Source organism: Castor canadensis, chromosome 3, assembly GCF_047511655.1.
Source record: "Castor canadensis chromosome 3, mCasCan1.hap1v2, whole genome shotgun sequence".
In the NCBI taxonomy this organism is placed as follows: domain Eukaryota; kingdom Metazoa; phylum Chordata; class Mammalia; order Rodentia; family Castoridae; genus Castor; species Castor canadensis.
In genome coordinates, this window is record NC_133388.1 from 147,700,852 (window position 1) to 147,759,112 (window position 58,261).

The 58,261-nt window shown below is 38.8% G+C and overlaps 2 protein-coding genes across 6 annotated transcripts; one reads left to right on the plus strand and one right to left on the minus strand.

Annotated features, from left to right (window-relative positions):
- The first annotated feature begins 20,937 nt into the window (after nucleotides 1–20,937).
- Nucleotides 20,938–46,756, plus strand: E2f5 (E2F transcription factor 5). 2 transcript variants are annotated; one of them, XM_020182756.2, is made up of 8 exons: nucleotides 20,938–21,180; nucleotides 39,522–39,631; nucleotides 40,476–40,637; nucleotides 42,397–42,440; nucleotides 43,353–43,417; nucleotides 44,545–44,812; nucleotides 45,025–45,072; nucleotides 45,996–46,756. In XM_020182756.2, the coding sequence occupies exons 1-8, from the start codon at nucleotides 20,953–20,955 to the stop codon at nucleotides 46,103–46,105; spliced, it is 1,035 nt and encodes a 344-aa protein (XP_020038345.1). In that variant the 5' UTR covers nucleotides 20,938–20,952; the 3' UTR covers nucleotides 46,106–46,756. The 2 variants fall into 2 exon arrangements, with proteins under 2 accessions (XP_020038345.1, XP_020038344.1); XM_020182755.2 differs by having other exon boundaries at nucleotides 45,028–45,072.
- Nucleotides 46,740–52,080, minus strand: Rbis (ribosomal biogenesis factor). Of its 4 annotated transcripts, none has more exons than XM_020182757.2 (4): nucleotides 51,938–52,080; nucleotides 49,895–50,011; nucleotides 47,158–47,274; nucleotides 46,740–46,852 (listed from the first exon to the last, which is right to left on the minus strand). In XM_020182757.2, exons 2-4 carry the CDS (start codon nucleotides 50,006–50,008, stop codon nucleotides 46,781–46,783), a joined length of 303 nt encoding a protein of 100 aa, XP_020038346.1. In that variant the 5' UTR covers nucleotides 50,009–50,011; nucleotides 51,938–52,080; the 3' UTR covers nucleotides 46,740–46,780. The 4 variants fall into 4 exon arrangements, with proteins under 4 accessions (XP_020038346.1, XP_073924889.1, XP_073924891.1 ...); XM_074068788.1 differs by lacking the exon at nucleotides 51,938–52,080 and adding an exon at nucleotides 51,760–51,931; XM_074068790.1 differs by lacking the exon at nucleotides 51,938–52,080 and adding an exon at nucleotides 51,756–51,931.
- Between the last annotated feature and the right edge of the window lie 6,181 nt (nucleotides 52,081–58,261).

Below are 58,261 nucleotides of genomic sequence, written 5' to 3' on the forward strand. Positions count from 1 at the left end.
ATTGAATGATTGTGGCCAAAACATAATTCCCTCTTCCCTCTGCTTCCATCCAAGGGCTATGGTATCACTAGAGTGGGTAGGCTGCTATGATTGTCCATCCCTTCTGAATGATTGGCTAATGTCCTGGTGATACTGCTGCTAAAAGGTAGTGAGTTTTCACCCACCCATCTCCTGCACCTAAGGCAGAATGTACCCACTGAGACAAGATAGGCTAAAAATGCTAAGAGACCAGTTACACTTGCCCCAGGAACAAGTCAGTTAGCAATTCCTACCAGGAAAGGCAGTTCTATAAGATCTAGATGCTATCTGCCTGCCTACCTAATTTTGCCTAGGGGGAGCCAGCACCAACATTCTCCCCAAGGGAATTGAGTTTGTTTCAAAAAGAATGTGGAGATGTTCAAAAAAGAGCACTCTAAAAAGATTTTTATTGGAAGCACTTAAGATGGGACTAGTAGCTATAATGCAAGAAGCAAACTAAACTGTTAGCCAACTAGTTTACCAGATAAAACCAATGAATGACTGCCAGAAGAGCCCTTCTCTGGAATAGGTACTTCTCCAAATACGATATACAAGTGCCCAATATGAAAAGATGTTCAGCACCACGAGTCAGGGAAATGAGAATTGGAGCCAAAGGAATAGTTATCAGGATGAGAGAAAGAGGGTGTGAGGGAAAGAAGGAGAAACAAATATTAGTAAGGATGTGGAAAAAAATGGAATGTGTTGGTGCAAGGGTGAAGTATAGCAACTGTGGAAGTAGTATGGCAATCCTAAAAATTATGGTGTAATTATAACATGCAATAACTCAACTTCTGCATATGTACCCAAAATAATTGAAAGCAGGGTCCTTAACAGGTATTTGCACACTCATAGCAGCATTACAACAACCAAAAGGTGAAAGTGTCCCAAATGTCCATTGACAGATGAATGGATAAAATAAATATGGTGTGTGTGTATACAATGGGATATTAATTGATCTTAAAAAGGAAGGAAATTCTGACATATTATACAACATAGATAAACCTTGAGGATATTATATTAGGTGAAATAAACCAAGCACAAAAAGACAAATACTATGATTCCACTTAACCTGGGGTACCTAAAAGAAATGTATAGAAACAGAAAGCATAATTGCAGTTACCAAGGGCTGAGGGAAAGAGTAATGGTGAATTCTTTAATGGATGCAGAATTTCAGTTTTGCAAAATTAAAGTTTCTGGACTTGGATGGTGATGATGGTTGTTCAACATACATGTATTTAAAATCACTGAACTGTGCACTTAAAATTGAAATGGTAAATTTTATATTGTGTGTACTGTACTACAAGGTAAAACAATTTTTTAAAACATTTAAATGCCAAAACAACAACAGAACTGGATAAAGGATATAAACACACATTTATCCAAATAAGATATACAAACAATCAATGAGTTCTTGAAAATATACTCAACATCATTAATCATTACAGAAATACAAATTAAAAATCACAGTGAGACAACATTTCTCACACACTAGGATGACTATAGTAAAAGACAATTATAAATGTTGGTAATGATATGGAGCAATTGGAGCTCACATATACTGCTGGGAGAAATGTAAAAAATGAGGCATCCACTTTGGAAAGCAGCACACAGTTCCTTAGAAGTTTAAAGGAACTGTTGCCCATTTTGATAAAGCTTTATTGGAACATGCTTGTACTCATCCATTTACATATTATTTTTGGCTGCTTTTGTGCTATAACAGCAAAGTTAAATGACTGCAACAGATTGCAGTATACCTACTATATAGCCCCTTATGGAAAGTTTGCTGAGCCCTGGCCTAAACATGCCAACCAGTAGGCAAAATTGTAGATTAAAAAAAGAAAAGGTGCCAGGTGCCAGTTGCTCATGCCTATAATCCTAGCTACTCAGGAAGCAGAGATCAGGAGGATAGTGGTTCAAACCCAGCCAAGGCAAATATTTCACAAGACCTTATCTTGAAAAAACCCTTCACAAAAAAGGACTGATGGAGATGTAGCAGGGAAGAGGACCAGAAGAGAAACAGACAGGCCTGTGTTCTGATAAAGTACCAGGGGAGAAGGGATGGCATAGCAAAGAGATAAAATGTAAAGAATCCAAATGTGAAGGTCACATAGTACTAGGGGTAGAAAGGCACTCAGCTCCAGGGTGAAGTAGCCTATAGAATTGTATATAACCATCTATGGTTTAAACCTTGTTTTGTTTTGTTTCTTGCCTCTTGCAAGGGTACATAAAGTGAGACCCCTTTGTTCTCGGGGCTCAGCCTTTGGACACAAGTCCGCTGACTCTGGGCCAGCACAATAAAGCATTGCTTCCTTGCCTCAGAATCCGTGTCTCTGCTTGAGTTTCCCCATAAGACAGTGGCTCAAGGTGTGGACCCTAAGTTCAAGCCCCAGTACCACAAAAAAAGGAAAAAAATTTTAAAAAAGAAAAGGCAAGATGCAACCATATCTTGTCCAAAAGAGACACACTATAAATTCAAAAACACAAATAGATTAATAGTAAGAATATGGGACAAGAAAGCATGCTTTCATGATTCATTATCATAATTCAAAATGAATCAATATAAAAGCAAATGTTACTGGATGGGTGGTCTCTGAAGACTCTGGTCAGATGATGCCTAGCCACTTGTTTCCCATTAGGGAAGAAATCAGGCAAGACAAATAAAAATGTAGTGAAAGTGATAGTAACATTTATTGAAGGCAAGGGGAAGGCACAACAAGAGAAAGCAATGGACTCCAGCAAGGTAGGATAGAAGCACCAATCTTTGTTTTAAAGGGCTTTTATAAATTAACAGGGCAAAGGGTGGGGGGAAATGTAAGTAATCTTTGAAAGATGGGCTAGGTGATTGACAGTTTTGATTGACAAGGACTTGTCATCCAATGTGGGGCACTCTGCACTCTGCTCATACACTTATGTTAACTTTAATTACATGTATGAGGTGTGATTGATATTTGTGTTTTAAGCAGAGGGCTTTTACCTGAAAGGTAATCTAGGACAGAATTCCCCTAAGGCTTCCTGTCTTTGGCCAAAATTTACAACTGCAATTGAAGAGGACTCTGCACTGCTAAGATTTTACAATTGAAATTTACAGCTGCATTGGAAAGCTTGGGGCTGAGATAAGAAGTTTAACATGAAATACACTGAGAAAAGTCTCATAGGCCAGAGTCCCCAAATCCCTATTGCTAGCTGCCTAAGACTATCAAACTTTTAGAAGCATTCAGGGCCCACTCATTGGTGTATAACCAAAGAAAAGATATTGTTGGGTCTGGAGACCTAAGGCAGATGAGTGAGCATCCCATCCCCCATGGAGGGCAATATTCCTACATCATGAGGAGAGGGAGGCCTGCATTCCTGCATCCTAAAGGAGAGATACAGATCTGCCACAGGGCTGATGAGCAAAATGCTCTCAAGATTGTTTCCCCTCCCCCAATAAAGGTGGAAACCAAACCAGTTCACCTGAGAAAGCCTGCGAATCCATGGCCAATGAGAAAAACCCACCTAACCCAGAGTTAGAACATCCATAAAAACCCCAGCCTTCACCTGTTCAGCAAGCCTCTGGCTTCTGGGTTCAGCTGCAGTACCTTAGCTGTAGCCTTTCCTTTCTAATAAATCCTACTTTATATACTGGCTTTGGCTTATCATCCAGCTGCCTCATGAACCAGTTCTCTGGCCTGTGAAGGCAAGGACCCTTGACACTGGCACATAACAATATCATCTCAGAGAGGTTTCTGCACCCCTATGTTTATTCATTGCAGCATTATTTATGGTAGCCAAGATATAGAATGTTGAACCTAACTGTCCACTGGTGGATGATGAATGTGTGAAAAAAAATAGTGGTATATTTATACAATGGGATATTCAAGGTTTTCTCTTGCTATAAAGCATCTGGACAGGCATCTCCTGATAATGCAGAGGGCAGTAGATCATACCTGCATCAATTCTACTTCACCTCATCTTCCCTGGATCTCCACAACATTTATTACATATTCAGGTAAGAGTTTCATTTTGAGTTAAAGTCACAAGTGGCTGGCTGGAGGTTGTTCTCAGGTAGGCACAGATGGACCTCAGATACACACACTGTGGCTTCCTTAGTGTCAGTGGTTCTGAACCCTTGAGTGTCAAGGGAGGGTTGGGAATACTGTAAGGAAATATGGGCCCAAAATGTGACCACATGGAGAGGAGTGATCTGGCCAAGAGATTCTTTATTGCCAGGTAGGAGAGGGAGAGAGCAGAGAGCCAAGAGAGAGAGAGAGAGAGAGGCAGGGGCTTAAATACCCCTCAGTGGGACTCAGCATGATCTGATTGGTTAGGATCTTATGGTTCATGCTGATTGAGGTTGAGGCAGAAGGAGGACTCAAGCTAGACTTGAGGCAGGACTGTGACCCTGGGAGGCAGGACCGTAACCCTGCAAAACAGAAGCTTAAGGGTGCAGTAAGAACTGAAACCTATTGGCCCATTATTGCCAACATTCCTCCCTTTTTTGTTTGTTAAGGAAGGGGGGGGGGCGTTGTGTTCACTCTGGCTTCTTTGAGCTGGCAAGGGGTGGCGTAGGGGAAGGGAGGGTTAGTTGGCAAACAATGTTGGAGTGGTGAGTCTCATGATGGCGTACACCCAGGCTCTGAAAATGAAGATTTCCTCTTCCCTGAAGTTGATGAAGGTCCCTTGTAGCCATAGGTCATAAAGAGTCTCAAGCCAATCCTCCGACCTCCTTGTGGTGGGTATCAGGCAACTATCCTTGCGTTTTGGAGAGGTTGGTATCCCTGGAGGTACAACTAGTTAAATTTTTGATTAGCAATAGCAGACATGTAGTATGATACAAGGGTGGAAGCTTAAGAATAGGAGAGCAAGAATACAGGCATCAGGATGGGCATTGGCCAGGAGAACCACTGTGAAATGTTCTTCCCTAGACAATTTCAAGAGTCCTCCAATTCCCTTCTCCATTTTCTAATTGTTTCTTGAGAGGTGCCACCATTGGGGGACCCATTGAGCTTGACAGCAGTGGGTGTTATGAGAATGACCAGATAAGGGCTGGTCCATTGAAGTCCCAATGGAGACGGTAGAATATCCTTTTTGGAGAACAAGATGCCCTGGTTTAACAGAAATTGTTATAGGGTGGGGCAGGATCTGGTCTGCATGCTGTCTGAGAAGTTCCCTGAGAAGGCACGTAGTCAGCCAGAGGAGCAGAGTCTGTTGGAGGCAAGTTTTCTAAGAGAAATGGGTGGCCATGCATTATTTAAGATGTAAATAGGAATATTAGGAGGAGCATAAAAAGGTGTCTGCTCAGGGACTACATACCTAGGAATCTAAATTCTGCAAAATCCTATATAACTGCCAGGAAAACTGTAAGCTGTCTTATGGTATGGGGGTTGGGAAATGGAAGATTGGGTTGATGCATTTAAGACTCAGGGAGTGAGTCTGTCCCTTTAAGGCCACACCTAGGAAGTGACCTGTGGGAGGCAGGTGCTGTCAGGATTTAAATGTAACACTCTTGGATAAAAGAAAGCTTTAGCTCACTATTTTATATAAATTGACACTTTTAACCTTTTAAATATTCCTAACCATATTTAGATAAAGTATAACAAAACACTGTTACAAGGTGGTCATTTAAGACACATAAGCAAATATGTAAATGAACTCTGATTCAGTAGTACTTAAAGCTTGACAAGATCAGCAGAAAACACAAATAATTTCTTTGATAAAATCTTTCTCTGTAATGGTTTTTTGTAGATGTTACTCAGAGCAGAACAATATTAAGATAACCTTGTTATTTTAATATTATTAAAATAATATTATTATATTAATAATATAATATTATTATATATTATATAATATTATATATTATTATATATTATATTATTATATTATATTATAGAGGATTTGATTTTAGTTTGACATGACCCTAAAAATCTTTTAGGCAACTCTTAGATTATATTTAACTTTAACTTTATCACACACTGAAGTTTCTTATTATGCACTTTTAAAACTTACTTAGATCTTTATATAACATATTAAACCCTTTGATGGCTTGTTTTTATCCCTCCTATTGAAACAATCTTTAGGATAAACCCTTTTTTACAAAATCCTTTCTCATCCAAAAAACCATTCCTTTTCTCTTTAACTTCCCAAAAAATACATTTATTACCTATCTATATCCTTTCCAGTTGTTTACTTTGTAACTTGTATTTTAAAATTAACTTTCATAAGAATTTTAAATTTATTATAGGGGCTGGAGCAACTAATTAGCAGCCCTTGTTGTCTTAAGGAATTTATGATAGGCGTAAGGCCTCAGGCTTGAGGGGATATTGTTTTAGGTGTGGAAACAGTGAGGGATTTTTGAGTTTTATTTGAATAGGGAGGGCCATCCTGGCTCACCCTACACTCATCTCATCAGTCCACACTGTAGAATCTCTTTGTTCCTGAAGGAGGGGGCAGCAGAGATAGCTGCCTGGGGGGGAGGAGAATTTGAGCTTTTAATTGAGATAGTAAATCCCATCCCAGCAGGGACACTGGAGTTTCAGGTACTATGGGGAAAGAGTGACAGAGGAGGAGGTCTCCCCAAGAGCAAGCCAGAGGCCAGGTAAACTAGCGCTCTAGGGGCTAGCCAGATTTGCCCCGAATGATAACTTTTGTCATTGGACCGGGGACCAGGAGAAAAAGGTAATACAGAGAAATAGGCTCCACTGTCTAGGAGAAAAATGGCCTTTTGTTTTTCTGCCATTATGGCTCCTCAACATTGATGCCAAGAAGTTGAGTGTGGACAGGAGGCTTGGACCCATCAATACATAAGAGGTGGCACCTAGTCTTCCATCTGGTTATGGGGGCACTTAGACCTCCCGTGGTTACCCTTGCAGAGGGCAGGGTCCCGGTTGGGGGCGGGGCTGTCTCCTGGGCTGTCCCCCTTAAGCATTCTCTGCAGAAGTGCCCCTCCTGTCCACCATGGTAGCAAGTTCAGGATACAGGCCCCAGTCGTGTGGGGCCCTCTCTGAGAGCAGCAATGAGGCCATGGTGTCTCTTATCTTTTTCTCTCCTGTTAGTAAGGTCCCAGACATACAGACATAGCCATAAATACAGACATGGCTAGCTGTATTACTTGGTTCAATGACTTTTCTCCTTCAGCCACAGTCCAAATTTTTTATGAATATCTGGGACTGTTAGAAATTTATCTTTGAGGAGAACCTCTCTCACCTGTGACTCTTGAGTCCACCGTGGTATGCTTTCTGATAGGTTGTTGCTGTAAAGTAAAGTTGTTACTTTACATTGACACCTGACACTCTGGAGAGGAAATCTCTGAACTGTTCTGGGCCTCAGTTTCCTTGTTTGAAGAATGAGGGATCTGGTCTAGGTTAAACTACATTTTTCCATTATGAGATGGCTGAAGTGACATTAATGCCACTTATCTTCTTTACCTTTTTTTTTTAGTAATGCTGGGGAATTGAACCCAGGGCTTTGCACATGCTGGGCAGACATTCTCCCACTGAGCTACTTCCTCAGCCCCAAATATTATTATTATTATTTATTACTTTGGCTGTACTGGGCTTGAACTCAGGACTTTTTGCCTGTAAAGCGGTCTAATTGGAGTATGGTATTGTAATTTAAGGAACTCTGTGAAGGCCATTTCTCTTGGTCACCCAAGGCATACTGAGGCCAGGCCTCAGTACAAAGCTTCCAACATCTACCAGCCAGAAGACTGGAAGATGCAGGTCCCATCTAGAAAGAACAAAACGTTAGGATCCTGTCTTTTAGCTAACAGCAGGCAGCCTCTTTAATAAAGGCTACCTTTTTAACAAAGGAATCATTTGTAAAGTTAGAGAAGGGCATTCAGAGGGCATTTCAGGCCAATAGCAGTGCCATACAGGACAACTAGTGTTAATATCTGGAGGGGAAAATTTACGCTGAGGCCAAAGGTATAGAAGATTCTAAATGAGAAATTTAGAGACCACAGTAATGTCTATTTAGTTATTTCTGGAACTATAACCTTGAACTAACAATTGGCTTACAAGGGTTGGGTCTGATGCCCTGAGGTGTGAGGTGGGGCTAGGAGCAGGACTTGTGCAAGGCCACTCCCTCCACACACATCTGGGACAAACGACCCTGACTGCCTAGGCCTGATCCTGCAGCCTGTCACCCCTTCCCCCTTCCTGTGTACTCTGCCTGCGTTTATTCTAAGGAAAGTGGCGGTGGGCTGCAGCCATCACCAGGTGTGGCTGGTGGTCCAGGATTTGCTGGATCCTCTCTATGGATTTTCTTAGCTATGGCAGGCATTTTTGCTGTTTCTGGGAGCCAGCATCCTGTGCACAGGTGCTCCTGTTTGCTTTCCCTCCTCCCCTTGTGGGGGTGGAGTAAGCGTGGCAGCTGCAGGTTTTTGCAAGTGCTTTTGTAAAGCACCTGATTTAAAGTTACTTTGACTGAGAGGCCTGGCAAACTAGTTGGAATAACTTAAGTCATAGGGTACCATGCTACAAGTTTTTCTTGGGAGGCAGGGTCCCAGTAAGCCCAGGGAAGGGAAGGCAGACAGAGAGGACATGTGGTGGGACCATGGAGGAGGCAGAAAAGGTGAGCTGACATCTTAGGTAAGGGAGGGGAAGGCAGAGCCTGGAGGCATGACATATGCCTGAGGGATTAGCCATCACCTGTGTCTCCAGGTTGCTCCCATTCATTGGTACTGGCAGGCTTTCAGGAAACGAAACCTCCATTCTCTGGTCACCAAATAAAGCATGAGCTCTCCCAGAGCTGGAACCACCTTGAGGTCAGAATTGGCAAGGAGTGGCTTGCTTAACTCCATGACAGGGAAAGTTTTTCAGGAAGATAGGAGGAGATAGGTATGGTCTGTTTACGTGGGGAAGGAGGAGGTTTGGAGAAGAATTGGCTGATTTACAAACTGGTTTACAGGCTGATAGAATCTTCTCAGGGGAACAGAAAGTACAGAGGGAGAGTTTGAAGTCAAAGAGCTGGATTTAGACAGAGGTATGAAAAGGCTTGGACATAATGGAATCTCTCCCCATCGTCCCAATCGCTCACAGTAGTTATATGTCCCATAAAAGGTTGGGATTTAAAGACCCGAAAAGGGGCCAGTGATTTTGGTTTTCTAAAGGATAAGTGGGCCAGATTTGAGTGCAAAAGCAGATTAAATTTTTGGTTTTATATCTGGGTCAAACCCAAGGTATCTAAATTATTGAAGCGGCATTTCAATGGGGAGTCAGACGGCAGAGAAGATGTAGAGGCACCCATTATGAGGGACCCGGTCCTGGAATGGGAGAGGAGGATATTATGTACTGTGAAACATCCTTGCACAGCACAAATATCCAAGAAAACGCAAAACACACGTGACCCAGCCATCGCTGAGTTCAGGTGGCTTGCAGGCCAGAGGCTGGCAGCTTGGATTACCTAGGCCTAGGTTTTGTAGGGTCCCAGACCCTGTAAAATCCAAACCCTGCAGAGAAGGGAATCCCTCTACTGTCTGAGCTGCCCAGAGATAGCCCAAAGCATGGGAAGTGTTCTAAAACCCAGAGACACGGAAAGGAGAGACCGTAAAGGGAGCCCAAGAAGGGTAGGTGGACTCACCAAAGAATGTCCGGTGTTGGATGCAAGCGAGGGCGATTGGGAGGATGAGTCCTGGCCAGTCATGTCCTCAGGGTGGTCGTGGGGTGAGTAGGAATAGGGGTCCCACCAGGATTAGTGGGGAAACCCATCCGAGTCATGGCACCAAACATAAGGAAATATGGGCCCAAAATGTGACCACGTGGAGAGGAGTGATCTGGCCAAGAGATTCCTTATTGATGGGTGGGAAAGGGAGAGAGCAGAGAGCCAAGAGAGGGAGAGAGAGAGGGGCAGGGGCTTAAATACCCCTCAGTGGGACTCAGCATGATCTGATTGGTTAGGATCTTAAAACCCTGGAAAACAGAAGCTTAAGGGTGCAGTAAGAACTGAAACCTATCAGCCCATTATTGCCAACAAATACAGATTCCAAAGGCTTAAAGATTTGGGCCCTGAGGACTAGAAATTTATAGCTCCAAGCTCTTGAGGCCAGAGACTTTCAGCTCTGAGTGATCAGGTCAGATATAAGTCTGAGCTTTGGTTGACAGCAACACAACACTCAGTGGTTAGTAGAATCCTGGCTCCCAGCAGCAGCTAACATTGGCAGCAACAAGTATTGACCTACTAGCATTATGGTTCCTGAGCCTTGGGCATCAGAGCGCTCAGCTCTTAACAGTACCTTGCATCCTAATAGAAACTGGTGAGGGCTAGTGTTGCAGCTCTCAAATCTTCAGTATAGAAGACCCTCAACTCTAAATGCTTGGCAATGCTCTGGAAATCTATTGACCAGGGTCCCAATTTCTTGACCTTGACTCTTTACAGCCTTTGCCTTCACAATCTGATATCTCTGTAGTCTCTTCACCTGCAGTTTCTTCTCATCTTCTCCTATACCCCAGCTCTTGCCCCTGATGACTCTCCTGGCATCTTCAGCTCCCTTATCACACTTGCAGCCTCTGCCACTGTTGCAGCCTCAGCTACTGCTGCCACCTGTGCCACTGCTGCCATCTCTGCTGCTGCTGCCCTTGCTGTTCCCACAGCCTCTGCCACCAGTGTCCTCTACCTCTGCCTCCCCCACCACTGCTTTGTATTACCAGCTCAGCCTGTGGTAAAGACCATAAGTTGGAAAGCACTTGGGAGAAAGTCATTATTGGCAACCAATGTTGCAACACCAAAGAAATCACAGGGAAGAGAACTACCTGACAAACCTAAAAAGTGTGTGAAATGACTTGGTTATATAAAACAAAAGAGGGTGTGGCATGGGTGTGTTATGCAAATGGAATGATTATAATGTAGACCAATACCAAGTCCTGCATAAGGATCAATCATAAGTCTCTCATAAGGGTCAATCATAACCCAGCTCTTCATGCAAATGAAGGATTTTAATCTGTACCATTCACAAAACATCTGCTGAGGGGAAGGGGCCATCAGAGAATGTTGCTTTTCCCAATCCAGTGTATGCTGTCTAAAGTTAGTCATGCCAGGAATATGTGTTTAGCAGTGGTAGTGTTGGTCCCTGCAGCTTCCTTGGAGAGATCACAAAGTGTCCAAAGCAACTAGGATGTCATGAGGTCAATTCAGTCTATCCTCAGGCTGGGCTGCTCAGCTGACTGTTCCCTGCTCAAGGCTGCCAGATATGTGGAAAGGTCTATCAGCTGCCATTGAAAGGCTTGAATGGCCTGTTCCTGGTGGCTATACTCATTCACAGAAAAAAAAAAAATAATCAAACCAACCAAGCAAACAAACAAACAACATTATAGGGTACTTACAATAAAGACAAAGAAAGTTCAGCAGAAAATGAACATTTTCAACAACATTTAACAATGCTTAACAGTGTTTAAATCCTACCCCAGCACCCTAGGGAGAGCTGAGAACCGATAATCGTCTCATTAGCAGTACAACATATTCAGGTAATGATGTAAAACCCCAAGGGAAGATTAAACAAAAATGTTGTCCAGAGAGATTTTTATACTTTGTAAGAAGAACAATATTGTCTCAAGTAGGAGAAATGAATATTTGTCATTTTCTTTGATCTATCTCATGTACTTCTTCTTATAATATGGATCATCATCTTCCTAATTTTAATTTCTTTGGAATTTAACTTTAAGTGTCTTTAGTGTATGATCCCATGACCCCATGGACATAAGTACAGGTAACTATTGCAATTTGATTTTCCATTGATATTCTTGCTCTTCTTTTGCTTTTGTAAAATTTTGATCTGGGTTTGTGTTCAGACCAGAGGAGAATCCTGAAAACAATACAGTGGTGGGTTGTTATAGTTTAGAGTTTGGCTACTCAAAGTATGATCAGAGAACTATTTGTAATCTCCTCAACTATGCAGATTATAAGTCCCCCATTCAGAGTTTATGAAGCGGTGCTAAGGATAGTACTCAGGATAGATGCCAGGTATACACTATATCACTGGGTTACACCCTCAGCTAAGAATTTACATTTTTAACACGAGTCCTAGGTGGTATAATTTTATATTAAAATTTAAGACGTATTGGATTAAAGCTCTCTGCAGTTTACTTCAGCTCTGGCCCTTATCACTGAGTATGCAAATTATAATTCTTATTAAGTATCTACCCTAAGCAGGGCATTTGAGTCTCTCTTAGAGCTCCTATGTAGCCCTCTCATCTATCACCTTTTGCCTATTTTTAAGTCAGATATATTCCTTCCCTGTTAGTTGAAGTGATTTGCTATAATAGTACTTATGCCACTTCAGATCACAACTATGCCATCATCAGTGCTATTTGACAAATATTTTTCTGATCCATTTTGAGTCATGTGTCATGGTACTATTGTGATTTGACAGTACTATGCAATTAGTTCTGGCCAATACATTTTGAGTATAAATGTTAATGCTTTAAGACTCTGGGATTTGGGATTTTATTTATTATTTCACCATAATCTAGCCCATCCTAATTGACACACCATTTTTGGTACTATTCTAAATCTGACATAGTTAAAATAATAGTATAACTTCTGCTTCAGGTTAAAGTGTGCTCATCTGTACTTGGCCATTTTACACACATACACACACACACACACACACACACACTAATAATAATGTCCTTTTTCCCTTTGGTATCCAATTATATGTTATATAGGAATTTGAATTATATGTTATATAGGAATTTGTAGCTGACAGTGAGTGCAGTTTTTAACTGAACCAATGTCTGACACTCCCAATTTTTTAGTCTTCACCATTTAGCCATTATATTAGTCATAGTCATATAAGTATCTGGGATTCCTTATTGCCAGTTTCAATGGCATTCTTTATGGCTATTTAATCTATATTTACTTCAGCATACTGAAGGAATGCATAGTTTCCTGACATTGTATGGATATGTAAAAGTGTGGATACAAATCAACTGTTCTATAGAGATTGCATATCCAAATACCAAGCAGAGCCATTCATGAGTCCGAAGGGTTTTCTGTCTGATGGTGAACTCAGAATGTAGTTGACTCCCCTGTCCCAATTTGTCAATGCAGGTGATATGATCTAAAGGACATTTCAGAAAGGCTGTAGAATCCTCGATGTGCACTAAGGTAGAAAATATTCTCTGAATCTTAGTCATTACCACGTGTATAATCTTAAACATGCCATTTCTAGTTGTGACAGAGCATACGGCCTCCATTATCTGTGAGAAAGAGCACCCTCAGTTCATAATAGGCAGTTCAGGTCACTGTATAATAGAGAGATGGACAGAGATGGACCCATACTCTGTGTGCTTGCTTGTGTGTGTGTGTACACAGGTGTGTGCAGTTTTACAAATCATTTGGATTTACTGTTGCATCATAGGGTCCACAAAGAAGAGCTGCTTACCCAGCAACCTATCATTGGTCCAAAATCTTAATTTCAAAGTACCTCAGTTCAAAGTTGCTAGTTTTCCAGCCTATGTACTATGTATGTATTTGGGTTTTGATGTTATGTACTTGTGTTCTAACTTATATAGTAGTGTACATACAACTAAACAAATTCCCAAAGACAAATTCCAAAGACAAGACATACATTCTCCAGGATTGCTGAGTTCCTTCAAGGTTAGGCTGTTAGGTATGGAGGTTCTGACTTAATGATCTGGAGGACAATTAGAAAAGATATTCTATCTGCTCTCATCCATTGGAATTCCAATACAGTCACTTGCATGGTCAGATTTTCTTTTTTTTTCGGAATAACAGGTTTGTGTATGTGTGTATGTCTGTGTGTGTGTGTGTGTTTGTATGTTTTGTAGACATATCAGACAGGAAATGAAAAGCATAAACTCTAATAACATTTAAACATCACTAGTTCAGTAGTTAAAAGTAAATGTTTTTATGTTGATATCATTGCAAGTCTCAGTAAATAAATCTGTGACAAAGAATAGAGAAACATACATGCTGGAGAACTAGGAAAGTAAATATGCCAAATTTGTAACAACTTATTCACTTGATGGATTTCATCAAGAAGTCTTGATACCCAATCTGATTTTTTATTTATGGGCTGACCATTCTGAGGATTAAAAGGAGATATAACAAAATGGAGAACAATAATGGTGGACCCTAATTATCTTGTCTGCTTCTTTACTTCATTTGGAAATATGTTATTTCTGATTATTAATAGTATTGGAGAGAGAGAGAGAGAGAACAAGGGACCTCATATAAGTATGCCTCATACTATGACTTGAATCACAGTGAACAGAGGAGACAGGTTTTACTAATTGACTCAAGTATACATTCCATGAAGTAGACATAACCACTGTTTTTGTCCAAGTGTCTGCTCTGGAGCACATAAATCTAAGGCAATTGTTTCAGGGTCTCCAGCATCCGATTGTGCTCTTTCATTATGCTTCAGTCATATAGGTATTCCCAAAGCTTATTGCCATAGCTTGGGGGATAAATCACTGTCTCATCCAATGCCTCCTGTATCAGATAGCTCACACCTTGTGTCTCCTAAAGTGCCTTATAAAATCTCTGACAGGTCTGTTGATTCTGGCATATAAAGACCCATCTACAAAGCAAAACAAACAAACATCTATTTATTAGAACTTATGAAGCAAAGGGTAGAATCAAATACAATCTCCCTGATCTTACTACAGTGGAGAATATGAGGCTTTGAACATGAAGTGGTAAGAAGTCTTCCTATAATGGGAACCCTTTCTTTTAGGCTAAGAATAAATTATAGGGAGAGCTGCCTATGAAGTCTTAAATAAAGATCACCAAATACAAACATTACTTTCCCATAGCAATTCACCAGATCATTTTCCTTTCACCAAGAGTTCACTATGCAGTTTTCTACCATGACTCCTACCAGGTTTAGAACAGTTGAATTTAGAAATAAAGTTGTTATATCCATAATTAAACTGAATTTTACCTTGTCTTCCTTCTAAGTAAGCATGTGATTTATAAATGAAGTTGGATGCTTTCCCCCATTTTATCAGACTTGTAGAGGATCCTTTCATGTAAGCCTAAAGAAATTGTCATTTCTACAGTCATGAGAATTTGCAGCCTAAATTAAATATCATACAAATCTTTGAAATGCTCTTAGGATGTCAATTCAGCCTGGCAATATTGCCTGTAGTAAACGATTCTTTCAAGACACTTCATGGTTCTGTGATTCCTCCCCCTCCCCACCTGCAGCCCCACTTTGCCATAGTTGGCCCTTGTAGCTACCATGGCTGTCAAAGGGTCAGCTTATTTTGGTTAGCTAGTTTTTCACTTTCACCTTCATACTAATGTAGTTGATGGTAATGTACCTGTTTTATTTTTAATTCTTTGATTTCTCATTGAGAATAGGGCAGGGACTTTGAGGATCTGTCCAGATGACATTTCATTCCATTGTTTTTAAATCTTTGGTGATGGGGAGTGGCTTCTTGCTTAGCAGCTACATTTTTCTTAATGGTGGTGAGGAGAACTTGGTCTGTACTTATCAATTCTGGAAAACCCTTCCTATTCTCAGTATTAACAATGCTGGTATGTGTCATCTGTCAATTTGTAAACATGGAAGAACTTATGAAATCTGTGTGCCCACTCTCTTCAGATTATAGTCCACATAAAGATTCTGAACTCTCACAGCAAATGCTTTGTGGAGCATATTGGCTAAATTTTACAAAAATAAGATGGTTTTCTTCCTGCCAGCTAAAAGATGAGTAACTGTCAAATTTCAAATAATCATGATTGCTGAATAAACTAATGGATTTAAAAATCAGTATGTCATCATAACTTTCACTTTCATAATTTTTGTCATATCTTCATACCACACCAACTGTCAGTTTTTCTACAATTTACTTTTAAAAAATACTTTTATCTACAATTAAAATGACACAAATGATATCACTAGTTTTACGTTTTGGTTGTGTTTATTTAAATTTTTTCTAATCAACATAAATTATTTATGTCATTATAATTAAAAAATAATTCTACCATTTATCAGCTCAAACCATCATGTTAACACTAATGGTACAGAATAGAAAAGGAAGATAAATTATTGACAAATAGTCCAAAGGCCAAAAGGTAATTTTTCTGTTTTTCCTTTTTTTTTTTCACTTTACATAGCATTTCCCTTCCCAGAGATTCTAAAAAACGTGTATTACTGTGTTTGGTAATGGATATGGCTAATATGGCTTAAATTAAAAAACATCCATTTATGAGTCTGAGGTTTTGCTGAATAAATTACTTAACATTTTAATAAACAGACTAAATGTCATTATGTAAATATATTTTTATAAATAAAATTATTACAGTAGAGCAAGATAGGACGGTACCTTTGTCAAGGTTAGGTAATTCTCAGACACCTCTTAGCATTGCCTTGGGTGTTTCAATTTTCCATTGTAGAAATATAGGTTTCCTGCACAAGGAATGGAGTGGTGTGGAACACTCCATATTAGTGACAAATTATCTTTTGACTGTAAAGCTTTTGACTTAGTATCAGTCTCTTTTAAGGGGTGTGATTAACTCAGAAGTAGAGCACTTGCCTAGCATGTGCAAGGCCCTGGATTCAACCCCCAGCACTCAAAAAAAACAAAAAAAAAAAAGAACACATTTTTTGGTGATAAATCCAAAAATTTTCATCACTCAGCTGGTAAAGGGTTTGCATCTGAAGTATTATGTATAAGTTTGTGCTCCTAACTGCACAATACATGGTAAACAGGAGGTCTTTATGTGACAAGCTGTCACCTTATGCTTTGGTGGTTTAGTGATAAGCATTTTTATCTTACTAAAGTTTCAAAGAAATGGTGGTATCAACAGTGTTTCCAGAGTTTCCTGGCAACTTAGTTTTTCAGGAAGGTTTTAATGGCATGGAGCTTCAGTAAATGTTTGACCATAATTTGTCTTCCTGTTTTATCTCCAAGAGTAGACAGCGGGCTGTTGGAGCATAAGCAAGTAGAAGCTTCTAGTGTATTCTAGGTGAATTATTTTTGTCATAACTAACTTGGGCTTATACTTGAATATGTATGATTTCTAATATATGGAAGTTCAGACTCCATATATTAGATCACAAGCATTAATTAAAATTCTCAGTACTACTCTTCCAGAGGCATTAAAAGCAACAATTTCTTCATTTCTTCTAATTTTACAGGCCACATTTTTAATATATATGCTCTTTTGTAAGCTGCTTTGTCAAAGTGATAAAGAAGAGTAGAAGTCACTAAGTAAGATTTAGAAGCTATCTGATGCTGGGAGCATGGTTCAAGATGTAGACAGAGCACTTGCCTTGAAAGGGTGTGGTTCTAAATTCAAATTTCAATACTAACAAAAAATAGAAATAAAAGCTTTCTGATGTGTGCAAATTATATTTCTGTGTATGTCTAAATGTAGTCTGTATTTCCTGTTGTACTTGCAGTGTACAAACTTGAAAACAAATCTTTGCATTATTTACCACATTGTTACATCAGGCATATGGTGACTGTGTCATTTATTAAAAGAGGATTAACAATTCTTGAAACATATCTTTTTGTCTAAGTTTTTAACCCTAGAAAGTGCAGAAGATATATGTTTGTGTGTTGTATGGTTCTGAAAAGGAAAATGGAAAGCCACGTTTTATTTTAAAACAGATCGTAACAGCAGGGAAATAAGGCTCATATACACAGTCTTTTGATGGAGGTTTGTTAGCTCAAGAGTGATCTGAGAGTTAAAAGTTGCAACTGACCATGATGAAAACCAACGAATACATTTAAAACTCAGTCTACCACCATCAAGAGGCAAAAATTGTAATTGGGTTTTCTTAAATATTTAACTACTATATTATGACAAAACTGTATATATTTTGAGTTGATACTGGTTATCTATGAAAATGACATGTGCGAAGTTCTATGTATGTTAGATACTTTTAAGTCCAACAACCTATGGACTAAAAAGTTATTCTGTTGATTTCAAAATTCTTAAGTTATATCCCCCAGTCCTGAATTAGCTAATGATTTGAACTTCCAAAATGCATGAAAATTTAATCAGAAACATATAAATATTATAATAAATAATAATATCTTCTCCATCAATCCAGTGTAATTAATCTGAATTTGAAGAAGGATTACTGTCATGTATTTATTAACCTACAGTCCAGTAAAATATGGTCTAGTTTGATTGGATTATTACAGTATACAAAAATCTGACTGTCAATATGTATAAGCCTTGATTTTTGACATAAAGAATTCTTATATTTTTGTCAGAATTGGCACAAATAACTGTACAGAAATTGACAGTCTTCCAAGAATTGTCTCCTTTATACCCAAAGGACACAGAATTCAGAGTTAGATTAATATATTTACAAACCAGTGACCAATAGCATTTTCTTGAAGGTTATTTGTATTCTGACAAAGGTCTAAGAATCATATTATTAATAGAAATTTCAAAAAGTATCAGCTATACTAAAAAGACTTTTGCAATTATCAATCTCTGATCTTCAGCATCAGATCAGAGAAAAAGCTATCCTTCATTGTATCCTTGTCCTTTAGAAAAAAGCTATCCTTCTTTGTATTGCATTGGGCTGGTCATTGTTTCTCAAAAGAGTGACTGTGCATGGCGACGCTGTGAAATTGAAAAATGCAAACCTCCACATCATGTTCTCATATCAAATACCAATTTAATCTCTAGAGTTTGCATTTAAGAATCTGCATTTATAACAAACACTATAGATGATTTTTTTTCTCTCTAAAGTTTGATTTTTAAATGACTTTTAGCATCTCAGGCAAAAAAGCACAAAGATTTTTAAGGCTAATTGAAATGGTTGATAATATTTTCATTTGAACACTAGCAAATTAAACAAATGAAATACTCACTGTGAAAAACACAGATAACTGCAAAAAAAATTTTAAGTGACCTATTGGAATCATTAAGGGTTATCAACAGAGGTAACTGTTTTATAGAAAATCTTTTAAAAATAACATTAAAAATACATTTTCAAAATTACAAAGATAGTTGTTATAAAGTAATTCTACATGCTATAGTATGAAGTGAGTTTCCCCAAAACTCATGTATTAAAATTCTAACCCCCAGTGTGATGGAATTTGGAGATGAGGCTTTGGGGAGGTAATTAGGGTTAGATGAAGTCATGAGAGGGGAGGGGCCTTCACAATGGAATTTGTGCCCTTTGAAGAAGAGAAATCTGAAAGCTGCTTCTTTCTTAGCCATATGAGGACATGATGTGAAAAGACACCAGCTGCAAGCCAGGTAGAGGCTCCTCCCCAGAACCCAGTCATGTCAGCCTTCTGATCTTGGACTTGCAGCCTCCGTAAGTGAGAAAAAAAATTTTCTATTGCTTAAGTTACCCAGTTTATGACACTTATAGTAGCCTGGACTTACTAAGATTCACATAAATTGTCTTAGAAATAGCAATACTTTACTTTTTATTAATCACTGTCCTTGCATATGTTCCCTCTTCAAATTAATACAACCTATGAAAAAAACTATAGAAGAACCACAAAATTAATTTGCAAAATCTGTTGACTATTTGGCTAATGTCAAATCCTGTAGGTACAACCATTCTCAGCTAAATTGTTCAAATGTGGTTGTATTACCTGATTTTTTCACATTTTACTTCAGGTGTGTGTGTGGTTGTGGGTGGGGGGAATGCTGGGGCTTGAACCCAGGTCCTTGCACATCATAGGCAAGTAATCTCCCTACCACTGTGCTACATCCCCATTTTACTTCAGATTCTTAACCCCAAGATTTGTTTACAGTGTTCTTTGATCAAAACAATGGCTATCTGGTCATTAGTAAATTTCTGTGCCCGTGAATGGGAAACATAACATTTTTGTTAACAATGGTGTCTAGCTTTACTAGTTAATACTACTGTCAGTTTCCCCCTTATTTTAGTGATCATTTTTGCTAGTTTATTGCTAAATTAAACACTTTCTTGTATAAACTACCTTCAGTCATTAATTGCTGCCACATGGAGCTTTTGTTCACCTAATATTTGTTAAGTGTGAACTGTATCCAAAGTGCTGTGTGTGATACCGAGTTATTTAAAATTTTGCCCTGTAAATAAAATGAGAAAACAAAACACCTTCCTTTTACTCAGATCTATGTGATCGCATTTACCACCAATAATTTGTTTAGATTATCACTGAGGCACAAGAACCTGGGAGAATCTAATTATTATTAGCAGCAGTAGTAGTATTGTTACTATTAATAGGAATCAGTGACACAGTATAATTTGGTAAAGAACACTGTTTAAAGGCAGATGATCCGGAAGTAAAGCAAGAATTTGGGCAATTCACCACTGTTCTCTCCACACGTCAGTTACTCCAGGAATTACAGGCTTTGGAAACAATTGCTGATGAGGATAAACAAAAACCCTCCCTGTTCCCTCTTTCCCCAAATTCGTCATCTAAAAAGATGAGCTGTGGAATAAAACTTTGCACTTAGTCCAGGTCACCGAAATGTTTGCAAAGGATGCTGAAGCTGCCCAGTGACAGAAAGTGAGGGACCGCTCATCCCGGGCAGCTTTATCGTAGCTGAGAAGCCAGGCAACTTCACAGCTTTTCTCTTTTCTTTTTCTTTTCCCTCGGGCGTTGTTGGCGAGCTCGCCCTTCCCGGAGGCAGCCAGGAGGTGAGCGAGAAGCTCCCCGCCACTCCCCCTCCTCCCCGCGCTCCTCCTGTGGACAGAAAAATGCGTTTCCAAGCAACGGCGGGCCGCGGCGTCACTTCCTGCCATTTAAACTCGGGTCCCCACCCCCTCGCAGCCCCTGCTCCTCGCTTGCACTCCCCCTCCCCTCGGTCGTGGGCTTCCCTCGCGCTTGCCCGGGCTCGGGCTCGGGGAGGGGGCGGAGGCCGGGGCGCCGAGCGGCCCCGAGCGGCCGAGTCCCGCGGGCGCCCGCACCTGCCGTTTGCCCGAGGAGCGCAGCCCGCCACCGTCGGTCCCAGCGGCCGCGGCGGAGCCGACCCGGCAGGTGGCCGTGGGCAGGGCCGACCCCCGTGGGCCGGGACGCGATGGCAGCGGCGGAGCCCGCGGGCTCGGGGCAGCAGGCGCCGCAGGGCCAGGCCCAGGGTCAGCGGCCGCAGCCGCAGCCTGCCCAGGCGCAGGCGTCGCAGCCACCGCCGCAGCTCGGGGGCGTCGGGGGCGGGAGCAGCAGGCACGAGAAGAGCCTGGGGCTGCTCACCACCAAGTTTGTGTCGCTGCTGCAGGAGGCCAAGGACGGCGTCCTGGATCTCAAGGCGGTGAGCTCGAGAGGCGGGGATGGGGCAAACTTCGGGGCCCCCACGCGTGGCTTGGGCGGCCGGGGGTGGACGCTCCCTGTGGGGACCAGGGAACGCGAGAGCCGGGGCCATGTGGCCGGCTCCACGCCCGCCCTGGGCGCTGGGATGGGGGAGGGAGGACGGGGGACCTGGATGGCCCCGGCCGGCGCCGCGCGGCGCTCGCGACAAAGAGCCAGAGACTGAGCGCGCCCGCGTGGCCTCGGTCGCCGCGGCAGGACCCCGGGCCAAGGGTCGTGGCTGCTCCACGGCCACCTGCGACAGAGAGAAGCCCATGGGGGACCGACCGTGCCCGGAGTCACCCTGGAGGGTGGTTTCTTTACACGGATTCGGTTGGGACCTTGTCCCTGTGTTTCCTTTCCCGGATGAAAAGAAAAACATCAATTTCTTTTCAGACCCCTCCCCATTAAAATAAGAAGAGTAATGATAATAATAATTAAAAAAGAAGCCGCTTCATTGTACACTTCTTTTCATCGTTTGATGGATAGGAAGGGAGATTTGATTTGTGATTTAAGTTTGTTACAGATTTTTAAAGTGTGATTTGCCATCCCACGGAAAAGGATGTGCTCTAACTTCCAGCCAGAGAGGTGGGAGCGCTCATAAACTTTCTCCTGTTTTGTGAGGACGCGTGCTTCCTTCCTTCTTTGCTACAGTTCAGATTTTTCAAACAAGAACAATTATCAAAAGCTGTTCGGTTGTACATTGATTTAACCGTTCCAGGCAGGGTTTGGAAGGATTCCACAGCGCCAAGGAAAAAGAGAATGCGATCGCTTGAATTAATATTCATCCAGCGCACCAAGTTTAAGAAGGAACCAAAGCTTAGCAACAAACGAAAAGTGCTAAGGAGTCAATCGGCACTGCAAACCCCGCCCTTGGCTCCCTAAACTGGCCTTCCTGGAGTGTTGGTGCGGTACCCCGGGGAGTGCCCGCACCACCCGCCTGGCTCAAGGGCGTGTGAGCATAGAGTCCTGCACCACTCCCTGGGTGTACGGGCCAGTCCCGGCCAACTCCAGACTTGTGCAAGGGGCCCATCCCCAGAGAATCCCAGAGGGGAGCCTTGTCTTTGAATGTGTTCTCCCTTCCCTGGATGCAGCAGTAATCAATGACTGAATTGTTCTATTTTATTCAAATGGAACATGCACATACTCTGCATTTTGGGAAGCAGTTTCTGCTATCTTAATTTTTGAAATTTTATTCTTGGAATTATTCTCACCTTCGGAAATTCTTTGTACTCTTTTTTTCTTTACACACCTTCTTTCCTAAAAGTGCTTTCATGGCATGTATACTATTTAAATTGTAGTGAATTCTAATGGATTCTGTTTAAAGAATTTCACCGGAAGTCATGAGGTCATCAGAGAAAACTAAGGATGTTAAAAACATTGAAAGCTGCTATTCAAAGTAAAAGTCACGTGTACCTCGTGACTTCTGGTATAAGAAATCAGGGAAGTTTGGGGGTTTCCAGGTGAAACTGAAGTTTGAGAGCTTCTCCCTAAACTTGCCTCAGAATATGTTGGAATTTTGCCCTTGCTTGACTTCAAATTCTTTAGCTTCCTTTTTTTCTTCGGTGGCCATACAATTGCTCTACAGAAGTTACAGGGCAGTGAGTAAGAACTGGACTTGGATGTTTCACAACAACATTGTTTCATTTTTCCTGGATCTGTCCTAAAAATTCAAAGATTTCTGTAGTAAAATTATGTCCTAGTATATTAGTGACTTTATAGTTCAAGAATATTGTCAAAAGTATTTTTTTCTTATGTATAAAGTACACATTTTACTTATTTGCATATATTTTCCATTCACAAATATACATACAAAATCTTATGTATGTAAAAATCTTACACTGATGTCTCTTCAATGATGTTTCTTATTGCTCATCATAGTAAAAGATCATTAAGACTTTTGGTAATACATATCGATGATGACTGACACTGATAATCATACATTTCCTGTCATTTGAAATTATAAAGACACATTTTTTCTTTTTCTTATACTCTCATTTTGGGGACGGGACATATTTCTACATAAGCTATTGATACTTTTAAGTTTTACACCTGAGACATTTTTGAACAGAATCAGGGAAACAATTTTTTTGTGTGTGTGAAACAATTTTTGTGAAAATCAGAAAATACAAGAAAATTATATTTGTCTTCCCATAAAACATCCAGATATCCTGGATAGGCATAAAATATCCAAGACCCTATAGATGCTATTTTTTTCTAAATTACATATTCTATTGAAGAATAAGAACATAATAGTGTATCTTAGTGATACATTTCTTAATAACAACCAATTGAAGATAAAGTTTATCAAAACAAATCAATTCTTAAAAAGCTATTGTGGTATAGTTTGATGTTTAGGAAGGGATAGAAGTACATTTGAAATGTTTTGAAACAATTTTTCTCAATATCTCCCCACCTTCATTTTCATCTTGTTGTCTTATTTTCAGTAGTGTAAAGTAGTCATAATTTTTCTATTGGAGTGAGATGAGAAGTTGTATCTTGTATCACAGTCCTTTAGAGTTGTGTGGTTTGCCAATTTATGCTAATATATCTAATGTGCCAATATAAGTAAAGTACTGAAAGTTTACTATATAGGGGCTGGGGGGTGTAGATCAGTGGTAGAGCACATGCAAGAGGCCCTGGATTCAACCCCCAGCACCACAAAAGGAAAAAAAGAAAAGAAGGCTTGTTATATGCTAGGCGTTTTACATACAGTAAATAGTTTTTATCTGTTTAACAACTGCGAAAGTGTGGTCCATACTGTATTCCCATTTTTTTTGTTTAAGCTGAGAAAAATATTAGGTTAAGTAGGCTAAAGACAGGATAAGTAACTTGGCCAGTGTCATGCAATAGTAAGTTAGAGCTAATATTTGAAGTTGACCGGTTATTAATCTGTGTCCTATACTGCCTTTTAGTAGTCCTAAAAACTAAACTTTTTAAGTTTTCATTTATGTAAGGGCATTGAATCTTTCTTAACAAAAAAAGAATGCATAAATTTACATAAGCTAGAAAAGCGCTCCTGCATTGAAAATGACAATAGTGATGGCAAATTCCATATTAACAAGTTAAACTAGGATTTTATTTTTCCACAGCTAGGATGGTGAAGAACTATAAAGACTAAGTCATGACTAAGTGTCTTTTTGTTCTGAAATTTGTAACTGAATTTCTGCATTTTATTTGCCATTTTTGTGCCACCTTGAATTTTTAACACATGCTCTAGATTGCTTATCTCTTTTATTATAATTGTTTAAGTTACAAATGTGCTAAAGTATTTATGGTGTTTCTTATCTCACAGATCCCTGACTCATTTCCATTTAAGACAATCCAATTAATGCACAGACCAAACAGATAATTTAACCTGAGGCTTTAGTGTGTAATGCCAAGTAAAGATTTTGAGGTGCAGTTAGGGTAAGGGGAGGTATGTGGGTCAGATGAGAGCTTCAATACTTGCTTTGAAATTCTCAGGACAGTTCACATCTGGCTGTATATCCAAAAAACTGAAAGTAGGGTCTTGAGGAGATATTTGTACATCTGTGTTCATAGCATCATTTTTTACAAGTCAAAAGGTAGAAGCAGCCCAAGGTCCATCAGTGGGTAAATGGATAAATAAAATGGGGTATAGAGAGAAGGATTACTCAGTCTTAGAAAGGAAGGAAATTCTGACTCAGGCTACAAAATAGGTGAACCTGAGGACATGTAGTGAAAGAGGACAGACACAAAAAGACAAATGCTGTATAATTTTATTTACATGAAGTCCCTAAAGAAGTCATAGAGACAGAATGTAGAAGAGAAGAGTGGGTGCCAGGTGCTAAGAGAACAGAGAATAGAAGTTGTTTAATGACGTTATAAGCTGAATTGTGCCCCTCCCTAATTCATCAAAGTGGAACTGTATTTGAAAATAAGGCCTGGTCTTAAAAAGATGATTCAGGATGTGCTTTAATGAAATGACTTTTTCCTTACAAAAAGGGGGAAATTTGGGCACACAGAGATGTCACAGGTGCTCACAGAGAAAAAGATCATATGACAACATGACAAAGTGACCATCTGTTAGACAAGGAGGCAGGTCTCAGAAAAAAACAAACTGACCGACACTTTGATCTCAGACTTAGAAAATGTTAAACTACCCAGTCTGTGGCACTTTGTTATGGTAGCTTTGTCAAACTAATACAGAGATTACAGAGAATCAGTTTGCAACATGAAGTATATAGGAGATTGGCTACACAGCAGTGTGACTGTACTCAGTACTCCCAATCTGTACACTTAATGAGATTAAGGTAAATTTATGTTGTGTTTATTTTACCACAATTACATACATATTTCATACATGTATATGTATAAAAACCAACAACAAAGAAATACCACTATACACTGACTAGAATGGCAGAAATCCAAAGCACTGACAAATTCTTGCCACCAAATGATGACAGGGACATAGAACAACAGAACTTTCACTCATTGCTAGTGGGAATAAAAAATGGCACAGCTACTTCAGAATGCAAGTTGGTAGTTTCTTACAAGAATAAACATTACGCCAGGTGAGGTCACTTGTGCCTGTACTACCAGCTACTTGGGAAATTGAGATTAGGAGGACTGGGGTTTAAGGATAACCTAGGCAAAAAGTTAGACCTCATCTCAACCAACAAGCTAGATGTGGTGGTGCACTTCTGTAATAGTAGCTACCAGGAAGGCATAGGTAGGAGGATAGGGGTCTCAGTCCAGCTCTGGGCAAAAAGTTAGCAACACCCCATCTCAATAAATAAGCCAGGTGTCGTGGTCACATCTGCAATCCCAACCATACAAGAAGCATAGGTAGGAGGATCGAGGCCCAAGCCAGCCCATGCAAAAAATGAGACCTTATCTGAAAAATAACTTAAAGGAAAAATGACTGGAGTTGTGGTCAAGTGGTAAAATGTCTGCCTAGCAAGTGCAAGGCAAAATCCCAGTACCACCAAAAAACCAAAAAAAGCCCCACTTTGACACACTCTTACCATGTGATCCACTCACCATACTCCTTAGTATTTATCCCAAAAGGAGTTGAAAACTTAATCTGTGCATGAATATGCGTAGCAGCTTTATTCCCAATTGCTGAAACTTGGAAGTAACCAAGGTGATTTTCAGTAGGCAAATATTCCCAGACAATGAAATATTATTCAGTGCTAAAAGTGCATGAGCTATTAAGCTATGAAAGACACAGAAGATGCCTAGTGCATATGACTAAGTGAAAGGAGTTCATCATCAGTGATTGCCAGAGGTAAGAGAAGAGGGAAAAGTAGAGGGAGAAGAAAGGAGTTTTAGGCAGTGTATTTATTTAGGCAAGTATCTATTTCATAAGATACTTGGTAGGCACCATGTCATTATGTGTTTGTCCAAACCCAAGAGTTCAATACCAAGAATGACCCTCACTGTAAACCGTGGACTTAGGGTGGTTATGATGTGTTGGTGTAAGTTCACTGACTTTATAAATGTACCACTCTTGTGAGGAATGGTGATGGTGGGGAGGCTGTGCTTGGGCAAAGGGGAGATGGGAACTTTCTGTACTTTTTTCCCCCATTTTGTCGTAAATGTGAAACTGCTTAAAAGTCTATTAAAATGCATATATAAAGATGGTATGGATACATCTATTTCAAGGTCTGTTAAATACAAGATGCTTGGCTCAATGGCAAAATGTTCGTAGGAGACTAATGCTCTACCACACTAAGAGAAAATGAGTACTAATAGCCAGGGCTAGACAACTGGCACTTTGCCACGTGCTTTCTTGTGTTCACTCATTTACGCCCCATAAAAAACTAATGTAGATATTTTATCTGCATTTTGCAAATTAGGAAACTGAGGCTTAAAAGAGGTTAAGTGACTTACTCAGTATCAACAGTGAATTAAATAGGAGCTGCAGTAGTCTGATTTTAGAATTGTTTCCCTGAACTATACTAAACAAAAGGTAGACTACTTCCAAAGTTCTGGCATGAATTTTATAAAAGGCTTTATTGGAGCCAAAGGCTACATGTTTTCTCTCATATGTGGAAGATAGGCCCAACATAAATACAAGCAATATTATGAAAAATAGTCAGGCTAAGGGGAAGTCATTAATGAGAGGAGGGGTAAAAGAAGGAAGTTAAGAAGGTGAATATGGTTGATGTATTTTGTATACACAAATGAATATAGAATTTTTAAACCTATTGAAATCTCCATAAGAATACTAAGGAAGAAAGAGAAAAAATATAGGGGGTGAACCAATTTGGATTATAATACACATAGATAGATAGATAGATAGATAGATAGATAGATAGATAGATAGATAAAATAGATAGATATGTCACAAGGAAATCAATGTATAGCTATCTTAAACAAAAATGTCTTAAAAAAAAACAGAACAGGAAGGTAAAACAGGTCCTGTCTGGGGGTAGGTATCAGTGGGAGGGGGGAGGATATAAGGAAAGGGTGAAGGAGGGTGATATGGTAGAAATTCTATGTACTCATGTATGAAAATGGAAAAATGAGACCTGTTGAAACTATTCTAAGAAGAGGGGAAGGGGGATAAAAGTGAATGATGGAGGGGGTGAATTTGATATATTGTTAAGAACTTTTGCAAATACCACAGTATAACCTTGGTACAACAATAATATGATAATTAAAAAAAGAAAGAAAAGAGTTAAAAAGCCTTATTGGGTGGTAATGGGAGGAGGTCAGTCATCTCATTTTCCTATTTCTACACAAGGTAAATTGACTTACAGCTTTAAGACACTTCCCGCTGGCAAGCAAAGCTGTGAAATGTTTGAATGGGGTGCCTATCTGTGTTCTTACACATATATTGTCTGGGTGTATACATTGTACTATGCTGTTTCTTTAGCATAAGTTGGTAAAAAATGTTTCTTGCAAATATTATCCTTTAGATCTCATCAGTTAAGGCTGACTTTCCCCACTTAGTCCACGAGCCTCATTTGGTATCTTAATAAACTTGTGAAAGGGAGATTTTTTTTTTTCTGATTTTTCCTGTCCTGAGTTTTCTGTAAGTCTTAAAGTACAATTAAGTTAACATAATTATAATTAGCTAACATAAAAATAGTAGAAAACTTGGAAAAAGGTTAATATAGTCTAGAATAAAAACCACCTAGTATGTCATCATCCAGAGAAAACAACTGTCAACAATTTTCAGTATTTTCTCAATTTCTTAACACCTTTTTACATCTGAGATCAAACTTTCGTTTTCCCAAATTATAACTTTAATGGCTTTACAGATCAGATCTATTACATTACCTAGAGTTAACCATTGCTTTTTTTTTTTTTTTTTTTTTTTTGCAATACTGGGGTTTGAACTCAGGGCCTCACACTCACTAGGCAGGTGCTCTGCCACTTCAGCCCTTTTTTGTGTTGCGTATTTTCCAGATAGAGTCTCATGAACTTTTTCTCTGGGCTGACTTTGAATCATGATCCTCCTGATCTCTGCCTCCTGAATAGTTAGGATTACAGGCTTGAGCCTGTTTGTAAATTGTTTCTAGGGTTGTTTTTTTTTTTTCCTTTCATCTCATGCAATAAGTACAAGTTAGCCAATATGTGCCCCATACTTCCTTCCTTAGGAGCTCCCAGATCCCACTATGAGGAAAAGTCAGGGAAATGGCAGTTACACACTTTTCACACTGGTGGGGCTTAGAGGTTGGAAGCCTTTACTTAAGCTGTGAGGATTGTTCATGTGAGGTTTATAGAAGGCTTTACTGGGAGCCACTAGGATCTGACCTGGGAACAAAGGGACTCAGAAAGTTAGATGACATTGAGATGTGTAAAATGTAAAAATTTATACCTTGCTTCTCTACTTAGAACAACATCTAGATGCCTTGTCCTCTCCCCTATGCAAGTGCCCTTCCCCATATATGGCTTCATTCCCATAGACCTTCTCTTAGTGTACCACACACCCTCTCCTCTCTGCCTTAGGGCAGCAGTACAGGCTTTTCCTTCACACACACACACACACACACACACACACACACACACACACACACACACACACACACACACAACTAGCTTATGATTCTGGTAGCTGAAAGGTGTCTTGTTGAGAGCCTTTTTGTCTGTGTCACAACATGGCAGAGTAGTAAAAGGGAAATGGCCATGTACAGAAGCAAGGCAAGTGGAGTGGCCTTACTTTATAACCACCTGCTGCCATGGTACTAATCTAATTCCTCAAGAGCTAGAACTCCCATGAGACAGCACTAATCCATCCATGAGAGTGGTGCCCCTATGGCCTAATTGCTTGCCACCTGATTTTCCTTCCTAAAGGTCCCATGCTGGGGGTGGGGTGGTGTCAAGCTTCCGGCACTCAAACCTTTGGGGGACACACTCAGCCCTTATCCAAATCAGAGCAGAGTGGATTTCTGTTAGCTTTGAGTGAGGTGAAAGGGCATTTCCAGTCAGTAAGGTAGTGTGAATGGGCACATTTCAGAAGTTGTACATCTGATGACTATTGGATCAAGAGAATATTGTATTGCTGGCAAGGTTATAGGCCTGGACAAGGGGAGAGGCAGTGGAAATAAGACTGAAGAGATTCAGGTGATTTTATAATGTTGAAGGGACAGAACTTGGACTCTGAATCTATAGGAACAGAATAAATCACAGATGACTGCTACATCACTGGTTTGGTCAACTGAGTGGATGGTGGTGGTTTCACGTAGAAGTTATCAAAAGGAAAAGATGTTTTAGGAAAGGTAAATTAAATTCTGGACATGTAGGAGAGATCAGTGGGAAATGTCTGGTGCCTTATGGGATTTACGGATTTAGTACTCAAGATAAAGATGAGGGCTACTAGTCTGATTTGGATATTATTGATTTATGAAGTTTATGTGAAGAATATGATTTCTAGGGAAAAGAGGAACAAGAATAGATCCTGGAAAACAGCAGTTCAGGAGCAGAAATTAGAGGAAAAGGAGAGTGAGACTGAAGAGAAAAACCTGAGGGTGACACCAAGACCAGGAAATAGCATCATAGAAAGGAAGGAGGAGCCAACCAGTGTCAAGTGCTGCAGAGGATGCAACAGGATATTAATGTCCTTGGATTTAGTAACAAAGCTCATTCATATAATCCATAAAACATTTTGCACATTGAGACATACTAAAGAATTACTGTGTCTAAGGATAATAAACATTTTTTGGCCTTTGATGGACACTGCAAAACCTCAAAAAAGAAGAGCTTATAGTCTTTAATAGTAGCATATGATGGTGAGCAGCCCCCTCAGGGCATCACATGTAACATGGTGGATGAGCTCTGAGTTCAGGTCCTGATCTTACCATGTTCAGACCCTTGGCCAGGTGATTTAGTCTCCATTTCCTCGTTTGCAAAAGTGAGGGCAATAACCATACCTGTCTTATAAGGATATCATTGCAGAAGTGGTTAAAATGAATTTTTATTCTGAAGGCATTTAAATAGGGTCTGGTGCTTTGTAAGTGCTGTATTGAAGTATCTGTTAGATAATGATACATAGATCAAATCAATATTGGGTTTTCTGATTTTTTTTCATATTCTGCAAAATTAAAGGTGATGCATAATGCTATTTCTTGGTCAGCTTTGTAAAACTATAATTTATAAACTCTAAAATGCTCCCATTTTAAGTGAAGGGTTCAGTGAGATTTGGCAAGTGCTTATCCCAATGTAAGCACCAGCAAGCTGGGTATAGAGCACTTCCATCACCTAATGCCTCCTAGCCAGTCCCCAGCCTCCTAACTCAGCCATCGCTCTGCTTTCTTCACCTTGAAGTTGAATGGTCTTTTAAGAGCTTCATGTCAGTGGAGTCACGCTGTAACTCAGCGTCATTTTGAGGTTCTTCCACGTTGTGGTGTGTGCTAATAGTTCTTTCTGTCCCCATGTAGTATTGTGTTTTATGTATACCACACTTTGTCCATTCACCTGCTGCTTCTAATTTTTGGCTCTGAAATATTGCTGTGAATGTTCAAGTACAGTTGTGTGTAAACATATTTTCATTGTTTTAGTTTGCATCCCTTTGTTACTCCTTCATTCACTCATTAAAACTTAGAACACTTCAAAAAAATGTAAGCAAGTTTGTTTCTTTTCTATGAATTCTGTCTTATATCCATGTTTCATGTTTTCTTTGTATGTTTTACTTGTTGAAATGGTCAAATATTTATTTTTCCTTTTTATTTTTTCTATATATTTGACCCAGTGAAAGACATTTTTTATTTTTGTGCATGAGAATTTGTCTGGGCTGGTGGAGCACCTGCCTAGTAAGCATGAAGCCTTGCGTTCAAACCCCAGTGAGAGAGAGAGAGAAAGAGAGGTAAGGGGGGAGAGACAATGAGGGACAAGAGATGCTTGAGGAATTTCAATGGCTGTAATAACTTACAGAATGGGCTGATGTCAGTTATAAATGCAGCTAACATGAGAGTTGGGCTTAAGTCATAGTTCATGTTAACTAAATCCTATTGAGATTTTCACATTATTTTAAAATCCACATCTGTCTAGTATATTACTCTTGAATTTGACAAGTCCAGATATTTTGAAACCATGTTTGTTCTTTATGAGATTTTGTTCATAGCTAAATTTTCTGATTAGCTGAAGAGTTGCCTCTATTACTAACATTTCTTATTAAGAAAACATTTTGCCATTTTAATTTGAAATTTGTCCAACATGAGGTATATATTCATAAGTAAAATACTATACATGATACTACTTTTTGGTAGCTCATGATAGTCATGACGGATATTTTTCCCTCCTTTGGGTACCACCTTAAAACTTTAAAATATTGGAGTACTTTCAAGGTGTCTCAACTTGATATGCTTTGTGAGGGTTGTTTTTTCTTTTTTTGTCCTATTTTTAGATTTTCTCTTTTCCCTTTATTCTGTGCCCAGATGCCTCCTACTGTCCCAGATGGTACTTCCTAATTCTTTTATGGCTGTTGGAATTAAATGGTCCCAATGGTTAAGAATCATATAAAAATCGAAGTAAATATGTTCCAAATGGAGCAAACTCTTTAGGTAGGAAAATAAATCTTTTTGTATGTATTTTTTCTCTTTGTCTTTGTGCTTGACTATGTTCTGAATTTGTTAAAAGTTAGGAGGTTATACCAGATAGACAAGGGATGCTCCATTACATTCTACTATTCACCTTTCACAGAACAGTATTTCCTTATTACTTTAGATGAGAAATTGGATCAAAAATGGTGATGGAGCCAGGCACCAGTGACTCACGCCTGTAATCCTAGCTACTCAGGAGGCAGAGATCAGGAGGATCGTGGTTCGAAGCCAGCCTGGGCAAAGAGTTCCACGAGACCCTATCTTGAAAAACCCTTCACAAAAATAGGGCTGGTGGAGTGGCTCAAGGTGAAGGCCCTGAGTTCAAACCCTGTACTGAAAAAAAAAAAAAGATACAAGATATCATGAATGTAATGTTTATCATGTGCTGGGTATTCTTGTAAGTGTCTCAAATATTATTTACTCATTTAATACTCACAGTAACAATACTATCTTAATGATTATCTTACAGAGGAAGAAATTGAGGCACAGAGAGGTTAAGTAGCTTGCTGATGGCCACACAGCTAGCCAGTGAGGCTGTCCCAGAGCCCACATTCTTACCTGCTGTACTGCTGGCAGGATGACAGACAATGTACAGAGACAAATCCTAGTGGTTGAATAGCAGGTACATATTTAATATTGCTCCCATTTTGGAAAGTTTATACTTAGGAGAAGAGAATTTTCCAAGTGTGCAATTGAGGATTAGACAGATACTCTCTAGATTTTGCAATTTATAGATTTCAGAGGTTCAGCACAATTTTCCTAGTTAAATAGACATTATTGAATGTCTTCATTTTTCTTTAGAGTACATAAAGCTCATGCTTTTAAAAAATATTGAGTGCAAGTAGCAGCTGTAGTTTGTAGTAGCAAAGCCACAGAAGGTTTTCACGAAGCAGTTCTGCTGGGGTAGGGCACTGATAGGGAAGTGAAGCATTGTGTACTTAGTGCTGCATCTGGAGGGAGCTCTTTGTGCCCTTAGTAAGTTACTTATTCTTTGGTGTTTCATTTCCTTGTTGATTTAATAGGCCCTACAGGTCCACTGAAAACACAGTGGCCTCCTTCAGGAATTCCTTTTGTCTTTGCTTTGAGTACTTTTGTCTGTTTTTCACCTGTTATAACAATTTATATCTCTGGGTTTTGTTTTCTTCCTCTTTTGCTGTTGGGGATTGAGCCCAGGGCCTTGCACATGTTAGGAAAGTGCTCTACCACTGAGCACATCCCTCACCCCCTCGTTTCATGTTTTTAAGCCTCATTCTATATACATATATATATTCTGTAGAATATATTCTATATTATCTACAGATCCAAAGTCTTGGATGTGTATGTGATTTATTTAATGTTTATTGTTTTTGAATAGATGAGCAGAAACTAAGAGTTCTACTTTTCCAGACTATTTTATCCACTCTGTATGAAACCTATAGATCATTAGTAATGAATCACATTTCAGTGCAATTATATAATTTAATTTCTATGTACTAAATTTACTTACAGTCTGTTAAAATTATATAAGCCCATAAATGTTTTGGCACAAATTTATTTCATGAATATATAATTAATGGCAAATTCTGAAATGATTATTCATTAACTTTCTGAGTCTGTTTACTACAAAGTGAGAACACCTACTTTACAAAGCTGGTATGAGTATTAAATTAAATAACATCTGTGTAAAATCCTGTTACATAGTTATCCTATTACTGGCTTATGAAAGATTCTTAATTGTGGGTTGACAGCAGACATTCTACACATTAATTATTTCAGTAATGTTTGAAATCAGGTTAACAGTCAGTCCAAACCTTATCATGAAATAGATCAACATAAAACACCATATGGCACAGTTGAGGTGAGCTCCTTCTACCTTATTTTCAGGTGGAATTGGTTCTATGTAGTGTTTCTGTTGCACAGTTTCTGATGTTGATTTCTGACCCTCCTTACTATACTGTAAATTTCTAAAGCACAGCTTCTAAAATATTCAGTGTATTCTTTTTTTTATTATTTATTTTATTTTATTTTTATTTTGGGAGTAAACTCAGGGGCTCGTACTTGCTAGGCAGGCACTGATATCAAGGGCTTTTTGCTTGGGGCTAACCTGGGACCACAGTCATCCTACCTATGTCTTCTGCATAGCTGGAATACCAGATGTGCCCCACACAACCAACTTGTTTGCAGAGGTGGGATCTTGCTAACTTTTTTTTGCTGGGGCTGGCCTTGAATGGCAATCCTCCTGATCTCTGCCTCCTGAGGCTGGGATTACAGGCGTGATACCTCACCCAGCAGTGCACATGAATTAACTGTTGTGGTTCCAGAAGAGATTAAAACACTTGAATTATGTAGATAGAGAACTTGAAGGACAGGATGTTTCCTACAGTACATTTTTTTCATGTTAGCTTTTTTTCTTTTAATGCAGCATTATGCTATGAGAACATCCTTGAGCAAATGAGCTCTTACTAACTCAAATAAAGCTACCACATAATTTCTCTCCCTGCCCATGGTAGCATGGGTCCTTGGAAGATTCATTTGTTCAAATGAAAGGCTGTTGCCTCAAGATTCCCTAGGTTCTCTTATACTGTCTCAGCTGTTCTACCTTATTTTGGTAGCCTGCCTCTTAACAGTATTGCAACTTTTAATTTTGTTCTGCCTATAGATGTTGCTTTGCCTGTCATTGGTGAGGCACTATATTTTTAGGAAAGTATTTAGTACAGGGGGTTTGTCTTCTACTTTCAGAGAATTGTTCTTATTTTTGCTTATTTTTTCCTATAAGCTGAGTTGGTGTGATAGTTAGATGTTTCCTGTTATTGATGTATAGGTCTAATCCCATTATAGTAAATGTAACCTGTTAAAGGAAATTGGGTGCCTGCACGTGAGTACTTATTCACCACCTACAGTGGCAAGCATGGGATGAGGATGGTGACTCACTTTGATGTACTCCCACGCCTTAATCTATGCCCAGGCAGTTCCCTGGGCTGGAGAAAAATGGACAAGGATATTGATGGGTCTCACTTTAAATTAATGACCACCAACTTCAAAAGAGCCAAAACGGCTGTCCAGCATTCCTTCTATAGTGTTTTCTCTTTTGCTCTCTTATATGAGTATTTCATTTTCTCCTCTTTTTGATCTTTAATTGTCCCATTCCATTCCCTCCCAAAGCTGATGAGAAAATCAGAAGCAACCAAAAGGAAATGTCTAATCTCTCTGTTTTGTTTACTAACATACCTGTATCACACCCTGTACTCTTCTAGACTTTGATCATTGATAGACCCTGTGGTTGTCCAGTACCTTAGCATGTCTCACACACACAAACACACACACACACACACACACACACACACACACAGAGGCTACCTACATATGATCATCTTTTGTTTTATTATGCTGGGTGGGGGTACATTGTGGTATTTACAAAAGTTCTTATAATATATCAAATGTATCATACTTGAATTCACTCTATGATCATCTCCTTAGCGATTTTTCTCTTCTGGATTAATTATCCCTCTTCCTTCTTTGCCAGACCATTCTTATCAGCACACTCACTGTTGAAATAGCTCCTGTCTTCAAAAGAAAAGAGAAAGGAAGGAAAACACAACTCCCTACAGATACTGCCTTCTTTCTGTATTCTTCAGGACAGCAGAACCCTTCAAAAGAGCTGCCCACTATAGCTCTCCTTCTGTTGTTTTTAAAATTTCCCCATTAAAGTTTCTGGCCCCACCACTCTGCCAAACAGCTCTGGTCAAGGCCACCAGTGACCTTTACAAAGAGAAATCCACTGATCAGTTCTTGGTGACTTGCCTCTCATGGTTACTCTTCTTACACTTTCTTCCCTTGGGTTCCAGCATCCCACTCCTGTTTCCCATTTCACTTAGGTAGCAGGTCATTCCCCATTTCCCAAACCTTAAATACTGGATGGTTCCAGAGTTGCTCCTTTAGCCTCATCTCTTTCCTTGCCTCCCCTCCAGTGAATTCAGTGGATTCCATCTTGTGGCCTAAAACGTCTCTTCCCTGGTGACTACTGAATTGATGCCTAGCTTGGATCTCTTCCCTATGCCACACACTGTCCTGGCCAGTGGTCCCCTTCATTTCTCCTCTTGAATGTCACAATGTCCAAGGTCAAGTTCCTGATTTCTAGTACCTCAAACCTATTTCTCTTATAGTATTCCTCATCTGCAGTTGCTAAAGTCAAAAAGTATGGAGGCATCCTTGACTGTTCTCTCAGGAGCTACACCTTCATCGCATACTGAGAATCTCACCACTTCTCACCTTCTCCACAGCTTAGCCCCTCTAGCCAAGTTACTCCCTTCGTTTGAGTAGATTATTGCTGCTGTCTTCCCATTGGTCTCCTTTCTTCTACCCTACTCCCAATAGAAAATTCTCCATACAACAGCCCAAGACATTTCAGTAAAGAGAAACCCATTTTGAAATATGAAGTCAAATCACCCACGTGCTCACAGCCTACCAATACCTTTCCGTTTCACTGGAATTAAAAAGTGAAGGCTTTACAATGGTCTGGAAAGCCCCAGTGCTCTGGCCCCTGCTATCTCTCTGACTTGATTATCTTTTATCTCCTCCTCTCCTTCCCCATCATTTTCCCTCTTATTCTGCTGTCCACACTGGCCTGCCTGCCTTTCCTTAAGGAACTAAGTACATCTTACATTCCAGAGCCTTTGTGCTGTTGCATAATGCTTCCTGTGCCAGAAATGCAGAGTGTGCTTCTACCAGCTGTCTGCAGGGGTCACTCGATCCATTCAGCTCAACTGTTACTACATTCTTCTCTGAAAGTACTATAAGTCCCTCCCTCCTACCTGCATTTCCTCCTAATATAATTATTTGTATATTATTAACTCCCCTCCCCTCTTTGAGGGCAGGGACTTTCTTCTGTTACTTAAGGCCCAGAATGGAGCCTGGAACTTTCATGAGCATTAAATAAATGGATGAAGGTGGTGGTGAGGAGTTTATGTATGATACTATTAAGTATGGAAGTCTCAAATTATTTAATAAAGCATTTGAAGAATTCACATATCATTTTAAAATACAGTAGAAAATAAGATAGCACACACACACACACACACATATAAAACATCCATAGCCTGTTTTAACCTGTGTTTGATGATCAGTCTGTTAGTAGTCAACACTAAAAATATGCAGCAGACATTGTGCTAAGATTATCCAGTTTAGCCCCACAATTTTCCTGTTCAGTATATGTTATCGTCCTATTTTACAAAAGAAATCATTAGGCTTAGTGAGCTCAAGAGGCCAGTTGAAGATAGGAAGTGGCACTGTTGGGATTGGATGTCTGTGTGTCTAACTCCAAACTTATTTTCTGAAGAATATTGCAACTGCTGAAATAAAAGCCTCTTAAATGTTATCTGGACCTGTTGGTCATTTGTATACTTACATAGAAAAGTATTTAAGAAATGATGCTCAGTTTTAGAAATAAAGGATTAAACATTGTGGTAAGCACTCATAAATAAGATACTTTTAAAAAATGTTGAAGCTTAAGTTAAATCTGATGGCACTTTGCCAAATGACCTAGGACAGCTATTGTGGCCTGCTTCATTCAAACATTTCTAACACTAAACTGGTGAGCTGTTGCTATGGTTGTGAATGCTTTCGTGTGTGAGTACACAGATACCAAAAATAAAGGACATGGCCAGGAGGTTTGTGAGCACTTCTTGAGAGAGCCTCTTCAGAGGAAAGTGAGAGGTGAATTCTCAACTTCAGATTTTTACAGTTAACTTTGCAATAGACTGCTTCGCTTCCAAAAAACAACCTCAAACTCAAGTACAGAAATTCCGTGAAGGTAGATAAAGCAGGGAGGGAATCGCTGAGCACAAGAAAAGAAGATATCAGCAAAGCCACAACTGGTCCTAATCATACTCTTAGTTTTCTGGTTCTCTGAAGAACATGATGCCAAGTAAGTGGTGGGGAACCCCTAAAAGCCCCACTTTCCGGTTACTCCTCTCTGACATAGTCTACTCTCCTGTCTATTGTTTGAGACATGAATCTCATTCCTGAAGAAGACCTGGATGTGTGGGTAATAGAGTGCATAGAGTGAGTCTACAGCTCACCGAAAGTTCCTATGTAGTGATCAGTAGCTGTCAGTGGCATGTTATCCCTGTGGAAGGCAGGTCCAGCTTACCAGCAATATGCTATGTTGGGGATTCGTAGGAGCTCCTTCTATAGAATCAAGAAAGTATTGATGCCCTGAGAGAACTAGTAATCAATCAAGTCTGTACTGCTAATTCATGTTCATTAGTTTAGATGTGCTGGGAACTGTCGGTAGGAACAGAAATGGGCTTTTGCACTATTACCATGAATCTTAAAAACAGGGCTCCACATTGAAGATAGGCTGTTGACTACACTCTGCAAAAGAGCACTAGGGTAACCTTTCTTGAGGTTTTTTTTTTTTTTTTTTTTTAGGTACTGGGGTTTGAACTCAGGGCCTACACCTTGAGCCCCTCTGCCAGCCCTTTTTTGTGAAGGATTTTTTCAAAACAGGGTCTCAGGAACTAGTTGCCCTGACTGACTTTGAACTGTAATCCTCCTGAGTAGCTAGTATTACAGGTGTGAGCCACCAGCACCCAGCTCTTAAAGTTCTTTTTGTGCTAATGGGAAACATGTCAGAAATGTGCGTGGGAAATAATTAGAACAGTGTTCTTGAATTCATTCATAACAGCATAGCATGTAATATTTTGTTGATCTTATCTAATGTGAAAGAAACCACCAAGCTTTTGTATAATAGTTGCTAGAACATCTATGCTATAGATTTTTATTTCGTATTGATTTTATGCTTGCTGTTGGGATGGCATGATTTATTCCTGTTTTTTCATCAGGAGTTTAAAAAGCAGAGGTAGTTATTGAGGTATCCATGTGTGTATAATCAGAATTTCCCCGTGTTCCACGATTACAAAAAAAAAATGCAGAGATAGACGAGGCTGCTTATGAACAGCTCAGTAAGATAGGGAGTGACAGGTAGACAATTAGTAGCTTTTCCTTAGATTGGTCCATAAGTTGACATGAAGTGTTCTCATTGTGTTCTTTATTTTTGTGGGCTTTGTGTCATGACCTTAATTTTTCCCCCCTCATTCCAACATCTGCTAGCTTTAAAGTGGAATGATTTCTTTGGTATTTGCAAAGTCTGGGAGATGCTTTGAACCTATCCAGCTATAGTTCTCAAGCAACTGAGTGGTTTATATTTGAGATTGGTTCTCATACTGTGAACTCAAAACTCAACCCTTTTTGATTTTAAAATATGAATTGCATTTTATCTCACTGCCCACTTTGTTTGCTTGTTTTTCCTAAACAGGCTGCAGATACACTGGCTGTGAGGCAAAAAAGAAGAATTTATGATATCACCAATGTCTTAGAAGGAATTGATTTGATTGAAAAAAAATCGAAAAATAGTATCCAGTGGAAGTGAGTTACAAACCAGTATCCTATTCCAAAACTTTCTTTGCATTGAAAAGTTGACGTCTGTCTCCCCAAATCCCCTGTGTCAACTTTCCCTTCACACTAGGCCTCTCATTTTCCCCTGAACACACTTCTCTGGGCTTCTTTGCGTGTCACTCATGTATTGCAATGTTCTCTTGCTCTCTCTGTTTATTAACTGCTGCATGGTTGAATGTTAGCATCAGATACTTGTTTATGTTTGCTAGATGAAATTCCACCAGAATATCAAAAGGTTGTAATTTATTTTATCAGCATCTCGGTCTGCATTATGAGACTGCTAGGTATGACTATTTAGCTTTGATAGCCTCATAGCACCTCATTTGCCAGCCTGGCCTTCTAGATGTCAAAAAAATTCATGATTTGGTGTTATTGTGAATAAATTTTCCAAGCAAATGTGTTCAGTGATATGGTGTTTAAAATTTGTAAGGATTTTTTTTTTTTTTTTTTATGGTGGTACTGGGTTTTTTTTAACTCGGAGTTTCATGCTCGCAAAACAGATGCTGTACTGTTTGAGCCAATCCTGTAAGGATTTTTCTTTTTTTTTTTTTTGGTGGGGAGGGTATTATTGGTGTTTGAACTCAGGAACTATTTGCTCAGGCTGGCTTCAAACCGTGATACTCCTATCTCTGCCTTCTGAGTAACTAGGAGCCATAGCACCTAGCTTGTAGGAATTTTTAATGCTTGATTTTTAGAAGAGTATGAACATTTTTATTTTGAATATATGACTAAATAAGTCAGTTTTATGACTACAAAATTAAATGATATTAACTGAGGTTTTACCATGGGGATATTAATTCTCATATTTTTTAAGAGGTGTAGGTGCTGGCTGTAATACTAAAGAAGTTATAGATAGATTAAGATTTCTTAAAGCTGAAATTGAAGATCTAGAACTGAAGGAAAGAGAACTTGATCAGCAGAAGCTGTGGCTACAGCAAAGCATCAAAAATGTGATGGACGACTCCATTAATAACAGATATCCTTTTAAAGAAGTTATATATATAGCTATGTATATATATGTATGTAATATTTCTTCCAGTCCAAAGGTCAGTTACTTCTATGTTTTCAGAGTTAAGTTTTTGTGAATGTAGTGTTTTATGATATTCTTCCAATAATTTTTATTAGTATTTTTTAAATACTACCTTTTTTCAGTTAAATAGTACATGTTAACATTATTCCTGTGCAGGACTAAGAAAAAAAAAGAGTAATCTACCCATTGTTAAGATGCAATATACTAACCAGTGTGCTTAGGACAGGGTTTTGTGAATATTGTTGCTAAATACTATGGTACTTTTAAATAATTATGTTCAGTATTCTGAGGTGCTAAAAATTAAGCAACATTTAACATTGTAAATAATTAATTTTGGTTTGAAGAAGTATCATGGGTTTACAACCTGTGTATGGTGCTTTCTGCCTAATGTCAACCCAAAGACAATTCTAACTGGAGGATAGTGATCCCAGGCATGTGTATCTACCATATTCCATTGGGGAAAAAAACATTAGTGATGTACTCCATGGGTTTCTTACGCACTGTTATTTACTCTTAGAAACCTGTATGCTGATGGAAACTTTACAGTTTATCTTATACCATCTCTCATGAATTTTTGACTGATGTATACAACATAAGTCATTTTTCATGTTGTCTAATACTTTGTGGACAAGTCTGTGATCTCATTTTGTTATTTCTTTTCTGTGGGTCAGAGCTTCTCAGTAGTGTGAGAACAATGGAGGTTTTTCAAGCTGTGCCCTGTGGAGCCTCAAGATTCAAAAACATTGAAGTAGATCTTGGACTTTGCTGCTCTTTACAAAATCCTGGCCATCCACAGTTCTCCACATGACTCTGCGTATAAACACATACACACATTTAATATGCCACATGTTAGAATATTTTGACATCTTTTAAAACCTTTTTGGCTAGGGAGAGACTGCCCATCTTAGGACTAGACAATTCTTAGAAATAGCAAGGGCTAGGAGCAGCTAGGAGCATGATTTTGATATACATACTAACCAGTGCTGAGCCAAGCCTTCTCTGTGTCAGCCATACACCTAGGGGATGGTATTCCTTTGCCTTCATCATCCCAGAGACAGGAAACAGACAAGTAGGGACCACTCCTATAGTCTGTCAGAATTATTCAAACTAGCTAGTTATAATATGTTTACACTTTCCCACCTTGCTTTCCTGTGGAAAACCCAACAAAGGTTCTGGCTTAATGCTTTCTCCTTTTTCTTGTCTTCTGCTTCCTTGACTACTTTGGTCTCTTACCCATGTGGTCTGCCCATACATCCTGACTTTAGAACCTGCAAGTATCATATACTTCTCATGCCTCTTCTCTGTTTCTTTCTGTGGCTATACCTGACTGATAAATGCATATTAAACAGTGACCCAAGAAGACCCCATGTGGAAGCCCATGTGGTTACTCACCACTGCTAACAATGATATCTTCTTCCCACCCATTCCCTTTCCTCAGAACCCTATAGTATATCCACTGTTTTCCCTTTTTATCCTTAGATGTCACAGAAATCAGAATGGTTTCTTTTCAGAGCAAAGGACAGGAAGTCCCCTTTGGGATGTTGATTTGTCTTTCCCTTTCCAGACTGAAGACTTAAGTTCTTTTCATCTGACCATGTGTGGCAGCACCTTCATGCATTCAGTGATTTAGTTTTGGCCTTCAGTCTTACTTTAATCTACATGCATAGACCTTGAAATAAATGCGCCTTAATTCTTATGACAGTACGTTTTCCTATGTGACTCATGAAGACATTTGTAATTGCTTTAATGGTAAGTGCTGTTAGCCTTTTCCTCACATTCTTCCTCTGTCAACCTGTTGACCATAGAGCAATTCAGAATTCCCCCATGAACTCAGCCTAAGTCATTATTTTCAGGAGTTGTGGATATTTTGACTCACTCTACAATGTGCCAGGCTGCTTTTGTTTCTGCTTTCATGACAATAACTGCTTTTCACAGCTTTTACTTCATTGAACCCATTGCTAGGCATAAACTTGAGTGGGAAGGAGAAGAGAGCCAGGAACAGAATGGAACCTAAATCAGATCAGGAGTAAGCAACAATTTCAGAGTCAAAGAGTCAATTATTAAACTTGACTTAAAGCATGATTCTCATCAGCACTGTTTATGAAGCTATAAACAGCAGATGTGCTGGTCACAAATGAAATCCAAAGAAACCATGAGGAAAATGATTCCTGATCCTATTCCATCTTCTGCCCTTGTGTTTATCCCTTGAAATGACAACATTAGGTATTAATAACTAAAATGGGGCGTTGTAGTACCATAACTGTAGCACAAAGTGGAATATTTTTTGCACACATCTATGTTTAATTATGTGTTTTGTAAAAGTACTGCCATATGTATTGTCCACATACTAAACAAAAATCTGCAAAGTTACCTGATCAGATAGAATCTGACTTTCCATGTAAGATTATGCTAGAAATACACATGGGCTTACTGTTCAGTTTTGCCATCACAATTCCTGTGCTTTTTAATAAAGTTTGGGGAAAGTTTTATTCATCTGCAACTCCACAAGAGATCTGCTGTAAAATTTGGCTTCAGCTGAGATCATCTGGCCTTGGATTTAAATCCAAACTTCTTACTTCAGATCCACCATTGTTGCCACCATATCCTATGATCAGTATTCTTTTCTGTAATTTTTTAATACTTCTTTATTGCTTTGACCAGGTGATACACTTTTGGCCATTCAGGCACCTTCTGGTACACAGTTGGAAGTACCTATTCCAGAAATGGTATGTAGTATAAGTGGGAAAAAATGGATCTCCTATTTCAAGAGGGACAAATGTATTGTATTGAGCGGAACATGAACTAATTGAGTATGAACACTTTTGAGTTATTGCTTCCTTCCAAGTTTTATATCTAAAAGTATATTAATACTTTATTATTAATACTTTTCAGATGTCTGAAAAGACATCTGAAATTTGGATGTCTTCATTACATTGGTAAGATTATGAAAGTGGCCAGTCATTCAATTCAAAATCATTTGGTCACAATTTTTTTGAAAAATGTTTGACTTTATTTGATGAAGGCTCTCAAGGAAGGAGTAATAATAAGGCTAATATCTCTTAAAAATCCGTTAGAATGACTATAAATAATGTAAAAGTCATGACTGAGAAAAAAGTTCAATATAAATAACAATTGACTATTTTAAAATTAAGTCTGTAATAGCATATTTTTGGTTTACTGAGTTAGAAATTCATTGGCTATATGTAAATTTCATGGCTTTAGGTTTCAAATTCAGATTTTCCAAAACAAACTACTTTAAACTAGTAGTTTAACAATCAAAAAAGGAACTAGAAAACATTACTGTATTATCTATAAACTTTTTTTTTAATACAGTAGAGGGATTTTATAGTTATTCTTTATAGGAAAAGTCAGTTGTCTGCTTTCTGAATGGAAGGACAGGGTTTTGACTTGTAAAACAGCTGTAAATTAAGACAACATGTTGAGATGCTGTCACAGTGGCCCACACCAGGGGATGGAGTACATTTGTATGGAGCACTGCCAGATAGGATTACACAGTGAAAATGCCTAGTTGTTGAGCCAAATGTGGTGACATGCCTATAATTCCAGCAGTCGAGAGTCTGAGGCAGGAGAATCACAAGTTCAAGACCAGCCTGGGCTACATAAAGACCTGTGTCAAAATGAATAGCTGCTATAATTCTTTAACCAAGTTCTTGATGACCAGCAAGTGGTTTAGAGCCCTAAATATTCTATTCTGCTTTTGGTTTCTACTCATGATTCAGCTTGATGATGTTGTGTGAACTTAGTTAGATCCTAATATCTTTGCCTTAATTTTAATGTTTCAAGATAGCTAGAAGTGTTAATATTCATTTTTTTATACCCAATAACTTCAAAGGGTCAGAACGGACAAAAGAAATACCAGATAAATTTAAAGAGTCATTCAGGACCTATCCACGTGCTGCTTATAAATAAAGAGTCCAGTTCCTCTAAGCCTGTGGTTTTTCCCGTTCCTCCACCTGATGACCTCACACAGCCTTCCTCACAGTCCTCGACTCCAGTGACTCCACAGAAACCCAGCATGGCAGCTCAGAACCTGCCTGAGCAACATGTCTCTGAAAGAAGCCAGAACCTCCAGCAGATATCAGCTACAGAAATATCTTCAGGTGTGTTCAGAGCCTGTTTTAAAAATGACAGGAGAGGGAGAAAAGGCCCAAACAATGTATGTACATATGAATAAACAAATTAAAAAAAGGAATCTTAAAAAAATTTTAAAACTTAAAATGACAGGAGAAAGCGAGTATTAACAGGTTGGAGAGGTTTTGTGAATTTGTCAGTTGTGGTATTATTAGCTAACAGGTATTCTGTCTCTTTTCAGCAGGATCTATTAGTGGAGATATCATTGATGAGTTAATGTCTTCTGATGGTATGTATTTGAATTTTATGACTTATAATAATGTTTTCCTAGAATTTATGAGTGCCACATAATTTAAGAAAAATTAACTTATATTTTCTAATTGCTTTTACTGTGACTCATGATGTATTATGGTAAATCATAGGTGTTCTTCAGAATTTCTCTCTGCCTGCATTTCAAGGACAGAGAATCCATAAGGGATACTTATCACTTTCATTGAATACAATTCTAAATTGTTGGCACACTGAGCAGACCTTTGCATTCCTGAAGAATCTAACCCAAGGAGTAAAATAACATGTTACAATCAACAGGTGATCTGAAAACCCAGTTTTGTAGATAACCCAGTAGCCAGTTTCAAGTTGTCAATCTGAATCACAGAATTCTTAATAACATCAGCCATGTCATCATCTAATAGGAAATAATTCTTGAGAATTAATTAGCTACAGTAAACTAATTAAAAATTTCTCTGTGGGCTTGATCTTGTTTAATCCTACTTGAACTTTTTTGGAGGCCTTGTTCCTAACAAATATACCAAAGACTTAAGAAGTGGTGTCAGCAAGTTAAGCTAGCAAAAGGTAACTCAGAAAACTTAATAAATCTGGTGCATATTTCTGTTTTCAAAGTGGCAGGCAAACACCACCTTTGACTAGTGTTTTTAAATCATGTACTTTAGTGACATGTTCAGTCAGTAAAAATTTTAACTTGTTTTTCAAGCCAATACCCATAACCAATAAGATTACATGAGAATCTTTCAAAGTATACACTATCAATCATTAATATGATTATTACTTTATATATATTTTTTAAACCTTTGTGTAAAACATAGGAAACAATCTTGAGTTGCTAAGTTTTTGTTTTATTTGAAAGTATTTTGTTAAACATTATTGTCCATATGTAGAAATCATCTTTAACACTGAATTTGTTTTTGTTTGCAGTGTTTCCTCTTTTACGGCTTTCTCCTACCCCAGCAGATGACTACAACTTTAATTTAGATGATAATGAAGGAGTTTGTGATCTGTTTGATGTCCAGATACTAAATTACTAGATTCCATGGAAACTTGGGACTGGTTATCTACCTCTAACTATGTAACATTTTAGACTTCTTAATAACCTAAGTATTTAAAATAATGAATGTAACACCTGTTAGTTCACTGATTCTGAAGTGTTCTTCTCTAATACTTTCTCTTTTACTTCACAAAACTTCATCTATAGAAACAAAGGGCTCTGACTGCTTCAGGGGTAAAGTGATTCACCAGCCTCCCTTCCTTCTCCCCCAAAAGTAATTACATTTTGGGATTTCAACTTCTCTTCCAATTCTTAATCCTTCTGTTGCTTCCTTTCCTGAGAGTAAAGTTAAAGTGGAGTTCAGGTCATCAAAAACAAAAATGGTGGCCAAGGACTAATCACTTACACTTTTACTGCCACAAAACTGTATTTCTGTATGTCCTTCAATTCAGACATTTCACTGCCATTTATAAAGTGAAGGATGTAAATGAGGATATATAACTGTTTCAGTGAACAGATTTTGTGAAGTGCCTTCTGTTTTAGCACTTTAAGTTTATCACATTTTGTTGACTTCTGACATTCCACTTTCCTAGAGTATAGGAAAGATCTGTTTAAGTAGTTTGTTTTTAAAATGTGCCAATGCCTGTACATTAACAAGATTTTTTAAAATAAAGTTGTATAAAACATTTAATTTATTGGTCTTTCAAGAGAATTATTACAACTGAGCCATTAATCTTGTAGCTTCATCAACATTAACTGGTTCATTTTCATGATGCTGCTGAGGAATCTAAGGGGAGAAAAGTATTATTTAATATTTTAAATAACAGCAAACAAAACTAGCTTATAATAACATATAATGTTACCCAGTTTAATTTTTTCTAATCATACTTTAGGAAGTAGAACCATAAATTCTTATATTTAGACTCAATGCTTTAAGAGTCTGAATATGACTGAATATGCTATATACACCATAAAGCCAAGCATAATAGAGCAAAGTACTAAAAATTACACTGAACTTGGGGGTCGTGAAAATCTGTAAATTATTAGACTTCAATGTATTAGTTATAACAAAAGCAAATGGTTTTTACTTACCAGCTCTTTCTGCAGAGGTTCAAGAGAAAGGCCTTTTGAGAAGTGTGCAAGTTCCTTCTGTATGTTTACAAAAGCTTTATTCATTCTGTTAACTTTTTCATCATTCACAATTTTTATCTGTTAAAAACCAGGTAGAAATTTTAACTGAAAAAAAACATTAACCAATGCTCTCATAACTATTTACCATTTAAGATAAAATTTTTCATCCTTAACCTTCTTAAAGCCTCAAAGCCAGAATATGAAGGTAGTGCACATTAAAAGTTACAGTCTCATAAAGAAATTTTAGTCTTATGAGGAAATTTTAATCAAAAGTTCTTTCTGTAAGTAATAATTATGTGGACATGCCTCATACTTAAGACTTTACTGATAAAAGAAGAATGTTACCACAGTCTTTCTCCCTCATCTGAAAAAGCAGAAAACTTGGGTCAGCATCTCTGAATCCATCCTTGACCACCTTGTCTTACTGGAAGCTCCCAGCGGTTCTCTGAGAACAGCTTTCCCTGAGGTCCTCCTCTGTTGAGGCTGAGAGATTCTTACACTTGACCGCTGCTATCAACAATTTCTCCTTCAAAACCCTCAGTTCCTTTGCACCATACACATGAGGACATTCTGGTACTTCTTCCTCATTGCTGTCACTGACCAACACCACAATTATTTGCTCCTTCATAGATTCAAACCTTGACTCACTGACCTTTAAACCTGGCCTCAGTGCTTAGTGACCTGAACAAAAATCTAGTCCTATGGCCTCTTAATCTCTTGAAATCCTCTTTTCTACCACCTACCTCAGTCACATACTCCGACAGAATGCCCTGAGCTTGGTTATTACATGTAATTACCCCACCTCTTCTCTTTATAACTCACTTAGTTTACAAGCAATTCTTGAACTTCCCTGAAACTATTTCCCATCAATTTCATTAATTTTCACATCATACTTTTTTCCTCAGCCAGAACAGACTCCATGCCCAATCACTTAATCAATCACTTCTTCATACTTCCTAATTTTTCCTTTTCTTTGTCCTGATCACATCTGCCTGGCCTCCCAATTGCTGTCATTACAGGGGTTTATCACCATGCCTGTCCTCCAACAACCCCTTTTCTGAGACTACAACTAAATCTGGATAAAATCAGAACTGGCTGACTGCCTTCACTTTAAATCCATCAGCATGAACTTCAGCTTACCATTTATATAATGAATGGCAATCTTCTGACCTTCACCTACCAAAGCTACTTTCTGGGAAGAGTATTTGATACTTTGTCCAGCCATGTTGTCTGTTCAGATCTCTGTCTTAGATCCTATCTTATAAGCATAATAAAGCTTCTGGTACCTCCTATCCAAACAAAACAATCTTCCTCAAATGCACTAAGCTATTCCTGAGCTTGGGGCCTCTGCATGTACATAATGCTCCCAACATTTCCCAGCTCTACATTACTAGCTCCTTACCATTCAGGTTTTGGCTTTAATGTTGATTATAAAGACTCAACTCCAACACTCCCGTCTCTCATCATATCATACAGGTTAATTTCATTTATAGCACTTATGAAGTCATAAAACTGTTCAATTAGAAAGCCTAGCTCCTAATAATGGGACATGAATGTAAAAAGGAGACTGGGGAGTGTATCTGGGAGAGGGGTAGGGAGGTAACAGGGTAAGAGGGAATGGGGGTATGACTCAAGTGGTGGAGTGCTTGCCTAGCAAATGTGAGGCCCTAAGTTCAAATCCCAGTACAGAGAGAGAGAAAACATGGTATGGGGAGGTGAAGAGGTTTGAGGTATGCTACATGTATAATGAAGAGAGCATAATGAAACCAACCAAATACTTTTTCTTCTCTCTTTCTTTTTTTTTTTTTGGTGGTACTGGGGTTTGAACTCAAGGTCCCATGCTTGCTAGACAAGTACTCTACCACTTGAGCCATTCCATCAGCTAACCAAATACTTTTTGAAGGGGAAACAGACTAAGGGAATATAATGGAAGGGCTGAACTTGTTCAAAGTACACTGCAGGCCTCAATGAAATTTTCACAATGTAACTACCTTGTACTATTAATGATTTCCTTAAAAAAAAAAAAAAAAGCTTAATTCAGCTAGTTCTTGATAGTTATCCTGAGGGTTAAAAGACGATATATACTCCGGGAGTGGCTCAAGTGTAGAGTGCACAAGGCCCTGAGTTCAATACCCAGTATCACCAAAAAAAAAAAAAAAAAAAAAAAGGTGGTATGTCACTTTTCTATAGACTAATAGAATCACTGAGTCCTGGAGAGCTGATTCCATCTACTATTTAAACGTAAAAACATTTTCTTAAAATCTGCTAAATCCTAAAGAAATTTCTCAAATACTTTGTAAGATAAACTTAATTTTCAAATGTTTCCTTTCAAGAAAGAAAAACCTCTATCTTAATTGTACCTGCTTTTATTTGGGTTCCAAGATAAGAATTACTGAAGAGAAAAAGAGTGTGTACTGGCTGACATTCCATGTCTTGGCTCTGCTAATAGGCTCTTGAATATATTTGAGTTCAGAGATAAGAACTATTTTCCATACCATCACCCTTCTTTTTTTTTTTTCTCTTAAATGATTCTGTGCTCTATTAATGGTATTACTAGAGAAAGGTATTTTTTTTCAACTCTGCTTAATAAGAAAGGCTAAGAACTTTTGAGTTAAGTAACAGAATTCAGTTATACCATAGCTTCACAACCATGCTTTACTTGCGAACAGTAAAATCAGAGTGTTGAACAGATACTCACCTTCTTAAGATTTGTGGTAACTGGTTTTGCTTTGTTTTTAGCCTTAAAGTTTTTTTGACTGGCTATGTGAAATACATTCCGGGACTTCTGCCCTCTTAGTTTGTTCTTGGCCATTGTCTAGAAAAGAAAGGAGTTCAATGAAGCTGCCTATGTTTCTGAACTATAGATCAATTTAAGTTTTTAAAGTTAAAGCAAATTTACCAATTAAGTCTAAGAAATTCCTGATTATTCAAAAGTTGCTACATTTCCATGTCTTTTGCCCTAACTAGACTTTTTGCTCTTTGAATACAGTGTATTTATCTAAATCTGTTCTGCATCCCTAGCATTTAGCCCATGAGAGATACCCAATTAATATCTGCTGGTTGAATTTATCAATATCATCAACACAACTTTTTCTCTGTAGGATCTGACATTAACCATTACCAACCATCCCTCTGCTAGTCTACACATGACTATACTATCCTGGTTCCTGTCATACTTTAGGGACTATCTTATTGCCTTTTCATTCCTTTTTACTCTCCATTTTTTTCTCCTGAACATTCCATCAAAATCAGTTCTTGATCCTGCACTCCATACCTCCTTCAAACTACTTTCACAACTTCCGTATTTTTTCTTTGTAAATGGCTTTTTCCTTGAAACTCGGTTTTCATTGCCTATGACTTCTACCTTACAAACATCTCTCAAATCTGTTTAATAATGCACCTAAGGAATAATTTCTGAAAAATTACTAGTTAACATTTATTAAGATTTTATTATCCACACATGCACTGTATTATGTGCTATAACTCATTTACTCCTCTCCTTCACTGGGATAATAATACTTTGTGCTATTTTACAGATAAAAAAAAATTTGTACAGGTTTTTAAAAAGATGCAGAGAGAAGTTAATTTGCCCAGTTTCACACTGTCAGTAACCAAGTTATGCCAGGATTTAAAACATGCAGACTAGATTCATTTCTGTGTTACTGCTTCTCATCTAAAAATCAATTTTAAAATATGGCACATTATTGCTTACTGCTGTATTCACCGAGTCCCTTTGGTGAGATCATGGGTTGGCAAACTATGCCCATGGACCAAGTCAAGACAGGTACCTGTCTTTTTAAGTATTTATTAGAAGGCAACTCTGTTCATTAGATTATATTGTCTGGTTGCTTTGCTGCTTTCCTGCTACAACTACGGCCAATAAAGCCTAAAGTACTTATCTGATTCTTTGTTGAAAGTCTGTCACATCCTTAAGCCAGCTGCAGAGGCTCCCTTGCACAGTACTATATGATGAGTTTTCCCAATGTTAATCTTCAGTGGCTCTTCGAATACAGAAAGAGCAGAGTGCCTTAGCTTGGCACCTTACTGGTACCCTGACTCCAGCCTAAGTCTGTCAGCATTATCCTCTACCTCCACACACAGCACCAGTCAGCCCAGTTTACTAACTCTTCTTGCACGTTACATTCTTCCTTTTTCTCCTTTGCTCATATTGTATCTCTTGGCTGAAATTTATATCCTCCATCAATGTAGCTCAGAAAAAAAAGAGCAACACTTTTGAACCCTAACGCTGCTTTTGCTTAAAAAAAAAAAATGAACGCAGCAGAAAATGCACGATTATTACAGAAGCAGAAAATACATATATTTAAAACCATTCAAATTAGGGAATTAAAAATCTCTTCAATAGTAATCAAAATCCAATCTAGTATTCAACGAATTACTAAGCAGAGTGGTTTAGAATTACCAATTATACATATATATGTATACAACCTAAAAAGCATAGTCATAAATGAGCTACAATAATCATATAATAGACATGAAATATAACTAGACAATGTTATAAGCAGCATACAAATGACACAACAGAAGCAAAAACCCGGAACCTGCCAAAGAATGGCACCGGGGTTCCGGCCAGGTTCAGTAGGCTCGTTGTTCGGTAAGGCTGTCCGAAGCCGAACGATTCGGAACCGAGCTCTCTGGAACAGAAGCACAAGGTCGCCCCAGCCCTGCTTTAGCCCCGGTAAACTTCAAGCCAGCCCGCTGAATGACTGCACTAACTTCTCACCAGAACTCAAGACCCGCGTGCAGCAGCCCAGGCGCCAAGTGACGCCATCAGCACGCACACGGAAGTTCCGGGAAGAGGGATCCAGTTAAGATTGTTCTCTTATGCTGTAGTCCCGCCTACAGAGCGGAGTCCCGACCCCCGCGGGTCTGTACAGCATGCGAAGCCCCGCCCTCAAACGGAGTCCCACCCACCCGGCGTAGTCCCGCCCCCAGGGTGAGTTTCCATCCACCGTGGGAAGCCCCGCCCCATTAGCGTCTGTAGTGTTAGGCCGAGTTGCAGAAGTTTCCTTCGCTCCAGCGAGCGTGGGGCCATAGAAATGCAGCAAAGTTGGGACTTTCCCAGATGGCGCCGGGAAGCCATCTGAGGTGTTTCTGAGTCATTGGAGCGGTGAGACGGTCGCAGGAGTAGCCGTCCCTCCGCCGCTGCTCGCGGCTGGCTGGCGCTGCCCGGCTCCCGGGAGGTGGCGCTGCTCTTCTCGGCTGGCGTCAGGCTTGGCTGGCAGTAGAAATCTTGTTGCAACTGGAAAGATCTAAAACTTTCGTCTCCGAAAGGGAGCCTTTGTAACAAGCGAAATTTAAAACGCTTTTTTCATTGAAACTTCCTTGCTGCAAACATAGAACTTCTGACAGCACCATAGAGGTACAAGAAACTAGTCATAATATAAAACAAATACCAGGACACTCAAGAAAATTTAGAAGAAACACCGGTGTGTGTTTCAGTGTGTACGTTTCCCAATTAGGACGTTCTGGATCGAGTGTTTTGTTTTTTAGAAAATTGATTTAATTCTTCCAAGAGGAAATCACCATCAAAGCTAACAATTTTCGCATGTTTCTCTTCTTATTTTGTTGAGGGCATAAGAGAAGCTAGATTTCAAACAAATGTAGCAACACTGATTTTTATATTGTATTTTGAAACTTAAAAAAGAGTTGAGCCTACATTTTGTTCCAAGTACCAAAATAAAGTGAAAATACACCCTCTTTGCAAATGAGGCTCATAGTTTGTCATTTGTTGGCAATCTCACGACTAGAAATTGACAAAGCCAGTCTAGAATCCACCTGTTCAAGTCCTCTTTCCGTCAAATCAGCCATTTATCTGTCTACATAAAGATGAGTCACTTTTACAATAAATCTTATTATGTGTGTGCCCATCACAAAAAATTAAGGAATATATTAAGGAAAGAGGCATAATTGCCTGTCGGTGTATGTTTAGTCATATTTTGTGCTCTTTCTAAAGATCAATCTTTTAAAAATGTTGGTATAAAATGTCTATGAAGCTCTTAGTATGTGTGACCCACTGAGTTCGATCCTCAGCACCACAAAAAATAAAAAAATAAATAAATTGCCTATAATGTGTAGGAGAAAAAAAGAACAAAACCAAAGCTCCAGAAAACCTTTAGGTTGTTTTTACAAGACCAGACTTACAAATACTAACACAAAACAGGTATAATTATGGTTCCTTGAACGTGAAGTTATAATATATATGTGAAGACAAATGTAAAGGAATGGCATTAGTGTTAAAACCTATGGGGTCTAGCTTTTATTATGAAATGGTCATATATAAATACATACATCAAGGAAATAACATGGTTTTAAGGTAAGAGCAAAGGCAATATATAAGGTGAGGAGGCAGGGGTTTCTGTTTTATTTCTCAGGTTAGCAGACAGAGAAAATAACTTGCCAGGGTCTCTCTTCTCTTAAACAGGTATACCCCAGTACCTCCATGAACCATCTCTAGAGCAACTAATCCCCTCTAGATTATAAATATCCTTGCAGTCATAGATAACATTGCAAGATAGTGTCCAGAAGAGGTGCCTTTTAGTCTGTCTTGCTTGTTTAATAAAGGGCATGCTCCCAATTTGATCTCCTGGACCAAGTCCTCTTACTTAGGATCTCATGAATATTGGTCATATCTCCTGAATGTAGTGGAAATATTAGGTACTCATGTATGAAAATGGAAAGATGAAACATTGACACTACTCCAGGAGAGGGAGGAGAAGGGGATAAAAGACTATGATGGAGGGGGTTAATTCAACTATGATATATTATAAGAACTTTTGTAATATCACAATATACCCCCAGTGCAACAATAGTAAAAAAATTGGTCGTATCTCATTAAGTACAATTAAAGGCCAAAAATTAGCATAAGCACCTGTGTGGGATACCCATGGTTTGTGATAAGGTTGTGTTAAATACACCTGCCAGCCACCTGAGCCCCTCTCTAAGGACTGCCCAGATTTTTCCCACCTTACAACTTATAAATTGGTCTTAAAGAAATCAAGGCTTCCTTGCCACTGGCAGAGCCCACTGCTTCCCTTGTGGTGTTTTCCTCTTACTCTTTCTTTCAATAAAGTTTTGCTACTGTTCTGCAATTTGTGTCTCTGTCCAGGTGGCACAAGAACTCCGAGTCTTCTGAACTAATATTTTCTTAGAATACTAAGCTCAGTAACACCACCAACCAACAGTGTGCCTCCTTTTTTCATATGTAGGTGGCTATTGTATGCACTTCAGAGACCATTCATTATCTGTTTAGTATCCCTTTCTGGGTAATCATGTTTTTCCCATCAAGTACACTTAGTTGGGCTAAAAATTAAGTCCTCTAAGAATTTTCCAAGTAGAGGTAGTGGGAATGTTGTCTCTTGTATTTGGCATTTGGCAATATTGTGCTGGAATGATATGAAACTGAAGCTGTGAGCAGACATCTCCTTCATCAACCTGGAGGAGTCCTTTCTACAGTGGAAGAAAACCAGGATGACAAACAAAAGAAAACAGAGCTGAACAATAGACACAGGGCTGTTAGTATCATTTAAGTCCTCGGATTCAGCCATAGATGAAAGAAAGATCCTTCTCTCCACTTCTCAATTACTTGAACTGAAACATTTTTAAAACTACTTTGGGCCATTTTTTCTCAATCTTTTGTACCCAAAAAAGTCTTGACCCTCCTTTTATCCTACTTCACAAAATTATTACGCAGAGTTAATGAAATACAAAATGAGAAAGCATAAGGTACTAATGAGACTAAAGAAGGAGTATGTTAATTTTCTAAGAGTTTATTTTCCTATGAACCAAATAAACTGTACTATATAGGAAGAAAAAAGATGAATGGAGGTTTTTTTTTTTTCACTTGGGTGCTGGAGTTTGAACTCAGGGCTTCACACTTGGTAGGCAGGTGTTTACCACTTGAAACATGCCTCCCAATACAAGATTTTAACAAGAAAAAATCTTTAAAAATACATGCAAAGATCATATTTCCAGGATTTTTTGTTTTGGTATGTTGTTATTTTGTTTTGCTTTTTGAGACAGGGTCTCACTATATAGCCCAGACAGGCCTTGATCTTGTGATCCTCCTGTTTCAACAGGCTGAATGCTGGGATTACAGGCATGTACCCACAGTTTTCTAACAACCTTGAAATATGAGCAAAATCATAAATTAAAAAAAAATCAAATCCCTCAGTTTTCCTGCTGAGATTCAGCAACACAGAGTTCATACAGACTTGGTTATAAAAGGACTATGTTAGAAGCAATTCAAGGAATAAACAAAGGTAATTAGGGGGGAGAAAATGAGAGAGCACATAAATAATTACAAGCCATTTATAACAAAATTCATAGCCTTCTACCAGAACAAAACCAGACTTCTGTAAATGATACTCCCTAAGAATCTGGGTTCACCTATGCAGCCTTATATTCTTTGTGGGACTTGGTTGGTGGGAGTTCACAGGAAGCACATGGTACATTTCTTTCTCTAAAATGGGCATAATCACCTAGATTGTCAATGCACATGAAATAATGGCTCTAGACACAAAGTTGTAAGGATTGATAAATGCATAAACTATATTACTTATAATAGGAAATAATTCTGAATTCTGGCACATTCATGTGAAAGTTCTCATCTGATTGTCTTCAAGAGGAATTTGGCGAAATAGAGACCAAACACTATATCTGGCCCACTGCTTATTTTTCATAGCCCAAAAGTTAAGAATGAGTTTCCATTTTTAAATAGGGAAGAGTCAAGAAAAAAATGCACTATGGCACATGAGCATTCCATTAAATCTATATTTCATTGTCCACAACTGAAGTTTCACTGGCACACAATGTGCTAACGGTTTACATGCTGTCTCCACCTGCCTTCATGTTCCAACAGCAGGGCTGCGTAGCTGCAGCAGAAATCACAAAGCCTCAAATAATTTCTGCCTGGCCTTTTACCAACTTTAAGACTTAAAAAAAAACTTTATTCACCCCCACACTAGAGTATGAGCAGTGTTGTAGTATAATTGTTAGAGTATTTGTCTACACGTAAAACTATAGACAGTTTCAAAACATGAAAGGCATTTTTGTTTCCAGAATCTATAAAAGGTATTTTATGGCACAGATGTGGATTCCCCTGCCTCTAATGGCTGTCAGTGATGTTCATGCTCTGGGCTGAAAATGGAAGATGTCAGGTGCATAAAAATCCCTCCTGCCTGGATCTTTCTTAGGGAGTGGGAAAGGTAAATGGCTTAAAACTAGGGAAGAAGGTGAATTTTCCTAAAGACTAAGGACATTATTTGGAAGACCGTGGTTAAGGACTTTATGCAAGTACTTGAGACTTACATCTCTATGGTCTTAGAAGCAGTGGCATAATAGCTCTACACCAATAAGTATCATGGAGGGAAAGAGCTTTCTGCTGTCAAATGAATCTGGACTTTGGCTGAGTTAATTATTACTATGATATCAAATTGTAACTTTTAAATTTTCATCATCCTTTGACAGTCACCAGTTGATATTCCATTGCAAGTAAAACTTTCTCCTCTACTCATTTACTTATTTATATCAGTATGGACCCATTGGTTGCTATCTTATTCAATAAATTATAGCATTTTTTATCATAATTTGTTTTGATGTTCACATTGCTCAGTTTTGATCAGTAAATATTCCTTCAAGCATGTACCTGTCCCCATCATCTTGACCTATTTCCAAATTCTTTGGTGACTACCTTACTTTCTGGCACAGAAAAACATTCCAGGCTCACCTTGGACCTCTGCTTCCCCAGTCCTAGAATCAGCCCTGGTTTCTTTTAGTTAAGAATGATATTTAGAAACTAAGATCAGAGGTGTTGATGCTTCCACATCTTCTCAGTGGACAAAGCTAGTTAATGCATGCATGCATGTATGTATATACTGTTTATCTATATGTATAAATAGTAAGTATATATATACCTCACCAACTATATTTACTTCCATTTGTTCAAACTATGAATCTGTGCTGATATCTCCACTTATAATTGAGTACCATAGGGTTTACTTCACCTTTAGACTTTTCTAATCTATTTATAGTTTCCTTCTTCTTGGATGAGAGACCTGGCTTCTGTTATTTTAAATAAATGTCCTCCTTTTGTTTATCTCCTTTCACTGTTACTACCCAAATCACCACCTGTTCCCCATGCAGGTGCCTCCTCATCTCCATTAGTCTCCCATCAACACCTAGGCTGCTGTCCTCTGCATAGTAGCTTTCCTCACCCTGCTCAGGCTCTGACTATCCCTGTTGTCTCTCCTCTTCTAAGACCCAATGTTTTTTAGACTGAACTGGACAGCAGGAAGGAAGGAAAGAAGGAAAAAAGAAAGGAAGGAAAAAAATATTAGAGTTTGAGATTTTATTCTGTAGGTAATGAAGGATTTCTACCCACCACACCTGAGTAACACACACACACACACACACACACACACACAGAGAGAGAGAGAGAGAGAGAGAGAGAGAGAGAGAGAGTTAAGATAGCTTTGTGTGAAGAATAATTCTGGGGGCAGCATGAAAGTAGCTTGGAGGAAAGAATGGTTGCAGGCAAGGAGGTAGTGGCTCAGGAAACAAATGATGAAGCCTAGCTGGGCACTGGTGGCTAATATCTGTAGTCCTAGCTACTTGGGAGGCTGAGATCTAAAAAATGGCAGTTTGAGGGCAGCCTGGGTAAAAACTACTTGGGCATTGTGGCATGCATCTCTCAGCTTGGCAGGAAGCATAAAACAGAAGGCTCGTGATCTTGGCAGGCCTGGACAAAAAGGGATACTCTAACAGCAAATAACCAGAGCAAAAAAGGTCTGGAGGCATGGTTCCAGCAGTAGAGTGCTTGCCTAGCAAAAGGAAAGCCCTGAATTCAAATCTCAGTACTGTCCCCCACACCAAAAAAAAAAAAAAAAAAGATAAGGCCTAACAAGGGGATACAGATCCCTGCATGACTGTGTAACCACTGTGGCTCCTGTTAGTGTCATTGCAGAACACCCAATACAAATTATATACATCCTGCAATTGTGTGTAGTTTCTTTGCTGGCTAAATAAATAGTGAAGCCACCCTCCAGTG

Bases quoted from the DNA above. Each gene is read 5' to 3' on its own strand.
- E2f5 (XM_020182756.2), top strand. From the start codon at position 20,953: ATGGCAGCGGCGGAGCCCGCGGGCTCGGGGCAGCAGGCGCCGCAGGGC. The intron at 43,418-44,544 runs GTATGTAGTATA...ATAACTTCAAAG, and splicing joins AAGTACCTATTCCAGAAATG to GGTCAGAACGGACAAAAGAA. The intron at 45,073-45,995 runs GTATGTATTTGA...TTTTGTTTGCAG, and splicing joins TGAGTTAATGTCTTCTGATG to TGTTTCCTCTTTTACGGCTT.
- Rbis (XM_020182757.2), bottom strand. From the start codon at position 50,008: ATGGCCAAGAACAAACTAAGAGGGCAGAAGTCCCGGAATGTATTTCAC. The intron at 47,275-49,894 runs GTGAGTATCTGT...GGTTTTTAACAG, and splicing joins TTACCACAAATCTTAAGAAG to ATAAAAATTGTGAATGATGA. The intron at 46,853-47,157 runs GTAAGTAAAAAC...TTCTCCCCTTAG, and splicing joins AACCTCTGCAGAAAGAGCTG to ATTCCTCAGCAGCATCATGA.